The sequence below is a fragment of the Silene latifolia genome, chromosome 2, assembly GCF_048544455.1.
Source record: "Silene latifolia isolate original U9 population chromosome 2, ASM4854445v1, whole genome shotgun sequence".
Taxonomy (NCBI): Eukaryota; Viridiplantae; Streptophyta; class Magnoliopsida; order Caryophyllales; family Caryophyllaceae; genus Silene; species Silene latifolia.
Genome location: NC_133527.1, coordinates 95,465,779 through 95,537,867, shown reverse-complemented (window position 1 = coordinate 95,537,867; position 72,089 = coordinate 95,465,779). Strand labels below are relative to the sequence as shown.

The following is a 72,089-nucleotide window of genomic DNA, read 5'->3' as shown; positions in this document are numbered from 1 at the left end:
TTTCTCTCTTTCTCTCTTTCTCTCTTTCTCATCGTCGCTTTATCTTCTCGCCGTCATTGTGATTTCATCGTCTATTACGTTCTGTATTTATCAGGTAAATCTCGCCGTCACTGTCATCGTCATTATTTTCTTTTTCTATTTATTTCTTTTGCATATATGTGTTTTTATCGACCATTATGTTATTTGTTTAAGTATTGTTCGCATAATTAGTTACTAAAACAATGAAAAAGCAAGATGAAGAAGTAAGATAAACATAATTAATATATATATATATATATATATATATATATATATATATATATATTTATAAATACATAAATTAAAAAAAAAAATTACATATGTAAAAATGCAATTCTTATATTTTCATGGAGGATCTTATTGTGCTCTATCGTATCCATCCTCTCCTCCTTGGCTATTTGGAGGTTCCGTTCAGCAGTTGCTATATCGTCATATAGCCGCAATCGCTCTTTCGCTCCGTCAAGCCATCTTCTTTGGCGTGCTTGATGCGGATCGAGCTTCCGCAAGGTAGCTCTGAAACTTTCCTCAATATGGAGGAACCAGGCGGATGAAGTTGTTGTTGTTCTCGATCATGGTAAGAGTCTTTAGGATGAAATCATTCATTTTCTTAGAGTTTTTTGAGTTTGATTTGAAAGATTAAGTAGAGTTTGTTTTAACAGTTAGAGTTTGGAGATGAATATATGAGATAATGGAAATGTTAGTTGAGATATGCAATGTATTTATACTAAGCAATGTGTGGGTTGAGTTAATTGCTTTTTAATTAATATATATGTTAGGAAGTTGTGCCATAATCATCATCATCTCTCTCAATAATGTTGCTTCAAATCCTATTACTAACCCTTCTCATTCCATATTATCCGTTCATATGTACGGTGAATGTCGGTAATAATGCATGCATTGGAATTCTAACAGTAGTAATTATGCATGCATCTAGTAATATTTAATTTTTTTTTTTTTTTTTTAAGAACAAACAACAACGGTTATTTTAAAACAACCCGTTGTCTTTAGTTATAACAACGGTTTTGTATATTACAACCCGTTGTTATAACTTTCCCCCCAAAATTGAGTCACACTTTCCACAACGGGTTTTTATACATAAAACCGTGGTTAATAGTTTTAACAACGGTTTCCTTAAGTAAACCAACCGTTGTTAAAACCTTCTACAACGGACGCTTTAACAACGTCCGCTTTTTTATATAACAACGGTTTTTGACCGTTGTTATAGCCTGTATCTGTAGTAGTGTCTCTAACGCAGCTGGTAAAGCCAGACGATATGCAACCTCCCCAACTCGCTCTAAGATCTCATAAGGCCCGATGAACGTCTGACTCAGCTTGCCTTTCTTCCCAAATCTCATAACCCCACGCATAGGAGACACTTTCAGAAGAACCTTGTCCCCAACCTGAAACTCTATATCCCGGCGATATAGATCTGCATAACTCTTTTGCCTATCCTGAGCTGCTCTCATCCGTTCCCTGATCATCTTTATCTGTTCAACCATCTCATGTACCATCTCTGGTCCTAGAACCACTGCCTCAGCGCTGTCGTCCCAACAAATCGGACTCCTACATCTCCTCCCATATAAAGCCTCAAACGGTGCCATGCCAATACTAGTGTGATAGCTGTTGTTGTAAGAAAACTCTATCAAATCCAACCTCTGTTCCCAGCTACCACCAAAGTCTATCACACAAGCTCGTAACATATCCTCAAGGGTTTTGATTGTTCTCTCAGTCTGACCGTCTGTCGCAGGATGAAAAGCTGTACTCATATTCAAAGTTGTCCCCAAAGATTCCTGCAACTCTTTCCAAAATCTTGAGATAAATCTCGCATCTCTGTCGGACACTATGTTCTTAGAGACTCCATGTAACTTTAGCACATTCTTTCGATAAGCAATAGCTAATTGTGCTTTAGTCCAAGTATCTTTCATTGGCACAAAGTGAGCTGACTTTGTCAGTCGATCCACTATTACCCATATCATGTTGTTACCCTGTTGACTCTTTGGCAAACCCACGATAAAATCCATAGAAATGGATTCCCACTTCCACTCAGGTACCTCTAAAGACTGAATCTTACCTTGTGGTCGTCGCTGTTCCCCTTTAACTCTCTGGCATGTCAAACAATGGGCCACAAACTCAGCTGTTTCTTTCTTTATCCCAGGCCACCAAAACGTGTTCTTCAAATCCTTGTACAGCTTGTCACCACCTGGATGTACTGAATATGGTGTACAATGTGCCTATGTCATGATAGTCTTTTTCAGTTCCTCATCATTAGGGACACACCACCTACCGTCGAACCTCAAACTACCATCTATATGAATAGAGAATCGAGACACTGTCCCTTTCTCTACTCCAGCTCTCCACTCAACCATCTTAGGATCCAAAGCCTGTTTACCACGAATATCATCATAAAGATCAGGCTGTACTGTCAAATCTCCCACAGCATCCCCTCTCTGCATCATATGTATCCCATCCCAAACTTCCCCACCTCATCTCTCAATCTCATCAAAGATAGAGATGTACACAAAGAATGTACACTCTTCCTACTCAAAGCATCTGCGACAACATTGGCTTTCCCTTCATGGTAGATAATATCCATGTCATAATCGCCAATCAGCTCCATCCACCTCCTCTGTCTCATGTTCAACTCCTTTTGAGTGAAGATGTACTTGAGACTCTTGTGATCCGAAAATACCTTAAAGGTCGCCCCATAAAGGTAATGTCTCCATATCTTGAGAGCAAACACCACTGCACCCAACTCTAGATCATGAGCAGGGTAGTTCTCCTCATACGGCTTCAATTTCCTAGAAGCATATGCAATCACGTTACCGTTCTGCATCAACACACATCCCAACCCATTCTTTGAGGCATCTGTATATACCTCAAAGTTCTCGATCCCTTCAGGCAATGCTATGATAGGAGCTGTGGTCAAACGCTCCTTAAATGTTTGGAACGCCTTCTCACAACTCTCATCCCAACGAAACTTGTTCTCTTTCCTCATCAAAGCTGTCATAGGTCTAGCTATCTTGGAGAAATCTTTCACGAACCATCTGTAGTATCCAGCTAAACCCAAGAAACTCCTGATCTCAGCAACATTCTTTGGTGCCTCCCACTTTGTCACTGCCTCAATCTTTGCCGGATCCACAGCTACTCCCTCCTTAGAGATCACATGCCCCAGAAAAGCAACTTTCGCTAACCAGAACTCACACTTGGACAGCTTAGCATATAACTCATGATCCCTCAAAGTCTGCAACACAATCCTCGGATGCTCCTCATGCTCCTCCTTAGTCTTAGAGTAGACTAAGATGTCATCGATAAATACCACCACAAACTTGTCCAAAAACTATCTGAAGATTCTGTTAATCAAATCCATAAACATAGCCGGTGCATTAGATAACCCAAACGGCATTACCACATACTCATAATGGCCATACCTTGACGTGAAAGCTGTCTTTGGTATGTCCACCTCTCTAATCTTCACCTGATGGTACCCCGACCTCAAATCAATCTTAGAAAAGACTGATGCACCACTCAACTGATCAAACAGGTCATCTATCCTTGGCAAAGGATACTTGTTCTTCACCGTCACTCGGTTCAGCTCCCTGTAATCTATGCACAACCTCAAACTCCCATCTTTCTTTTTCACAAAAAGAAATCCTTCACCCCACGGTGATACACTAGGTCTAATGTATCCTTTCTCTAGCAGATCATCTAATTGTTTCCTGAGCTCCTCCATCTCTTTAGGACCCATCCGGTACGGTGCCTTAGAGATTGGCCCCGTTCCCGGTTTCAACTCAACGGTGAAATCTATCTCTCTCTTCGGTGGCAACCCCGGAATCTCCTCTAGAAAACACATCGCAAACTCTCCCACCACGGTATCGATCAATGTCGGACTCTCTATCCGGTCATCTCTCACATGGCACAAGATCAAAGGACATCCCTTCTTCAGATAAGACTTCAAGGTGACAGCTGCAATCAACTTAACTTTGGGTTTGACTAGAAACCCACGATAAGACATACTAACACCCTTAGACCCTCTCAAAGACACTTTCTTTTGATGACAATCTATCTTAGCTTTATACTTTCCCAACCAATCCATCCCGACTATCATCTCAATACCGTCAAAAGGAAACTCTAGCAAGTCTACAGGTAGATCAACTTGCCCAACTATCATAGACACATCTCTAAACAACCCCCACATGATACAGACTCACCCGAAGGTATAAAAACTTTCTCACTTACAGACTCATACACCCTCAAACCCAACCGTTTAATATGACTCGAAGATACAAACGACTGAGACGCCCTCGAATCAAACAAAACAAAGGTATGAATACCGTTAACAAGAAAAGTACCAGTGATAACATGTGCATCATCCTCAGCTGCTTTCTTGTCCATCATGAATAGCCTTCCATCGGTCTTCCGTCCACCTCCTGGACAAGATCTTGGTGATGTGGTCGGCTTAGCACCCGACCCCTGATTGTTGTTGTTGTTCGTAGCTGGTTTCTGATATGAATTACCGCCATTGCGGTTACCTCCACACTTATAGCTCTGACTTCCCCGGTTAGACCATGACCCAGACGGTCTATTGCTCGCATAACTCTGTGCAGGTCCCTGAGAATAGCTCCCCCGAGCCGATCCCTGAAAAGCTCCAGGCATACTCGTGCACTCATGTCTCTTGTGGCCTACACCGCCACAGCCATAGCAGGTCATCCCCCAACTACCGCTACCACTCACATGGCCACGCCCAAAGGAAGCCCCAGCACGGAACGCTGACCCAGCAGAAAACCCTTTAGCTTGATTGTGGTTGCCTTTCTTGTGACTAGATTGGCCACCACCCTCACTCTCAGCCTTTCTTTTCTCAACACCTACTCTCTCCTGAGCCATCTCCACTAACCTCTCAGCTCTCCCAGCCCTCTCATAAGCTTCCTTAACATCAGTAAGGACTCCGACAGGTAGCTTATCCATGATCTTAGGGGTCAACCCTCTCTCAAACCTCAGCGCCAGGTTCTCCTCACTCAAACCCATATCCTCAGCATACCTAGACTTCTCATTAAACTGTTTGTAGTACTCAGCAACTGACATATCATATGTCATCTTAAACCTATCAAACGCCTCTCTCAGCTTGCTCCTCACATGCTCCGGTACAAACTATTTCCTCATAGCCCTCCGAAACTCTTCCCAAGGTATAGCAGGTAAGCCCTGGTTCGCATACATCTCCCTAGCACTTACCTTCACCTTATCCCACCACTCGCCAGCTGCTTCCCTCAGGTAGAACGCAGCTTGTTCTACTCTCATCTCATCAGGACAGTGAACCAGGTCTAGAATGTTCTCCATCTCACGATGCCAGTTGTCAAGAAGGTTTGGTTCCCCGGTCCCCTTGTACTCTTTTGGGTTGAACCTCGTTATATAAAGGCTGATCTTAGAATGATCAACCTCCTTATCCTTGTCTTTTCCTACTTTCTTTAAGTCCTCCGTAAGAGCATCTTGATGCTCCAACATCTTAACGATATAATCTACCTTCATGGTCTCAGCTCTCGCATAATAAGCGTTTCTCTTGGGCGGCATCTTAAAACTATATAAGAAAGGGTAGACATTAACATGTGCACTAAAACCTCAAAACACGAAAGCGGACTGCCCAGAACTCACTCGATCTAGTGTCTAACCCTACTCAATCGAGTGCCCACCATACTCGATCGAGTGCCTCGACATCAGACCCCAAACAGACCTTCTGATCTCTAACATACTCGACCGAGTAGCCAGGCTACTCGATCGAGTGACCCCCTACTCAATCGAGTGCCCGAGGTACTCGATCGAGTGCCCAAAAACACGATTCTGGTTGCAAAATCGTCAAATACCCAGTCGATCGAGTCAGACCCACTCGATCGAGTCATGCTAACTCGAATATGCTACCCGCATGTTATATCATATCCCAACATATTCTATGCAACTTTATAACTCGACATATAAGATAGCTAAGCATGCATTTCTACCAAGCTTTTCATATGATCAACAAATCAACTATATCATATTATCAAACGCCACATAGTAAACATCCAACATGCTTCTTGTTCAAACAACGGTTCTATATACTTCACCAATCTTTCATGCACAAACTCAACCTTCTACACCAATCATTCAACAATTACAGCATACTTCATCACATTCACATACAAACTAACAAACATCACATACGACCTTGACATATACCCCCCATGTGACCGGTTCAAAATTGTAGGGCGAGTTCACGACTTTAGGACGTCTCCCAAGCCTTTGCATTAGCTCCTACAACCTTTACCCCGGGTTCATTTTAATTGACTCCCTATGTTCATTAGGTTCATTGGTTACAGGTTTCAGGATCGTCGCTCTGATACCATTTTGTAACACCCCATACTCCAAGTGCCTTACCAGGACCACCCAGGTATAAGGATGTAATTTTTACTTAGTATGGCCTTAGTTTTAATTGATATTACCCGAAATGTATGGGAATATAGATTCGGTTGTAATTTATTGTGATCTTGTATCACCGTTTTGTAATTTAATTTATTTATTCCGGAGTTCCTTGAAGACGATGCCACTCGAGAAGGCGATCCATTAAAGACGGTGTTACCTCGAGATGCGTGCCAAGACCGAAGTTCAAGAGACCAATGGAGTTGGTTCCGAATTTGTAATAGTTTATTAGATTTACTATTCTAGGAAGGCCATACTAGGATTTTATTTTTGCTTTGCATTTTATTTATATGTTGCATGCATCGCTAAATCGCCATAACTAAAACATGCATTATCATTTTAAAACATGACCTCTCGCTAAAATAATCAATTAAGACATAGCCTTACCAAAAAGTAGAAACCATGAAAACCTATTTCATGAGGGAGTGCACTCGACTTTACCGGGGTACAAACCTTGTTACATAGGGGAAGTGGGTGATAAATGTCTACCTACCGAGTTTATAAAGATGAGGGTTATTTTCGGCTTTACCGATGCCCAAGTTGATGTAAATTTGGATCATGGACACATTTATTCGAAATTTGGGTTGAACTCAACGAAAGTATTCTCGACGGTTGCCGGATGTGTTTCAGGCTAAAGATAAATATTAATGTAATTTTATCGACCAAGAGTTCTAAAAGTAGAATCGATTAAAGTGTTAATCCACCGAGTTATATTGATAAAGGTTTATTTTCGGCTTTACCAATGCCTAAGTTAATATGAATTTGGGTCTTGGAATCATTTATCAAGTTGGGTAGAGGTCAATAGATAAATGCAATAAAACTTGTTTAAATTTATTTTACGAGTATTATTATTTTGAAAACGACATATGTTTTATTCCTTCTATATTTTGTTTTGTAGACCGCTTTTATTTCTCATAACAAATGGCCACTCCAAACATCAACGCCACACCTCTCACTAATGCCTCATGGCTCCGATCCTTCATGGATCGTTGTAAACTTGAAAAGAATGGGTCAAAGTTCTCCGATTGGGATGCTCAACTCAAATTAGCCGCCCAAGGTGACGACAAGCATCGTTACCTCACCGAGGCTTCTCCACCCGAACCTAATACTAGGTCGACCGCCGCTACTAGGGAAGCATATGAGGCTTACCATAAGGAGTCCGCCGCAATGAAAAATGTGTTGATCTTTGCGATGTAGGCAGATCTCCAAAGGAGAGCCTTTAAGATGGGCACCACTAATGAAATCTATTCCATGCTTGTGACAATGTTTTCACAAACTCCGCGGATCGTCCAATATGAAGCGGCCGCGGCATTCTTTGATCTCAACTTCAAAGAGGGCCAAAAGGTTAGCCCTCACGTGCTCAAATTAATGGAGCTAGTCAAGACTCTGAAGATTCAAAAAGTTGAAATCCCGAAAGAACTCATTGTAGATACGATTCTACACTCCTTATCCAAAGTCAAGGCGTATGTTCAATTCCGGGTGAATTTTAACATGCAAGACAAGGACGTGTCTCTTGAAGAGTTGCACAAGTTACTTGTGCAAGCCGAAAGAGACATGGGGTTAAATGTTAACCCACCTAAGGATGTGCTTAACATAAGCACCAAAAGCAAGGGGAAGTTCAAAAAGAATGGGAAGAAGAGTAAGAAACAAGCTCCCACTTTCACCAAAGCTAAGTCTTATGAAGCTAGCACTTCCAAAATCAAGAAGGGTCCTCTTGATAAATGCCATTATTGTAATGGTGTTGGACATTGGAAAAGAAATTGTTCCAAATACCTTGGTGACATTAAGGCTGGAAAGATCACTCCAGTAGGTAAATGACTATCCTTTCTTTTATGTTTCTAATGCAACTATGGTATTCTGATACAAAGTTGTGATAATGTATCTCTTTTTTTATTGTAAATAGGGCCTCCACCAAGCAAGGACAAGGGAAAAGAAAAGCAAGCTTGAGAAACCATCAAGACGCTAGGAATAGCTTCCATGAAGCTTCGCTTTTTATTGTCTTATTTTAATTATGTTTCGGATTTTAGAACCTTTTGATTTCCGTGTTCGACATGGAAATGTATTTTGGATAATGGTTGTATTTTGGATAATGGTGGCTTGGTTTTCAACCCAAGTCACCCGTTTTATCGTTTTTATCCTTGTTCTAAAATTCGTCTTTATCCGCTTGCTCATAGAAACATATGATCATTCACTTAAAGTGATCTAATAGACAACTATAATGATGCGATTCATTATATATCCACAAGCTTAAGGCTTGTATATGATCAACTATAAAGTGACATTGAGTTGATGAACTCTCTTAAAGGAATGTTAATCACCAAGTACACTTATCAAATCTAAAACAATTAGTCAACCTCTGAGATAGTCCTCCTTATACTTCAAAAATCATTATTTGTGTCTCATATGCTATCTTTTGAATCTCTAGTGTATTTGATAGGACAAGAGTTGGTCGTCACACATCCAATCAAACACATATATAATACTCAACAAACAACTAGTTACCGGTAAGTCGAGGTCGATCCATGGGACGGTGTGCTTTGGGTTCTAAGTCTATCTATCTCAATTTATGCTAGTGTCATAATTGATTTGGGTTTGTAGTTGTATTCTAGACTAATAAAAGCAATAAAGTAAAACAAGCAATAAAAGGAAAGATGTAAACAAATGATTAGAAGTGCTAGGATATCATTGGGTCATAGGGGATTCATGGTGTTGATCATACAAACATGTTTACAAAGTTGCAAGCAATTAGTGTTGTGGAGGAACCGAGTTGGTTTATGTCTTACGGTTCATAGGAAGAGTTGGGTCCCGGAGCCGAATCGATTAGATTGTACAACACCTATAAGTCGACTTACTTTCCTCCTATTCAACTTCTATGCATGGTTTAACAAGACTCGAGTTGGTTTATATCTTACAAGTCGAGTTGAGTAGATAAGAGATGATAAAAAATGCAAGGATTCATAGGCTTAGCATTTCATCAAACATAACATGTGCATAAAGTTGACATCTCAACAAGCAAGCAATTTGATTATGAAAACATATTAGATTACGCATGAATCAATCCCATGTTGGTTTCCCTTAATTACCCACTAATCCTAGCTAAAAGACTACTCACTTATTATCATGGTAAACATGTCATTAATGGTGTCAATTATCACAACAAGTGTAAACATGATAAGAGAATGAGGAAATAAACAATAAAGAGTAAAGGGTAAAAGAATTATACCAACTTAAGATGATCAAAATAATAAAACAAAGAATAATAGAAGAAACTTGATTTATTGATGAAGGTTTGTCAATCCTCCAATAATAACCCAATAATCTTCAATTATCCAATAATAAACTTGAATAATAAACTTGAACAATAATTAAGGAAAGATTAATGTGTAATTTGTGGAAAGATTCAAGAGAAATCTATTCTAATCTACTCCTAATTGAATCTAAGAGGAACTTCTAATGTAGAGGCTTAACCTCCTAAAAACCCTCTAAAAAGGTCTCCCTTGATTATTTACAAATGGGGTATATATAGTAGAGCTTCATTAGGTTAACTAAGGCTAAATTAGTAATTACATCTTTGAGTTTAGATCAGGGAAACGCTAGTATTTTTGGAAGGATGAGCATCTCGGCAGAAGATGTCGCGGTCCGTCCGTCTAGCAAGGGAAGACGCTCGGATTCATGAGGTGGTGCACGGGCGTCTTTCAGGGAACCCGCTCGGATTATAGTGGGGGAATCCGAGCGTCTTTGTTGCTTGCACGCTCGGATTGTCACCCTGGACGGGCGTCTCGCGTGTGAGCCGCTCAGATTCTGTGTCAGAATCCTTTTTCTTCACTTTCTTTTTATTTTTGTAGGATTGGTCTTTAGTTCTCGCTTCCTCTTCATACTAGTCCATCAAACATCGTCAAATAGCTTCCAAATATGCAAGAAAGACGGGAATCTCCGCCTTATTATCTTCTTTCTTAAAAAACATACGAAATGCACTAGGAAAGCAAAATAGAAAGCATTCGACGGATAAAATGGTCATGGAATGATACAATAGTATGCAAAATAGGCTCAATTAGGGTACTAAATATGCTCTAATTATGGTCACATCAAATATCCCTAAACTGAACCTTTGCTCGTCCCGAGTAAAGAGGTGAGAAAGACTAGGACCGTTATTTAAACTAACCTAATAGCATAGCCGATATGAGACAATTAGCGGGTCTCACTCTGCCCCTTCAACTCACAACAAGACAACCATGAGGTAGGATGCCTTCTTGCAAGGCAAGGTGGGTCTTGCTAAAATGGCGACACATCCAAACACTAAAGCACATAAAATCAAGTAATGGATGCATCTACAAAAGAATAGCCACTTTCCTCATCTAAGTGGCGGAAATTATCTACAAGGGAAGCAATTCAAGGGTACACGCTCCTTCATAGATATGGTTTCTTCAAACTACTAAGCCTAGAAGGATACCAATAAATCACCTCCAAGTTGTGTCAAGCTAGGGTACCTTTGTCCTCAATCGTTAAATGCTTTCGTCAAGAGTAGACTCCCTATGGTGTTAGAAATACTGGAGGATCGCGGAATTCCCCCTCTTGCCTAGAGAAGAAGAAGGGTCGTCCCCTCTCTACCATGCACAAAAGTGGATACGATGCATAAAGGGATCGATAGATATTTCAGTTTCACTTTGGGAGTTTGCTTTTGTTTTTGTTTTCTCCCCCAATTTCTTGTGGCATAAAACATTTGAGAACACTTTCTTTTGCCATTTCTTTTGATTTTTGGCATTTTAATACTTGACAACTTTCAACTTTTCTTTGCATTTATTTTGAACATTTTCAAAGTCACCCCATATGTAGTGAGGGTGGCTTATATTTGAAGCTTTAGGAGTTCTATTTTTGCTCCTCTTTTCATTTGATGCATTTTTTTTTTTGCAAACTTTCTTTCACTTTTCATTTCATTGAACTCAAATTGATTTCTTTTTATGCCCATTCCCTTTTGATGAAAAAATTTATGGTAGAACATGGATGATGGTTGGTTGCATGGTTTCAAGAGTCACCTTGGAATAAACGGTAGCCAAGGAGTTATCACACCACAAGGTACTCTTGACTAGGCCTTAATCCATGGGTCAAAGGATACTAGCATGACACATCCTAGGGTGTTTTACAAGTATTCTAACAAGCAAAGTCTTAAGAAGAAAAAGCGTCTACTAGGGCCTATATACACTTGTCAAGCTTCCCAAATAGACGGTTTCTCAAAATTTTTCTAACATGCAACTACATGCGATGATGCAACTAGCATATAAACCTCCTAATGCCAAATAATCTAAATGCAACTCCTAACAACACATAGATACACCAACCGCAACAACAAAATACACCACATCCTCCTTGACATGTAAGCCCATCCTCCTTATATGAACAAAAAGGAAATGGAAAGGAAGTAGAGATTAGAGCGATCATACCAAGCGGTCTTCATTTTCCCTTGCTAATGCGTCAAATATAGTGTTGTATCTATGTGAGAAGAGAACAAAAGCACAAGTATATACAATTCTACACTACTAAATTAAAGAACATGTTTTTGCTTTTGAAATTTTCAAATTTTATGGGTTTTGTTTTTATGAAATTTAAAAGACATATTTTTGTGATTTTTCGAAATTTTTCAATTTTTATGCGTTTTTGGAATATAAATTCCTATCCCCCACTTTATTTTGGACATTGTCCTCAATGTACATGTAGGAGTAGGAATAAAAAGGAAAACATGTTTTTGGATTTTTGATTTTATGGAAATTGAAGTACAAATGCAATGCTATGGTATGAATGAATGCATGTTCTAACTAAATGCAATTCTATATGACATATATAACAATGAATGCAAACTAAACTATATTATGTGATGCATGATTTAAACTATGGTCACTTATGATCAAACCTCCCCAAACCGATTTAAACACTATTTCTAGTGTAGAAATGAATAGGTTTGGCCATTAGTGACTATGCATGAATTCTAATCTATATGCAACTATCTACATGAATCATGTGAGATATAATATAATGCAAACTAACTAATGTAAATGCAATTATGGTACAAATGCATGCGAAAACTACACTAAATGCAATGTATATACAAAAGAGAGGGAGGGAGAGGTATCATACAAATGGTGGTGGTGAGGTAGGCCTCTTTCACTCGTCATCCTCCTCATCTTGGGGGTAACCATATTGGTGAGAGATCCCGGCTTGGTCATACCCTCTTGATTGGCCCCAATACCCTCCTTGGTCAAACTCTCCTTGATCATGCCCTCCTCCTTGGCCCGAGTACCCTCCACCACCGAGATCCCAAGCTTGGCCCCCTTGATTAGGGAACAAATGTTGTGGTTGGGCCCAAGAGGGCTTAGGACCATTGGGGTCAATATACCCTTATTGAGCCATGTTATAGTAATGGGGATAAAGGGCCAAGTAGTTGTCGACCCTCCCTTCATTTACCCCGAGGTCCACTCTATTCATGAGTTTCATCAAATCATTAATGCCCGGGGTATTGGGGATTTCCGGTTCAAATTTGGTAGATGGGGTAGGGTATGGTGGGATAGGCACAAAGGAAGGTGGGCGAGTAGGCCTTGCCGGTGCCTCACGAGGTACTTGTTGTTGGCGGGGTGGCTCTTCCCTTTGAGGGGGATTGTCGAGAATTTGGATATCAAGGAGGTAGCTTGGTGGAGGCGAATATAGGCTCAATCTTGGGTCGATGCCCGGTATCTTCCAACCCTCAAGGATGATTGAGGTGCATCCTTTTTTGTACCATTCTACACTACCTTCTTGAGTGTAGTTACACCACCGGTGATGGGTGAAGACCGTGTACTCATCAATCAAAGTCCTCCCCTCAAGAGGAGTATAGATCCCACGGGCATTGAACCCGGGGCAAAGGTAGTTGGTCAAAATAGTAATTAGACCTCCCATTACGAAGGTCTTGAGTTGGGTGGTCCCTTGAGCAAAATCATTAAACCTAGTAAGTATATCAAGGGGTGTGTTGAAGTTATAGCGCCTCGTCCCCCGAACATTCAAATAGGACTCAATAAAAGTTAAATCAATGAGAGTACACCTATCTTGTTCGTACCTCCCATTGATGGTACCGGCCACAAAGCGCTCGGTGATCCGAATCACCGGATGTTGGATGGCGAAGGTATAGCATTGCTTTAAACCTGTAAAATTCTTCCCGGAAATAGCCCTCCAAAGTAGGTCCACATCGAAATTATCGGGTTTATCGGTATAGTTGGTGGGCACTTCAAGACCGAAAATGTAGGCAAATTGATCAAGTGAAAGACTATGGTCTAGGTTGCACAACCTAAACTCCATGCCCACAGGTGTCCGAGTATTCGTTACAATGCGAAGGCTACTCAAAAATTCAAGGGTGAGACTAAGGTACGTCTCCTCATGGGCATGGAAAAGTTTTCCAATCCCTAGACCATCAAAGAACATCTCAGTGGGGTACCTTATCCTAAGGACTTCCAACACCCTAGTATCTATGAATTGAGTTGGTTCATAGTTCTTACCTAGCAATTTGACAAAGTTCTTGCGGTGGTCATCGGATTCGAAAAGCACCTCTTGGAAGTACTCAAGTTGTTCAATTCCTCCCCTCATTATGGGACGGAAGTTCCTTGGTAGCGCTACCTCTCGCGGAGTTGAGGAGGATGATCCCTTGCGTTTCGTTCTGGTGGATTCAACCAACTTCTTAGCCTTGCCCTTGAGGTTCATCATCTTGAAGTTTGAGGAAAATGGGGGTTTTGTTGGTTTTTGATGTGAGGGGAGTGTTTTTGAGGATGGAGATGAGTGTTTTAGGGATAGATAAGGTGAAGAAATGAGGGAGAAAGGGGGTGATTTTATAGAAGAAGAGGGGAATCCGAGCGGATAAGGGTGGGACCCGGCCGGATTGTTCGAGAAAAAGGCCCCAATCCGAGCGTCTTTCATGCGGGACGGGCGTCTTGTGCTAGTAGAAGACGAGCGTGTTCCTTCAAATTCGCGCGGATTTTAAGACAGAACCTCAGCTATTCTGGGAGCAGGAAGAAGATGAGCGTCTTCTGTGTCGGGACGGGCGTCTTTTCAAAAATCCGCTCGGATTTCCTGGCAGTTTCAAAAATTTGTTTCAGATGACATTCAGGACGGGCGTCCCGTGGAGAATACGAGCGTCTTCTTTGAGGAAGGGCGTCTTGTGCTGAATCCGCTCGGATTCTGAGACAGTGCCAACCAGTTATGTGACGAGGGCCCTGGACGGGCGTCCAGGCCTCGGGACGGCCGTCTTCAACTTCTTTTCTTCTTTTTCTTTCTTTTCCTTGCAAATCATACCCTTTCACCGATTTGCTATTCTTCCTTTTCTTTTTCTGAAATTTGCTCAATAAAAATGTAAGAAGACTCTCTCTCTCACTACTCTCATGCAAGAAATCAAATACAAATGCAAGAATGTACAATTTTAAACAAAGTAAGGGGTCCAAGAAATATCTTACAAATGGTGATTTGAGATAGGACTCCGCCAAACTAATTCAAATTGTAAGAATTTTTGTCCATAGAGCTCAGGGCGCTTAATAAGAGATCAAAAGCTTGTGAACAAACTCCAAATAAACACAAGTATGGGTTGCTCCATTTGAACATGAAATTTGGCCAAGGAAGCTTGTAAAATGTTCTTTCTTTTGCTTTGTCCTCGGCATTAGAGCTTTCCCAATGCTTCCAATAAACAAGTCCATGATTCTTGTCAACACTAGGCATGAAGTATGGTTCATTTTCATCCGTAGACTTCCACTTACCAACTTCTTCTTCAATTCCGGTAATGATGATTGCATTTTGATTTTTCAATCCTTCCAAGGTGGAAAGAGAATTTTCATGGCATTGATGATCGAGTTCCTTAGAAGTTGTCATTGTGGGTGCCAAACTTCCACAAGTAGCTTCAAGAGCAAGCTTCTCTTTGAGCTTTTTCACCAAGTAGCTTTTGTACGATGCTTTGGCCTTTTGAAGAAGTTCCACCATGTCCTCTTCAATGATCATTGGCTCCATGATAGGTGTCAAGTAGTCTTTATGAGGAATAGGGGAAGGACGTTCTTCTTCATGATAGGGTATCTTAAATGTCTCAAGGATGGGCTCCTCAAGCAAGGTGATATTACGAGTCCATCCTTTAGGCTCATCATCATTGTTGCTATCTTCATACGAACCATAAATGGGGGCTTCATTTCTCTTCATTATTTCTTCCTCCAACATCTCCATGTTCACGTCAAACGACACACCCTCTTACTCACAAAGGTTAAGAGTATTTGGCTTACTCAGCCTTAAATATTCCTCATCAAACACTACACTTTCATACTCACATGAGCTCAAGGAGATTGGCTCTTCCCATTCTTCATTTTTCATGTCAAAAGTTACTACCTCAAATTCGCATTCATGATCAATGTCCAAAGAACGGTGGGGAGTGATTGCTTGGGATTCTTTTAATTGGGTGATTTGAATCTCCAATTCCTCACCTTGGGCAACAATGCCTTGAAGAACATTATCCCCCCTTTGGCTCTCTTCTAGCATTTGTTTGAAGAAGTTTTGTTGATCTCCCATCATTTGGAGAATCACATTTTGAATGGGTTCATTTTCTTGTTGTGGGTGGCTGTGAAAGTGCTCATATTGTGGCATTTGGAATTGGTTGCAAGGTGAGTTTTGGGTGGGTGGTTGTTGTTGATAATGGATGTGGTGATTTTTGTGGGAAAAGTTGGGGTAGTGGTTAGGATTTTCATTGTACAAATAGTAAGGTAGGTTTGTGTTGACTTGCTCCTCAAACTCCCCATACCCATAGTCATACTCAAAAGATCCACCACATACTCCATATGTCAAGTCTTGAGCCATCATAGCTAAGACAAGGAAACAACTACAAGCATGAAAACTACACAAAAACGGTAAGAACAATCCTTGAGGAACAAGTTCCTCAAGGTGAAAGCAAAATCAAAATAGACAAACAAGTAAGAACTTAATCACATAGCACCATCCCCGGCAGCGGCGCCATTTTGATAGGACAAGAGTTGGTCGTCACACATCCAATCAAACACATTTATAATACTCAACAAACAACTAGTTAGCGGTAAGTCGAGGTCGATCCATGGGACGGTGTGCTTTGGGTTCTAAGTCTATCTATCTCAATTTATGCTAGTGTCACAATTGATTTGGGTTTGTAGTTGTATTCTAGACTAATAAAAGCAATAAAGTAAAACAAGCAATAAAAGGAAAGATGTAAACAAATGATTAGAAATTCTAGGATATCATGGGGTCATAGGGGATTCATGGTGTTGATCATACAAACATGTTTACAAAGTTGCAAGCAATTAGTGTTGTGGAGGAACCGAGTTGGTTTATGTCTTACGGTTCATAGGAAGAGTTGGGTCCCAGAGCCGAATCGATTAGATTGTACAACACCTACAAGTCGACTTACTTTCCTCCTATTGAACTTCTATGCATGGTTTAACAAGACTCGAGTTGGTTTATATCTTACAAGTCAAGTTGAGTAGATAAGAGATGGTAAAAAATGCAAGAATTCATAAGCTTAGCATTTCATCAAACATAACATGTGCATAAAGTTGACATCACAACAAGCAAGCAATTTGATTATGAAAACATATTAGATTAAGCATGAATCAATCCCATGTTGGTTTCCCCTAATTACCCACTAATCCTAGCTAAAAGACTACTCACTTATTATCATGGTAAACATGTCATTAATGGTGTCAATCATCACAACAAGTGTAAACATGATAAGAGAATGAGGAAATAAACAATAAAGAGTAAAGGGTAAAAGAATTATACCAACTTAAGATGATCCAAATAATAAAACAAAGAATAATAGAAGAAACTTGATTGATTGATGAAGGGTTGTCAATCCTCCAATAATAACCCAATAATCTTCAATTACCCAATAATAAACTTGAATAATAAACTTGAACAATAATTAAGGAAAGATTAATGTGTAATTTGTGGAAAGATTCAAGAGCAATCTATTCTAATCTACTCCTAATTGAATCTAAGAGGAACTTCTAATGCAGAGGCTTAACCTCCTAAAAACCCTCTAAAAAGCTCTCCCTTGATTATTTACAAATGGGGTATATATAGTAGAGCTTCATTAGGTTAATTAAGGCTAAATTAGTAATTACATCTTTGAGTTTAGAGCAGGGAAACGCTAGTCTTTTTGGAAGGATGAGCATCTTGGCAGAAGATGTCGTGGTCCGTCCGTCCAGGAAGGGAAGACGCTCGGATTCATGAGGTGGTGCACGGGCGTCTTTCACGGAACCCGCTCGGATTGTAGTGGGGGAATCCGAGTGTCTTTGTTGCTTGCACGCTCGGATTGTCACCTTGGACTGGCGTCTCGCGTGTGAGCCCCTCGGATTCTGTGTCAGAATCCTTTTTCTTCACTTTCTTTTTATTTTTGTAAGATTGGTCTTTAGTTCTCACTTCCTCTTCATACTAGTCCTTCAAACATCGTCAAATAGCTTCCAAATATGCACAAAAGACGGGAATCTCCGCCTTATTATCTTCTTTCCTACAAACATACGAAATGCACTAGGAAAGCAAAATAGAAAGCATTCGACGGATAAAATGGTCATGGAATGATACAATAGTATACAAAATAGGCTCAATTAGGGAACTAAATATGCTCTAATTATGGTCACATCAGTATTCATTCTAAAGATAGAGTGGGAGAAAAATGAAGACAAAAACAACACCAAGAAAAATTTGTGTATTTGTGTAAATGAGATCTACGCAAGGGAGAATGATTTGAAAAAGGTGTACCTATTTATATAGTATACACGAATAGATGAGATCTATGGTCTCGAATAGATCAACATGACAAAAGAGACCAAGTGAAGTAATAAAAAGAATATGTTCTCAAGATAACTACACGAGGAGACCAAAAGAAAGTTTTGGAAGAAGAATGACTAATATAAAATCTTAACAAAAGTTTTGACTAGTTTATGAACAACATTTGACCAATAGTTTCAATATTGATATTTACTTAAGAGCCTAAATGAAACAAAATTGGATCCTTGAAAATAAATGAGCTTTATGACCAAAAAGTTGCAAATGTTGATATGCCGATATCCACAAGAACTGAGTTAAGTATTAACCTCGCTAATGTCATTACTTAACCTCATTATGAAAATGAAATGGTTAAACCTCCTTCCGAAAAGGGTATTTTGAGAAGGACGTGTATTTGATATAATTCACATTTAAATAATGATATTGCTATGCATCATTTTAAATGAATGAGTTAGAGATTAAAATCTCTTTCCATAAGGTTAAAGATTGAAACCTTTTCAAAAAAGGTATTTTGAAAGGATATGATGGGAACATATATGGTTTTATCTTAATAATTTAGCAAAACAATATATATAAATATATATATATATATATATATATATATATTTCAATTCTTGAAATGTTTCGATTGAGTAGTCAATTGCGAAACATGTGGAACTAAGTGGGAGTTGGAAATTATCATGTGAAGACATGGAATTTAGTGGGAGCAATCATCTTGTAAAAGTTTATAACTCATTACTCATTGAAGAATGACGAGCTAATACCTTCATTCACAAAGAAGTATTTGAGTTTTCAATTCTGGATGAAAATGGACTATGATGAATCCAATCACATCTTGAGATGTTGGATAGGTATTGAGATATACACATCGAATCAACGAGAAACGTAGGTTATTCATGTCAATGAAAATGGAATTGCCATTAGCAGTCATGGTCGTTCATTGAACCTAAAAATGGTGGATCACATGATTATTAGTTACAAATGTTTCCGCCATTAGAATAATTATGCACATGTCCAATAATGAATCATATGCATAAGAACATGATGATTCATTGGTAAGCCATAGAAGAATCGTCATGAATTCTCGAGGAGAATCCGATGAACGATTTCAGTAATTGAACAAAACACTCTGTTATGTGTTAAGAGGTTGCACATATTAAAGTTCGAACACATGTAAGGATTTATGAAAATCCTAAGCTTTTCAAGATAAAAGGAGAAATGAGAAGTTTGGAAAAGTACTTAGTTGAAGTAAGAAGTTACTCAAAACTAATATTTTCTAATATGCTAGGACTTGTGAGAAGTGCTAGACTAATCATCTTGACAATCGTTGCAAGACTCTACAAAACATTTACCTAGTGCATTGTAAGTGAGTGGAGTACTTGATCAGTGCAAGTTATATCATTCACCGCAAATTCATTGGTTATGTGATAATCGATAGGGAAGTTCTTTCAAGATAAAAAAACCCAAACCAAGGTTGGGAACCTATATGTGTACTTGGTATGGTCCATGCTATGAAAGATAACATGAATGTAAAGGAAAATGCGATTATAAGAAGTTTGAACACATGGACATATGGTATGTTAAACTTTTATTGCAATCAACTAGTGTTTACACACTTATGATATGCATCACAAGGTTATAATACGGTATTGACTACCCGAATGTGATGTCGACATTTGTGGTTTGAGTTATTATTAACTCACCTTATACTTTGTTACATCCAAACGGGTTATAGAGACAATTGAACCCCGTTAAAGTGAACACGTATTAACATTGTATTCGCCCATAGTTACTTATATGAGGTGACATCTCGAAGTAACTAGAATGTGATGCGATTGATGGCAAGTTCAAGTGTCATGGAGTCATATGAGAATGACTAGTCGATCACATAGGAAGACTGTTAGGAACACCTTGTCGGGCCTTATGACCGCTTATAGAGTTCTGGCAAATTTATATAGCCCGGTCGTGGCAAGAGCTACTATAGTATTCTAATGAGTCGATTCTTTTGATTAAAGACTATTCGCCTAAGATGGCACAGTTTCAGATTAACTTTGATTTGTGTTACTACGACCTTCGTAAATGGGGTCAAATGGGCATATTTTGGGTTATGATGGTTATGGCTAGTCGAAGGTAATGAGTGCGATAGGAATTGTCCACCCCTAGTCAGAGTTATAACAATATCTCAGGGCCACTCGAGCAGTAATGAACTGGAAATGCGTGGCCACGCTCGGAAGATATCTATGGTAGATAAATCCGGTCAATCAGTTATTCTCCAGATCGAGGAAACCACTCTCGATATGATCACTTGCAAGTACGACCTGAAAGACACCTTGCATTGAGTGGGAGATAGTAATAGGACAAGAGAATTGGTGACGCACACTTGTCGAGGACAAGTGGGAGATTGTTGGAATATGTGTCCTCCGACAATAATGCGATCACAACTGTTGATCATGATGATCACATGTTTAAGTCTCATTCTAAAGAATACAATTGGGAAGTAATATTTTACTGTCAACTGGTCCACACATATCGGTAATGATTGGCTGACTAGAGTTTGACATTACTGTCGTGTGACGGTGGTGACCAGTTGATCCCCTTAGGTCATACCTAAAGGGTATCACTCTTAATTGATCATTTAATTGATCGTATAACGATACGGGTTAATTAAATTACTTAAAATTGACGGACGATTTTGGAAGTAATATTTACGTGTCTCATTGTAATTTGATTAAATAAGATACGGTCTAAGTAATTGAATGGTTTTATTACTTAGATGAAATTATTGTTTAAGGAAACAATTGCATTTGAATGAATAAATTATTATAAATACAAGATGTTGTGATTTATAATTGGTAAAATATTTTGGTACAAGTAATTATGAATTACCAAGTCGATTTTGTATATGACGTATTTTTATTAATGCGTTGATTTTTAATATGTTAAAAATACATAACATTTTTACATGACATGTTACATGTGACAAATTGACAAAATAATGTGTAAAATGGATTTTCCATTTTACACTAAATAGACCAAAATAATGGGGAGTATTAGGAATATATTATGTTAATTATGTTAGTGGTAAACATAATCATATTAGCCTAATACTAGCCATATATACCTACTTGATCTTGTGAAGACAACCTTGTGCATGTATTGGCCATTCCCTCCCCCTTCTACCCGGTTTTGTGAGTGGGAAAATGCCATGAGTTTTTCCTCCAATTTTACCATATACATTATATCAAAAGCAAAAGGATTTTATCATTCAACATCTAAAAAATAAGAGTTTTTAGTGAGATAAAAATCTTCCTCATTCTCCCTTTCTCTTAACCGAAATTATTGAGAGAACAAAATAATTTTTGGTTAATTTTATACAAAATTAATATTGTTCAAGTAATAATAATATTAATTTTATTAAGTTGTTACTTTGGCTATTAATCTTTGGGAGGGATTCTCTACTTGAATCCTTGTTCATCCACTTAAGGAAGCTCAAGAACAAGTGAGTAGGAGAACTCACTTGTGCCCATAAAATCCGAAATCTTCAATGTAAGATGATGATTTCTTCTTTAATTTTATTATTGTTTGCATGCATAAGATCAACATTTAATTTTATGACTAAATTAAATCAACACATATATGAATATGTCAAGTAATGAGATATAGATTTCTAACAGAAAGAGGTGTCAAAAGGAGAGTCAGAGGAAAACAAAGTTGAAACAGCTGAAAATGGAAATGAACACAAGAAGGAAGACATGTCAAAAGGGGAGTCAGAGGAAAACAAAGTTGAATCAGTTGAAAATGGGAAAGAAGATAACAAGGAAGACGTGTCGGAAGGAGAGTTTGATGAAAACAAAGTTGAAACAGTTGAAAATGGGAATGAAGACAACAAGGAGGTGTCAGAAAGGGAGTGTGACAAAAACAAAATGTCTGATGATGACAAGGATGTACGAAATGATTCGAACCATCTTTATGTTGATAGTGACGGGGAGAATGAGCAAGAAGCCAATACGGATAATCTTATAAATCCCCTTGTATGTAGCATGTTATCTGAAGATTATAGTGAAGAACCCAAGGCAACCAATCCCAACCCAAGCTTAAATATTAGTACAGAACTTGATTTACTAAGAGGAGACACTGACCTATATACAGAGCCATCTGAGTTTCAGCACTGTATTTCTGACTACGTCTACTACACTAAGGGAAAAGACACTGTTCTTGCTAGGTATATTTTATTCTACTAATTATGTTTCTTTTATTTAATCATTCTGTACATTTTGTTTGGGTATTATGTGCATTATTAATAAAGATAATGTACATATGTTTAATTAACTGACTTATTCTGTGTAACGTCTGAACCAGTGAAAAGCTCTATGAGTTTAAGAATGCCGTGGGTACCCGATATCTTTTTGCATCTCTAAAACCACCTCGGTATATAGCAGATGTTGTGGTTGATTGTTGGTCAGCTTACTTGAATTTCAATGAACTTGAATGAAAATCTTCAGCACCACGTCGATTCTTTGCTTCAACACTTGTATTTGTAAGTAAAATTTTATTTCATTCTATATTACAATAATTTTATGTTATACAAGTGTATATTAATAGAAGAATATTATGTTCTGTGTGTGCAGCAAGCATTTCAAGGGCAAAGGAAAGAATATAAATTTGAAAGACAATTGAAAGTATTCAAGAAGCATATTAGAAATGAGTTAAATCATGCTTGGATTATTGATGTGACAAAAGTTGATATGGTTAGCTCAAAAAATATATATAGTCAATAAATAGTGTTATCTGCTACTAATTTACTCTCATAACAAATTTTATGTCTGTTGTATCTTCTAATCTTTTCTTATATAAAATAGTTTTTTTTCCCAATAATATTCAACAAGCATTTTTACCTGTTCGTATTCAATATGGAGAAGAACAAGTTTGTCATTGTTGATAATCAACAACATGATGAAACCCCAAAAACTCGTTATGGAAACAAACCTTGGAATATGGTAATTGTTCAGTTGCATTTCATTGGTTATTTTTTCTTTTACAATGTCATATTTTTTGCACGGTCTCTCTAGACAGTTTGATCTGAATTTTTCCATGCAACGTAATGCTTTGGCAGAATATTTCAATGACATTGGTGATTTGAAGGAAAGAGTAAGAGCAATGGAGCCTGCTGTATTAAAAATGCCTTGGAGAAACCATCAAAATGTTGTTGAGTGTGGTATTTACACAATGAAACACATGGAAACGTACAAGGAAGGTCAGTATTGGACTTGTGGGTTGACAAAAAACAACGTAAGTTTCTAAACAATTTATATCCCATAATTGTAAATGTACTTTTGGTTTAATTAAAAGATCTTTCTTAAAGTATTAAAAGCACATTCTTGTTTATAAGTTACCTATCCTCAAGATATTCTAACTTTCGTAGATGGATGGACTTCGAATATTGAGAATCAAATATCTTTGCACTTTGGTTTCATCAGAGTGCAACATTGTTTGTGATGACGTTTTAACAAAGGTGAAGCAGTATCAAGAGAATCCCTTCCCAAAGAAACTGGATTCATCTGATGAAGAATTCTACGAGGGTGATGAGACTGTTGGGGATGAGAAGATAGGAGAGGAGGTAGTTGGAAAGAAAGAGAAGAGTACCGATGATATTGGTGTCCCTGACAAAAATGAGACTATTAGGGTTAAGAACAGAACAATGGAGGTAGGTTGTACAGATGGGAATATACCAGATGGTAATGATGTTTGTGAGAACAATGATAGCACGACAGATGTGAGTAATACAAACGACATAGCTAGGATAAAAGACAAGAGTATAAATGAGCATAATGTGCTTGCCAGTGCTGACACTACCAAGGGCAAAGTCATCAACAATTAAAATGTTCATGAACATGAAACAAGTCAACTAGAGTCTCTGAGCATCCTTGCAAATCGTAATTTACTAAGCACAGATACATGCATTATTACTCCTCTTGCTGACTTTCAGAATTGCATTGCTGATTATGTGTCGTATAGTAGAGGAAAACATACCGATTTAGCCAGGTATATATATATATATATATATATATATATATATATATATATATATATATATATATATATATATATATATATATATATATATATATATAGTAATAAGATCATCTAAGTCCAACTCTTACACTTGAGTCCATGAGTTCTATTGTCATCCCTTAGATCATGTTATTGAATGGCTTAGATTAAAAGTAAAAAGCAACTAATAATATTATTCTAATGGCTAAATTAATTACCTCTCTCCTCCTACCACTCATAGGGTATTAGCATGCATGCAGGTTGTCAATCAAAGCCATCACTCACACACGTCCTACAAACTTCCCCCCACTTATTATCTCTCTATTATTCAAAATTAATTTTCCCCCAAAACAATTCCCCCCAATTAAACGCCATTCATTTGAAGAAGAAACTGCTCTAAAAATCCCCCTAATTTATCGGTTTTTTGCTACCTTATTATCGTTTTTTTCTCCATTTTCTTTGCTCACTTGCAAACTGCCATTGTCGTCCATTCAATCACTTCAGAAGGTAATTTTTTTTTGGGGATTTTATAGTTTTATGATTTTTTTCTGGGTTTTTACAGTTTTATTATTTGTTCTCTTCATTTATTTAGACGTTTTTTTAAATTTATTGGACATTGTTATGCTATTGTACTGTTCTATTTGATCACTGTTTTTGGTTTCTTCATTTTGATTAGCCAGTTATTTTTAGCACATTTAGGACATGAACGACAGTTATTTTTTATCACTGTATTTTGTCAAGTAACGTTTTGAGTATATATGTTCATATTCATTAAGATTAGTCATATTTTTTTGGAGAAATCCAACTTTTGTTGCTTACAATTACTCTTTTTTTGTTAAAATTACAGTTTATCCATTTTTTGTTGGAGAAATCCCACTTTTGATTACCCTTTTGCTAGAATTACACTTTTTATGATAAAATAACACTTTATGCTGCTGCAATCACACTTTTCTTTGCTAAAATTACAATGTAGTATGTTAAAATAACACTTTATATTGTTAGAATTACACTTTTCTCGGCTAAAATCACACTTTTCTTTGCTAAAATTACAATGTAGTCTGTTCTGCTACAAATCCCACTTTTGTAAGCTAAAATAACACTTTATTCTGCTACAAATCCCACTTTTGACCCTTTAGTAGAATCACACTTTTGTTGCTAAAAGAACACTTTATGCTGCTACAATTAGACTTTTGTCAGCTAAAATTACACTTTTTTCTGTTAAAATGTCACTGTTGCCTGTTAAAATAACCCTTTATTTTGTTAGAATTACACTTTCCTCTGCTACAATTACACTTATGTTAGTTAAAATAACACATTGTGCTGCTACAATCACACTTTTGTTTTGCTGATAGGTTTCTGTTCCCTGTTAAAATAACCATTTATTTTATTAGAATCACACTTTTGTTGCTAAAATAACACTTTATGCTGCTACAATTAGACTTTTGACAGCTAAAATCACACTTATTTCTTTTAAAATGTCACTGTTGCCTGTTAAAATAACACTTTATTTTGTTAGAATTACACTTTCCTCTGCTACAATTACACTTTTGTTAGTTAAAATAACACATTGTGCTGCTACAATCACACTTTTGTTTTGCTGATAGTGTTCTGTTGCCTGTTAAAATAACCATTTATTTTATTAGAATTACACTTGTGACTGCTATAATTACACTTTATGCTGCTACAATTTTAAATTTTCTTTTTGTCTTATTTTTGTTTGTATTTAACAATTAATTTTGAGTAATGTTAACAGATGTCAGGTGGAAATGAGGGTAAATCAGGCAAGTCCAAAAAAGCAAAGGTGCCTGTTAAGTCGAGTAAGGAGCTTGTTGTTGCCAAACCAGCCAAACCAGCCAAACCAGACACGAAGAAAATAGCAAAGGTGGCTGTCAAGTGCCGCCCGAAGCAGCTGGTTGAGCTCCTTGAAAAGCTTAATGATGCACAGCGAGATGCGGTACGGAGGATTGGTTTCGGTGGTATTCTGGAGCTTAAGCTCAAAACATATCCGATGGGGTATGTTAAAGATTTTCTGAAAGCATTCAGTGATGGATCGTATATTTTTCGGGCCAAGGATAAGGAGTTCATGGTCACCAAGCATGACGTGTATGACTGTTTTATGTTACCACTTGGTCCTAAAACTCTAGATCTAGTACCTACGGGCCGCCAAAAGGATTCTCAAGCGCCGGAGAACAAGCAATTGAAAGATAAATGGCGAAAAGCGTACAACATAAAAGGGGTTAATGAAGGCATTAATTTAGGAATTGTCTTCCAAGATATTTTAAAAAAAAAAATACAAAAAGGAGGTCCGCATTCTGCAGTGTTTGTTTCGCTCGCAATGTCATCATTCCTAACCCCAACGTCATACGGTGGGGTTGACTTCAAGCTTTTGAGAGCGTTGAAGATGTGGACTCGATTACGCGATACGATTGGTGTACTTATGTCTTTGGAAAATTTGGTGAAGGCTGCGGCAGATACTGGTGAAAATAAACAGACGCTGCTGGGGTGTATCCCCTTCTTAATGATTACGTACTTTCAACGTTTCGATTTCCGTGGTGAGAGTTGTCGCCACACCCTGCCCCTCATTAAGCACCTTTGGGACCCGCAGACGCTTTCGACAGACTACATGGTGAGCTTGACAAGAGCCGTTTGGGTCGGCTAACTTGGTCCGTGGTTAAGTATCCTCGGTGCCTACAAAAAGAACTGTTAAGCATTGGTGGGGTGCCTGATGACAGCCAAGTGTTGGCCATTGGAAATGTGGTTAGGGATACGACATTACAAGTGACTTCAAGTTCGAGACGGGGAAGAAGTTCATCGAGATTGAACTCCCTTCCGGTGTTGATAATGACGAGGAGTTGAAAGCTCGGGCTGTAGATGTAAGTGCTATTTTAATGTTTTAAAGATACTTTTTCTTTCACTACAATTACACTACAATTGTAATTGCGATATTAATCAGTAATTGCTTAAATTACAAGGTTGTCAGTAAAAATTATACTTTTTAAAGTTAAAATTATAGTGTAGTATGTTACAATTACACTTTTGTCCGTTAAAATAATACTTTTTAAAATTAATATTATACTTTTGTATGTTACAATTACACTTTTGTCCGTTAAAATAATACTTTTTAAAGTTAATATTTTCTTGTTGTATCTTACAATTACACTTTCGTCCGTTGGAATTATACTTTTGGACCTTAGAATTACAGTTGTTAAGGTTAAAATTATACTTTTGAATGAACACTTTTGGTGAACAATTGTCCAATTATCTCGTATTTTAATGTAGGATGTGCATGAGCTTTACTTGAAGATGCAAAGGAATGCTACTGTCTTCTATTCATGGTATGCGAGATGCGACCATGACGCTCAAAAGGTTAACAGGAAGGATGAACCATCCTAGTGACCCTGTCGCTACACAATGCACGCAATCATTCTTTCAAAGCCAAAGGATGAAGGATTATGCTGTGGAAATGCAGGAGATAGCTGAACGAATAAATCGTTCCGTGAAATCGCACTGCTCGCAACAAAGTCCAGGAGACGAGGTTGAGAATGATGAGGTAGATGACGACGGTACGAGCAAAGCATGTTGGTGACGATGATGAAGAGGAGGACAACGGTGATGAGGACGAGGGAGATGACGAGGATGTTGATAATGTCGGCGATGAGGAGGACTTTGATGATATGGAGGATGATGGATCCGATAATGAGAAAGAGGTGACTGCAGATCTTGGTAGAGACCGTGAAGGCCCGGTGGCCGCGTCAATTGTTTCGGATGACGCAGCTAGTGAGAAAGCACTGGAGGTGTGTACACAATGAGATAATGGAGGCCGTGCAATATTACGGCTCCGCTGAATTTACGGACTTTGCTCACTCAGAGATGAGTACAATAAGGACACCGACATGGATGTTGGTAGTACTCGTGAGATTTCCGTTATATACAGAAGGAGGAAGGCAGCTGGAAAGCAGGTGGCTGTTAAAGAGCCACCAAAATTTGACCGGGAAGCTCTGGAAGATATATATTCAAAAGAAGAGCTTGATGAGGCTGAGAAGAAGTTCTATGCGAATGCTGCAGCTGAAAATGAAGAAGAGCAGACGATGGATCTGGACGTGCATGTGGCCGGGGATAATGAGATAGCTGACAAAAAAATGAGGCCGTAGAAGAGCGGACGATGGATCGGACGTGCATGTGGCCGGGGATAATGAGATAGCGGACAAGAAAAATGAGGACGATGGGCCCACCGACGCTGTTCCACCCGTCACTCAAGCTGCGATTTCGGGCTGCGGAGATTATTGAAGCGGCACCGCCAAGTGAAAGGTCGGCCGAGAAGACCAAGGAATTGGAGACGTAAGAGAATTGGTGAATGTTGCCTCCGACGCTACGGGAGCGGGTGTGTATGTGAGTGAAGCTACGAACGCCGAGGCGGAAAAGGATGATGACAAGATTGGGAAGGGTAATGCTGAACCTAGTCTCCAATGTTCAAGTTCAATTGTGGTTTCTGCAACACTACACGATCTTTGACGGGTGGACTCTAAATCTTTGGAATTTAGAGGGCACGATGCGGGGAGACCGAGATGGCGGATAATGCTTTGGCGGAAGTTCGAACTCGAAGTTCCCCCCCACCGCCACTCGGTTGATGTTCTCTCGCTTCGAGATATGCGATGCGAGAGCGCGCACCGAACAACATTATCAAGAGGGTGCAGGGAAACGGCGGAGGCGAAACCACTCGGGAGCGGGTGTTGAAGGAAAACGAGCGCTGAATATGTATATGCGTTGCGATGTGCAAAGGAATTTATGGACGTAGAATGGACAAGCACCGTATATTCTTCTGCGGAAGTAAACGCGTTGTTCGAGGAGCACCCAATATCTCGTGCCGATTTGTAAATGAGGAGGGTTGGAATAATGAGGAGCCAAATTTGGAGATAAGTTCTCGAGACGGTGGTAGAGAAGGTAGTGGATGGGGTCTTGATGAAGGATCACGGAGGTAATGCCGTGGATGAAGTTATTTAGTTAGAATAACATTTTTCTATTTTAAAGTTACACTTTTGTTATTTACAAGTAACACTTTTTGCCTTAGAATGACACTTTTCTCTCGATGCAATTAGACAATTTGTTAGTTAAAATCACACTTTATTCGATTAGAATTACAATTTTCTCTACTAAAACTACACTTTTTTCAGTTAAAATTATACTTTTGTAGCTTACAATTACACTTTTGTCTTCTACAATTAGACTATTTGTAGTTAAAATTACGATTATTTGTGATAAAATAACACTAAATTTTGTTTGAATTATAATCTTGTCTACTGAATTATACTTTCTTCTCTGCCACAGTTACACTTACTTACTGATGATGAAATAACACTATTTTTATTACAGATGCGGCAGTTGAGGATGTTGCCGGGAAGTCTTCGGAAGGGACTGTCGAGAGAAGAGAGGTATCAGCTGACGTAGTTCCAGAGGCAGAGAACGTTGACATTCCTATCCCGGTCCCGTACGTCCCCTCACGGTGATCCGAGCTACCATCCTTTTTTACTTCACTCGAGTGAGCCCTTACCATGCATGGATCACGTCATTGAGAACCTTGGGTGTTCTCTTGATTGTGGGGCACCTAATCCTGATTTGTGCTTTGCGACGAAAAACCTAGCATTCAGTCAGGAGCTCCTAGTGCCAATGTTCAAAGGACAGAAATATGTGATTGACTATGCGTTCAATCAGTCAGACGTGTTTAACGAGTTGTAAGTGTATTATTCTTTACAAGAGCCTCTTAACATTGCTAATTATATATATATTTTTTGGCTAATTTCATTTTTTCGTTGTAGGGAACAATTGGTCCAATTCAGCGAGTTTTATTTCATTACCCGGGAAGATATTGCAACTTTGAACCCTGGGCAGCAAATCATGACCAGTGTTATTGATGGTTGGTGCTTGCTACTCAACCATATCATGAAACCATCGGACATATCCCGTTCTTTCTTTGGACTAAGTCACACTGTAAGTTAAAATGTTACCTTTGTGTGTTAAAATTACACATTTGTCTGTTAGAATTATACTTTTTAAAGTTAAAAAGTTGGTTTTGTATTTTAAAATTGCACATTTGTCCGTTAAAATGATACTTTTTGCCGTTAGAATTACACTCTTGATTGTTTAAATTATACATTTAACATCTCCCTTTCTGAGTTAATTCTAACACATTTGTGGGTTAAAGGTTCACTTTATTTGTATAAAATAGTTCTTTTAATTATCTGTTCACGCATTTAACACTTTTCAAATTAGTCCCCGCAATTATGATTTGGGACGCTCAAAAGGTTGGGAAAGTGTTGAACAAAGACGAAGACATTTACGGTGGCTGGGATGCATGGGCTGAAATGTGTCGTGCACCATTCCAGCTTGATACGGACATGGTAGGTAACAAAACATGTAATCTTGTCTCATGGTTTCTAAGTTTTAATTGTTCTGATCTTAGCAACACACGGTGCAGATCTTTCTCCCCGTTTTATCTGGCGACGGTGATCACTACAGCTGCGTGTGCATCAACTTTCTGACCGAGCAGATTGACTACCTCGACAACCGCAAGTACGATGACCCAATAGAAACGCTCCCTTACGGAGGGATAGCGCGTATTTCCGTAAGTGGCCGATATCTACAATTACTCTTTCTTTGTTAAAATTACAGTTTTTCCATTTTTGGTTGGAGAAATCCCACTTTTGATTACCCTTTTGTTAGAATTACACTTTTGATGCAAAAATAACACTTTATGCTGCTGCAATCACACTTTTTTTTGCTAAAATTACAATGTAGTATGTTAAAATAACAATTTATCTTGTTAGAATTACACTTTTCTCAGCTAAAATCACACTTTTCTTTGCTAAAATTAGAATGTAGTCTGTTAAAATAACACTGTATTTTGTTAGAATTACACTTTTGTAAGCTAAAATAACACTTTATGCTGCTACAATTAGACTTTTGTCAGCTAAAATCACACTTTATTCTGTTAAAATGTCACTGTTTCCTGTTAAAATAACCCTTTCTTTTGTTAGAATTACACTTTCCCCTGCTACAATTACACTTACGTTAGTTAAAATAACACTTTGTGCTGCTACAATCACACTTTTCTTTTGCTGATATCTTAGAAGTCAACGAATTTTAGTGGGGTCTTACTACGTTAACTCAATGACGTTTTTTTGTGTCCAGGCAAATATAATGGGGAAGTATTTGGTGTCTAAAGGGCTGTCTAAGGGGGCAAAGGTCAGCGGGTTCAAGATTGTCAACATTGAGTTCAGCTGGCAAGGTCAAGGGTATTCGAGAAATGACTGTGGTGTTTTCATGATGCTACATATGATGTTCTATCGTGGAAGCCCTTTTGAATGTGACCTCGGGAAAGAGGATGCTATGAGTTTGTACCGTGCTGAGATTGCTGCAACACTCGTCCTCTGTGACATTAACAGTATCAGAGAAGATATCCTGACGAGGGTTGGTTTTTTCAAAACGACTGCTGGACATCCGTTGACAAGAAAGTTGAATGCTGTTAAGAGGAAAACAGATGGTGACATAGGGCCGGAGTCCACAAAACGTGCTCGCGTAACTGAATCTGAAAAGCCTGTTATGGTGGTGACGCCGGTTGCCATGCGCATTCCATCTGGTCAAGCGCTATCAGCCGTCAAGAGCCATCCCCGTGGAAAGGGGGACGGGTTGGGCTGCTCTCTCGACTGTGGTAGAGGTGGGCTCAACACAAATGTGGTGTCGAAGCTGCTCCGGGGCAATCAAGCGTTAATCAAGGATATTAAAATCAAGCGGAAGCATGTAGCCAACTATTGCTTGTTAGATGACCACACTTATGATGAACGGTCTGTCACGCTGGCTTAATTAACGCCTTCTTTATTCAAGGATACTCAAATTATTTTTGACATTTATTTTACTTTAATTAACGACTTCTTTAATATTACGGAGTGCAGTGAACAGCTGGTCTGGTACACCCGTCACGCAACGCTTCGGAGAAAAGACATTATGTCCTTGATGCCTAAAAACCTGATGTCGTTAGATGTGATCGAGTGCTGGTCGATTTTGATGAACCATTTGGAGAAGGAGGAATATGGCGACCATATGAGGATGTCATTCTTTGGTATACGTCACATGGTAATTCCATTTATCATTGCATAATATTTATGTCCACTTGTATTACACCTTTGTTACTTAGAATGTCACTTTTCTTAGTTACAGCGTTTTAATGTGAATGTTTCACTTTATTTCTTTTAATCCTCAAAAGTGTCATTCTAACGGTGTGAAGTGTAATTTTAAGGGACAATAGTGTAATTTTGGGTGACAATGTAAAAACAGTAATCATGTTCACTATTGCCTTTTCAAGGATTTACTGTTGCGTATTCTCGGGACGTTTGAGCAACCAGGCACACAATCGACAAAGAACTATGACGACACTGCCAGATCTGGGACACCTTCATCGGCGACAGCGACCGCACCGTTAACTTGAAAACAGACTTGCTATTTGTCCCGTTCTGCATTGACGACCATTTTACATGCGTTTGTATCAATCACAAATCAAATACAGTCGACTTGCTGGACGGGCAAAGGCATTCTGACTTGAAGAAGTCGCATTTTGGCAAAGCAGCGCGTTTAATTGTAAGTTATTTTTGATCGCTTTCTTCCGAATGCTATCTTTATTGTTCAATCAGTTTTTATAGGGTAATTATGTACATTTGCAGTCTAGCGCAGTGAGTGATTATTTAGAATCACGGGATAAGGAAAAGAAGAACACTAGGGCACGGGAAATTCCAAAATATGTGTTGCGCCGAGATACCTTTCGGCGGGATGTCACCAACTCTCAACCAACCGAGTCGGGTCTCCTGTTTCACCATGATGGCGATGCTCTTATACGAGGGTCTTCCTTTTCAACATGAAGATCTCGAGAAGAAGAAATCACGGCGCTATTTGGTGATCCATCTGGTAGCTACCCTCGTTCGCGAGACATGAACATTTTTTGCGCGAAGGTGTGCTCGAGAAGGTCAAAGCTTTTGTTAGCACGAAGGACAAACCGTGGAAGGTATTACAACGAAGCGTAGACAGGACCCGTGCCAATGTCAAAAAATAACAATCTTAATTTAGTAGTTTGTTTTTTTTTTTGGAATATTCCCTTGGCTATGTAAACACTTATTTCATATTTGCAAATTTGTTAGCAAACTTAATGTAGACAGTTAGTTTTTGTGTAAATAATCTTACGACATTCTATAAAAGAATGACTTTTCCTCTCAAGCAAGACGCAGCCACAACTGTCTTTCAACGTATCTACTTCAACAATATAGAGTAATATGTTAGCTAAATCATCGAAGAAAGCGTGACTGTAATACACAAAATTGTAATTGTAACCTTTGAAGTGTAATTCTAACAGGCCATATCAGTGATGATTTACCTTACATTACATAAAATATAAATGTAATTTTAAAAGACAAAAGTGTCATTTTAGTAGTTTTATTTATGAAAAGATAGTAATGTTGTTTTACCTATCGAAAGATGTTGCGATAATAATTGTGTACTTTGAAGAACATAATTTGTCATGATAGTCAAGCGTTACATATTTTAACTTAAAAAAGTGTTACTTGTAAATAACAAATTATTTAGTTAGAATTACATTTTTTAACTTAAAATTACATACTTTGAAGAACATATTTTAACTTAATAAAGTGTAGTTTTAGTAGAGAAAATTGTAATTCTAACTGAATAAAGTGTGATTTTAACTAACAAATTGTCTAATTGCAGCAGAGAAAATTGTCATTCTAAGGCATAAAAGTGTTACTGTAAATAACAAAAGTGTAACTTTAAAATAGAAAATTGTAATTCTAACTAAATAACTTCATCAAGATACATTGTAATACCAAAGGCGACCAGTTGTCTTCCTGGCAGTTTGATGTCTAAACACAATACGAAACATCATGTTGTACCTCGTATTTTGTGTAGACATCCCAAAAAATTGCACTACTTATTACGTCTTAAATTGATTATTCTAAGATGCCTGCATCTTCATCTTCTTCGTCTTCTTCTCCTTCTTCTTCGTCTTCTCCATCTTCTTCTTCTTCCGATGAGGTTTCTGACGATTGCGAGACTGGCGGGTGCTCTGCGAATGGGTTAGGGCAGTTCCTTTTGTCATGGTTAGCTAATCGCTTGCAATTTTTACACATACGTTTTGGCCTCCTTGCCAAAGCAACTGCTTTTTCCTTCTTCGACAACATTCTCTTTCCGCTCCCTTTGTTCTTAGATTTCTTGGGCGGCAAAATGGTTATCTCCTCAGTAGGAGAACATCCAAGAATTTTCTCCAACTGTTGACGTTTATTCAATGGTGATCCTAGTGGTGAGAGTTTCTCCTTAAACTGTCTAATTAGACACGAGAAGTTCTCGACATCATTCTTCAATTTGCCCCTGAGCAACCCAACTGTCTCATGAATCTCCGACCACATTACTGACATCGCAATCTGTTTTCCATCTATTATATCAATGTCCTCAGTTGCTTCACCATTACAATCGAACATTTTAGACAACCTTGCATCTTTACACCATCTTTTAACAATACATTGTTCTGGAATAATCTTCACTCCGTTCGACGAGTAAATCCATATGACATGCCGGCAAATGATGCCTTTCCTCTCAAGCATTCTGCAGCTACAAGTGGCTTTCAGTGTATCTAGTTCAACATTATAAAGTAATATGTTAGTTAAATCGATCAGACGAAAGTGTGACCGTGTGACCGTAGTAATACACAAAAGTAGCATTTTAACCAATAAAAGTGTGATTCTAACGGATAAAAGTATAACTTTAATCAATTTGCAATTTTAACAACCCAAAGTGTAATACTAATCAGTAAAAGTGTAATTCTAACGGATAAAAGTATAACTTTAGCAACCCAACGTATAATTTTAGTAAAAGTAATCAGTAAACGTATTATCTAATCAACAAAAGTATAATTTTAACGGATAAAAGTATAATTTTAGTAAACAAATGCTACTGAGAATGATACCAGGCAGAATGTGACCTCATAATTTCTCTCCCCGCTTGCATCTCTTACAAAGTGGTCACTTCTAAAGAGCCACACTCGGTGAATCCTCTACTTTTACAAGTACCAATTGAGCACTTGGCCTCTTCCTTAAATTCCTCGAATACTTTATGATCGTACACTACGCCCGTGCACTTCAATAGCTAGATGCGTTGATATTTCAGGAAAGCGTATCATTACGAGTTGTCAATCTGTTTGTGTGTGTCTTTCTTTGGTCCATTCATTGTCAAAACGCATCGTAAACTCAACTAATGTTCCTGACTTACTCTCAAATCTCTTAAAAAAACTATTTTCGCTCTCTGATCTTTGGGTTGTCCTCATAACACCTCCCATATCTAGGTCCCTACAATGAGCCATAACCCACTGCCTCCTTTTAGCGTACATTTCTTGGAACCAGTCAATGTTATTAACATTGTGTTCCCTGCCAATTTCTTCCCATTTTGTATCGAACTCTGCCGGTTCAATGTCTTCATCCCATATTATGGCATTCAATTTCTTTAGAAACACTGAATAATCATCTCTCGCCATTCCATACTTGCTTGGAACCTTGTTCATGATATGCCACATACAATAGCGGTGGCGCGCTGTCTTGAACACCAATGGCACCGCTTTAAGAATACCAGCATCCTGATCGGTGATAATGTACTTAGGCTCTTTGCCACCCATCGCACCCAGGAAACGGGTGAACACCCATTTGAACGAGTCTGCATCTTCATGAGCAACAAGCGCTCCACAGAAAGTGACTGACCGTTTATGATTATCAACCCCCGTGAAAGGTGTGAATGACATGTCATACTTATTGGTGGAATACGTCGGATCGAATGACACTGCATCCCCAAAAACTGAGTAGTTCCTTCTAGCGATCCCGTCTGCCCATATAGCTTTACTAAGGCTACCGTCAGAATCAACATCATAGTCAAAGAAGAACCCTGGTCTAGTAACAGCCAACTCCTTAAAGTGGTCCACGAACATCTGACCGTCCCGTTCATGAATGTAGCATTTCACATCCCTGTGAAAGTTCTTAAAAGAATTCAAACTAGCACCGATGTTTTCAAACCCATTAACATGTTCCTTCAGAATTTTGTACGTCTTCGTAGCTCCTATCTTCAGCTGTTGATTAATGACAATCTTTTAGATGTACACATTTTATTCATCAAAAACATAATTAAAACAGATACAAAATATCAGTTCAAAAAAAGAAAAGTGTTGTTTTAACAATAGAAAATGTAATAGCAGACTCAAAAAGTGTAATTTTAGATCACAAAAGTGTAATTCTAACAAAATAATGTGTAATTTTAATCAAGAAAAGTGTAATTCCAATTAACTCACCCTTGAATTATAAAGGATTATCATTTTGTGATAGTCTGTTATGTTGCATGCCAACTTTTGGAACTCTCTATCTCTGGCTGATACGAGTTCATGGTTGTGCCCACTGTGGAATCTGTCAATTCGTAATTCCCCCTTCATCAAGAACAGCCTAATCCTCGCTTTGCAACCAACACGCCTGACTTTGTGTCTCCTACCTGAGTCCTGGCCGCCACTACACTCCAATTGTCCCTTCTGTTTGAACCCCTCCCGGTTGCAAACCAACAGTTTAGATTTGATCTCCCCTCCACGCCATCTCTTAGTTGTGTACTTACGCACATCAAAACCACAAGCAACAGCATAAATTCTATAAAATGTCACTGCTTCCTCTATTTCCAGGAATTCCTGACCAACATATGGGGTGAACTTAGCTTCAACATCTTTGCAAAATTCTTCTTCGTTCGGCTTTTGTTTTCCATTGTGCTCAATATTATCTGACAATAGCGTAATAATTATCAATAGTTTTCATAACAACTTAAAGTAACCCATATATTTGTTCAAATTATATATTTCTTAAAATTACACTTTTCTTTCTTACAATTATACTTGTCTCTATTAGAATTACAGTTTCAATCTGTTACAATTATACTTTTTATTACGACAATTATAGTTTATAAAGTTGCAGCTTTTCTGTTACAATCAACCCTTTGGTTGTTAAAATTACACTTTTCTTTCTTACAATTATACTTGTTTCTATTAGAATTACAGTTTCAAATCTTACAGAAATTGTCTTTTACAATCACACTTTTGCCTGTTACAATTACAGTCCAATCTGTTAGAATTATACTTTTTATTATTACAATAAACCATTTGGAACTTATAATTACACTTTTGTACGTTACAATTATACTTGTAATTATTACAATTACAGTTTCAACACTGACATATTATGTCTATTACAATAACACTTTTACCTGTTAAAATTTGATGTTCTGTTATATTTCTTAAAATTACACTTTTCTTTGTTACAATTATACTTCTTTCTATTAGAATTACAGTTTCTAAACTTACAGAAATTGTCTATTACAATAACACTATTACCTGTTAAAATTATACTTTTATCACATATAATTACAGTTTTATAAGTTATACAAATATTACACTTTTACTAATCAATTCTACCATAATAATTACAATAATACTTTTGTGGCTTACATTCACACCTTTTGCAGTTAAGATTACAATTTCATCGAATTCACTGTTATAAATTTCAAGCCTGACTCTATGATGTTGAACTTATTATTCACAGAGTTTAACTTCCATCATGGAGAAGTTTAACAGATTTTGCATAATAAAAAACAATCTTCAAAAATAACCTAAAATACACTTCCTCGTCATATTTAAAGAACTGTTAATATCTAACCTAATGTTTTCATAACAATATTATATATAAACTAACCTGAAGAAAATAAAAAAAAAACAATCCAATCATTACCATGGTTAAATGGAACCATTTGCAAAGCCGTCATTTTTTACGTTGGACGTTGGTATTGTTGTTTGTTTCTCAGCTTCGACGATAATAATGGAAGATGCTAAAGGATAATAATGGAAGACGATCAAGAAAGCTGATAAAGGAAGATGGGAGATGAAGAAGGTAGGATTTGCGCTCAATTTTCGCCAGTCTGATGAGTATTTTTTTTTCAAATTGTGTTTTGGTGGAGTATGTCTAAGAAATGTGTTGAGGAAGGATGTTGAGTGATTATGCATGTGTTTGTGTGTGCACAGTGGGTAATAGCAAGTAGTACTGACACAGACCTTCTCTCTCCTGCTCACCCTATTTCCTTTTTTTTTTTTCACGCCTATAATGGGCTTAAAGTAGGCAAATCTCAACTCTCCATTCTTCTAATCCAAGGGCCCTAATAAAGACTTAGGGACTCAAAAGATATTAAGGACTTAGAAGAACTTATCACTATATATATATATATATATATATATATATATATATATATATATATATATATATATATATATATATATATATATATATATATAGTAATGTACAATATTGAAATTTAAAATGTTCTGTATCCTTTTTTGAGTTAACACACTGGTAGTCCTGAAACAGGGAACTTCTTGTGCATGTGGGTGACATTTCTCTTCGGCGTATTGAAATGGCAACGCTACGACAATCTAAGTATTTAACGAGTGACATGATCGATAGTTGGGCAAAACTTTTGAATGCCAAGGAATCTAGAAGAAACTCTTCAGAGCCATATCGATTTTTTTCACCACAGCTGTGTGTGTAAGTCAAATATTTATATAAACTTATTTCAACAAGTACATTTTGTAATGTTGTTTCCCTTTATTAACATCACAAACTTTACTTATCTTGCATACAGACGATGCTTCAAGGGGAACTGGACACTGTTGAAAATTTTATGGTGATTAAGGATATAATGAAAGAAGAGTTTACCCAATTTTCGGTTAACCCAGATAGAATTGATTTGGTTAGCATCGACAATATACACTCTTTCTGCATGTTATATTTAATTTGCTTGTTGCCTAATTAAATCTTTTAAAATCTACAGTTCTTCTTTCCAATTATATATAAAAGGCTTACCATTTACTAGTCATTGACAGCAACAAGTATAAGTTCATCATCATTGATAATGTACATCGTGACAGAAAACCAAAAGAATTTTTCCACGATAGACCACTGTCTTTTGTAAGATTTTATGCTCTCTTTTGCTTAACAACACTACATGCTGTGCCTATTCATTATTATGAATGTACAATGACTTTACATAGAGTGTACCTTCCCCAATAATATGGTCTCTCTTAATTTTCTTATTTTTGTGATATTGTAGCTCATAATTATTAGTGTCCTAATGTTTCCCCCCCCCCCCTTCTCTGCCAGCGTAATGTTCTAGCAGAATACTTGAAAGACATCGGTGTTTCAAAGGTAAAAGTTGATCGCATAAAAAAACTGTAGCCTATTCTTGCAAAGATGAAGTGGAGGAACAATACTAACAAGACTAATTGTGGTGTTTACGTTATGAGACATATGGAGACATTTAAGGGTAATCTAAATTGGACCTGTGGGCTTAAAAAAGGTGATGTGAGTTTCAGAAGTAATACAATTATTATTAATACATAATTCAGTACACATTTGTACATGTTCTAACCCCTTGTTTTCTTTACTTTCCTAGGATGGTCCCCTACTGATTCCGCGGAAGAAATACATTTTATATATGATATCAACAGAAGGCAATGTATGTTTTGATGCTGTACTAAAGAAGGCAATGGATTTCCGTTCAAACCCACTGCCATGGGAAGAATACGACGATGAAGATGAGGACGATGCTGAATTCAAGCCGTAAAACTTTTTTTTAGTTTCGTTTGTGACATGTGTGTGAGTAATGTAACATATATTGAGAAAACTACGATTCGTACAACCTGAAGTTTGAAAAAATTTTAATTCAAGAGAGAGTTATATTCCGGAAATTTTTTTTAATAAAGTTTATTATGTTCTTGCAGAACAACAATAATGTTTATTGTGCAAAACGCCTTAAAATTATTGTACTCTGGGAAAACAATTCCAATCAAGTTGATGATGTCCCTGCAGAACAACAATAATGATCCTTTAATACAAATGTAATATACTTTGTCTATAAGAGTAATATACTTTGGCAGTGAAATCGAATTGTACATACAAGCCTTTAAAAATGTTCCTTGCAGAACAACAATAATGATCCTTTAATAAAAATGTAATATACTTTGGCTATAAGAGTAATGTACTTTGGCAGTAAAATCGAATTGTACATACAAGCCTTTAAGAATGTTCCTTGCAGAACAACAATAATGATCCTTTAATACAAATGTAATATACTTTGCCTATAAGAGTAATGTACTTTCGCAGTAAAATCGAATTGTACATACAAGCCTTTAAGAATGTTCTCGTAGTGTATATTATGGATGTCTATCCTTGAATCAAAAATTTGCACCTTCCACTTCGTTATCAGATTCATCTTCTTCATCGTCGTCCTCCACATCATCAGATTCATATCCTTCATCGTCGTCATATTCATGGTGGTATTTCGTGAATATGCAACAAAATGTAAATTAAATATTAGATTTTATAAGGAGAAAATGGCCAAAATGAACAACTAAATTGATATACATTTAATGTTAACCAAATATACATTGCTGAAATTATCATCTGTGCCTTCAGAACAACCATAATGTTCATTGCACAAAGAGCTTATGTGCCTCCATATAAGAGTGATGATTTTGGAAGGTAAACACTATGCGCTATACTTGTATAATTAATAATTATTTAACATTAATGTAATATGCTTTAACAAGAAACCAAATTATACATACCTGTCAGATGATTTGTTTCTTTGCAAGTCCTAGAGTTGTGTCCTTGGCGGCCACATGTTTTGCAGTACCTCTTCTCTTTTCCTCTATTCTTTAGGGCTTTTAACATTTGTGATTCAATTCTCTTGCCCTTGGTCCTACCATTGTTTTTAGATTTGTTAGGAACATGAATCACCAACTTCTGAGGTATTTTGCAGCCCACGTACTTTTCGATTTCTTTCATCTTGTCATTCTTCTTTGCTCGAACACTTCTGTTACTAATCATATCCAATCTAATATCTCTCAGTTTTTTAATAAAAAGCTTCATGTCGATATCATCACTCTCAGCTATGCTGACACAAGAATAAACCTCTTGCCACAGCTCAGTACTCAAACTTTTCCGGTCAGAAAACTTTTGAGAGACATTTATCAGTTTTCCATCTTTATCAAAGACAGGCTTACTCATTGCAGCTTTTGTCCATCTTTGCATTATGTACTGTTCTGGTATTTTCTGAAAATCTTGGTTGTGTAGAATCCAAAGGCACTGCCTGTACAACAAGCCCATTCTCTGAAACATAGAACAGGAACAAGTAATCTCCATGTTATCTGGTGAATATGCTACGTTCCATGACTTATTTGGCATTTGCAAGTCTGTTATAATATATATTTTTGTCTCATCAATCTTCGCCACATCTTTAAAACGGCAATCAGACAAAGCTGCAACCAATTCTGTTTGGAAGGCTTTGAAAATGTTGTGCGAGTATATTTCAGAAGCATGGACTTCAAGGTTTGAGTTTGTTTTCTGTAGGATTTCAGAGTGTTTGTTGTCACTGATCAACTTGGACTGCTTGTGTCTTTGTGCTTCCAAGGCACTCTCATAGCACTCCCAAAACTCAACAAGGGTCAAATGAGGTGTGAGGAACCTGTCAAAGAAACTGTTTTCACTCTCAGACCTAGAAGTAACCCTCATTAAGCCAGACATGGAAACATCTTTAAAATAGGCAGGACTCGTGTTCTACAAGTTGATAATCAGTCATTATCTTCCCCCATTGTTCTTCGAATTCATGAGGCTCAAGTTGGTCGTTCCAAACACACCTATTGTGCCTGGTCTTAAAATCCTCATCTTGAAACAATTGATAACTGACTTTTTCTCTTAGTTTCTTCATTATGTGCCACATGCACAGTCTGTGTGTTGACTCCTTAAACACTTCCGGGACTACCGACTTCATTGATTTGTCCTGATCAGTAATTATAATTCTCGGCTGGCACCCGCCCATTTCTTCCAAAAATGTCTTGAACAGCCATGTGTAACACTCAATACTTTCATCACCGATCAACCCAGCTCTAAAGGTTATGCACCTTTTGTGGTGATCAACTCCTGTGAAAGGCACAAACACCATATCGTACTTGTTTGTTCCATATTTAGCATCTGCTGATAACACCTCACCAAACAGCATGTAGTTCTTTATGCAGATCGGATCTGCCCAAAACACTCCAGCCAGGCACTTGTTTTCATCTACTATAAAATCAAAGTAAAATGAACTGCATGTGTTTTTTTTCCCAATAAGATTCTCAACAAACATTTGCGCATCAAAATTACCAAAGTAGGTTTTTATGTCACTGACAAAGTTTTTGAAATCAACCTCAGTAGCACCAATGTTGTCGTAACCTCCACACAGCTCCTTCCAACCTCTATAGGCTTTCACACCACCTAGTTTTAGCACCTTTACCTTTGTGACAAATTGTTTCTGTACCTCTGTCATTTTTCGGTTTCCTTTCAAGAATATTGTATATTCAGGCGAAGCAAGTGGATGGTTATGGGCTTCATCAAATCTGGTAACAATATATGTTCACTTTTCTTGGTATTTAAACTGCACTAATGCACGACAGTCAATTCTTGTAATCGGCCTCACACGGCTTATGTCTGTCACATCAGATTGTACATCATTGTCAGCAGTATCAGTATCAGTATCAGTCCTCTTCCTTTTCCTACTTTCCTTTACACCTTGCCTATTGCAGACAACATTCCTTAATGCAAAATTGTTTGGTAACTCATTGTCTTTAATCCTTTTTGTTGTTGCAAGTCTTGGCGTAAACCTACAGATTGTACAATATTCTTTGTAGAATAACTCTGCTGATTCTAGTGTTTCGAATACTTGTCCTACTTTAGGTTTCTTTTCCTCTGGACAGAATGGAATGTACTGGAGTGCATTTAATGTTTCAATTCTTGTTCTTGGTGTTTTAAAGTTGTTATTTGTAGAAGAAGACGTAGTTGCATCACTTGTACTCATTGTCTGTTTCAACAGTAGTTAAGTAAGTAAGTATATTGAATATTATTGCATCAATAATGCAGTAATCCAATTCTAATATGCTCTACAAAGATTGGTAATTTATTTCGTACAAATAAAGGTTCATATATAATGTATTCCTGCCAATGTCCATTATCATGCCTTTAAAGGAACATTTATTTTACTGCTAATGTTCATAAGAAATATTGTTGTCCATTTTGATATAGCATATATAAAATGTATTGACTACTAATGACAGTAAACAAACAAATAAAAATAATACTATTTCATTAATATATTAGAAACATATTTACAAAAGCCATTTAAGGCTTTGAAAAGCATAAAGCCTACAAAGGCTTATACTGAAAAAAACACCACAAGATAATACAAAATAACAATAAACTAGAAAACTAACTTAATATATTTCTAAACTAATCTAACAGTCGGAGTCATAATAACCCTCATCACCAGACTGCTCCTCAATTTCATATTCTTGTCTGTGTTTTTTATATTGTCGTGCTTGTCGTTTATGATGTCTAATTATTTCTTCACGACTAGACATATACCTGCAAAGGCAGTATCTTTCAAGGACCCGATCATTCTTTGTGACAGTGATTATTCAATTTTCATTTCCCCGAACTGCGTTTCGGTAATAATCCCTATCAATTTCCTTTGAGCCGTTCCCTATAATGAACCAACTTGACCAGGCCTTGCACAACTCGGCCATGTTTTTCTTTTCTTGCCTCCCAAGTCGGTCAAAAAAAATCTGGAGCAATGCATGGGTAGTAAGGAAATGATGTAAAGGACGACTGTGTGATGGTACATCCATCTCCACAGGAATATCTCTTCCATCAATCCAGTTTGTAGAAAACTGGCTTACTTTCCATTGCCTATAATTTTCCACGAAATTTTGTTTGTGAGCATCATTCTTGTAGTGGGCTATTTTGCATTTAGAGTAAGACATTGTTTTTTTTTTTAAGAAAATTAAGTAGTTTTTTGGAGAGATTAAAGGTTTTGGTTATTGGAAAAGGTTTTAGAAATGAAGATAGGATGGAAAAGTGGAGTTGTACTCTTGGGTTTATATAGTGGATTAATTGAGTATAAAAGATCAAATTTTGTGAACAGTTGTGTCTTTTCAACTGTCACAAACATAATCATGGTAATTAATAAATTGGTTGAAGTTATCTATGTTACTTAAAAAAATCCTGTCTAAATAATAAAATGTACCTTAAAAAATAATATAATGTACATTTAAGGTCTGCTTTTAAATATCTTGCATAAAACAGTATATGCACATTATGAAAATACGTAATGGACATTTGAATTAAACTGAAAGCACATTTATTTTCCAAATAATGTTTCATGTTCTTTTATAAATAATTTAATGTACCTTTAAATATAATATAATGTACATTTTCCAAACAGTGCTTAATGATACTTTAGTTCCACCTAATTATCAGAAAATGCAAATTATGAATATAGATAGTGGACAATTTATTTGATGGAACATGTTTTTTTATAATTAATATAATGTACATTTAGAAGTAATATTCAAATTAATGTGAATAGTTGTGTCTTTTCACCACATAAGCAAGTTACAAACCGTCATTTGACTTATTGTGACTTATTGTGAACAGTTGCAAGACCACTTGCAAAAGGTAATAATTACTTGCACATCCTTATTATATATAACTAGTTTTGTGACCCGTGAGAATCACGGGCTTGATTGTTTTTGTTCTTTTATTTTTGCGGTATCGTTCATGAATGCGTTATTTGGCTTGTTTGTCTTCTTGCTTATTATCTTGGAGATATGTTGGTAGGGTACCTAAGCAAGGCAATAAAGAGGGTCCTGTCATAATTCATGAGGGTAAGATATATTATAGCACCAAAACCCATGAATCCCTCATTTTAAAGAACAACGAATGTCCATTATCTGATTTCGAAAACTGGTATTGCATATAAATTAAATGGGAAATTGTATTGCCTTGTGTTTCATTAGAGCACTTTAAACAACTTATTCTCAAAGCCTATAAGCAAAGTCGACACAAATTATCGGAAACGTAAAATTGCATTCAAACAGTGGAATATTAACTTTGAAAACTACTCTTATTTTGCTACGGTCCTCATTGTCTTTGTCCTTTTACTGAATGTTGTCTTGTTGTGTTAATTACTGTTAGTCCCTTTCTGTTTTTGTTCTGTGCTTTTCTTTTTACGGTATTTAGATTGTCTCTGAATTTCGAGGGCGCTTGGCTTTCTCATGGTGGTTATTCAGTTCACTCAACATTGACGGTTTTTGGCATTCTAGTACTTGATAAATTGTTTTTAGTGTTATTTTGGTGCGTTCGGAGAACCTTGGTTCTATTTTTATCCGACAAAGAAACAAAATGTTGGACACTTGGACATCTAATTCTATTATTTATTACCTAAGGTATTCTAATGAAAAAAGAAATGTAAAATAAAGTAAATATGTAAAATATATAAATGAATGGATGGTAATGATTTTTATAACTGAATTTTACATATTGTCTTTAGTCAATTAGAGACGATACGAATAATGCACAGAAAGCGCTATGTTAAAATACAACTTATGTTTATCTTACTAATTAGGCTAAAATTACAAGTTTATTTTCTTAAATGCAATGGAGTTTGTTAAACTTTTAACAAATAATACATTTACAGTTCTTGTCGGCTCGTCGGTTTTGCAACATCGTCCTTGTAAATTCAATTGATTTCCAACGTATTGGGAAAAATATTATTGAAATGATTTTTATATAACGAAATACCTAAGTGATATATAATTTTAAAATATTCGTAACAATTGATTATGAGAAAACAAAAATATATACAAGCAAAAAAAGTAAATATTTTTCGAAGAAATATTGAGAATGCTAGAAGAAAATATTTGATGGAAAACAAAAAATGATTTAAAGGCTTGAAACTTTGAAAGCATTCAAAATGGAACAATGGATTGGAAAATTATCATTGGATTTCAATCAAAAACCATGCAAAATATTTACCTTGATCCGCATTAAAAGATCCGATTTATATCCTTGGAGCATATAACTTCAACACTTCCATTAAGACATTTTATTTATAATATGTTTGTCGACTAATATATTTGATTTATAACCTGATTGACAAAATACAAGTTGAAGAGTACACGGAAAACTAATAAAGTGCACGAAAGGGTATATGACAATTTAGTACAATTTACAAAATTTGTCAATTAATATTCTAAGGGTTGGAATATATAATGTTACATGTCACCAATAATTAGAGATTCATAGTAAAATTTGATATTGTGCATACATAATAATAATAATAAAAAAAAAAAAAGAAACCCCAATGAAACTGAAAAATTATTCAAGTCAAAAGATAATTGCAAAGAAGTTTCATAACCATTATTTCCAGATTTCATGCAATGTTTTTGATATGTGAGTATGTCATCCTCCTACAATTTTAATACAAATACAAAAATAATAATTAAATAAGATTCTAACTATTAATTAATTTAAAACATAATAAGAATAAAAAAGTTAAATAATTCAATTGTTTATATATGCATATTTTACCTAGCAACTTTTTGGATAAAAATGAAAAATAGGATTGTTGTAATATTAATATAAGATTCAAACTATTAATTAATTCAAAACATAATAAGAATAAAAAAGTTAAATAATTCAATTGGTTATATATAATATATGCATACTTTACCTACCAGCTTTTTGGATAAAAATGAAAAATAGGATTGTTATAATATTTATATAAGGAAATTTTTGTAATTAATTTCAATAATTTATTTGAGAGAAGAAGAATGTTGTGTGAACTAAGGGGGAGATAAAAAATGGTGAAATAAATACAAAGTATAATAATTGTGAGGAAAAACCAAAAGACCATCTATTAAAAAAAAAGAAAAAAAAAAGTTAAATGAATAGGTAGATTAATACCAAATTTATGAGAGGAAAATAAAGAGTTTGTATTAATTTGTTTTTTGTGTTTAGCACTAATATTTTTTTTATTTTTTGTATTTTATAAGCATGTAACACATGATATTTAGAGATTACTTTTAGTTAGATAATTAAGTAATTAATATAATTGAATTATTAGTAACCAATAGAAAAATTACACGTGGATTAAAATTAAATGCAAAGCAAAATAACATAAAATGTGGCACTTAAAATTGCTTAACATGACACACGTCAAATAATAAACTACTCATATTGCTTTTTTATTATGTTGTATAGATACTAATAATTAAGTCATTTATCATACTAAATTTTGAAAAAACAATTAATTTGGAATAAATTTTAAAGGATAATTAAACAATAAAAGTGGAATGGAGAAGGTCTCATTTAAATTATAATTTACGTGATATAATTTCATAAACTAAATACATGGTACTACTACCCTTTTAAAATTCTATTATTAGTGTTTAATTTACTTATGTATTTACAGAATTTGTTTGTAAATTATTTAAATTAAATAAATATTTTCTTTTCCATATATTTTAATTTTCCAAAACCTTATCTTTTACGTGAAATAATTTCATGAACTAAATATACGGTATTACTTCCCTTTTAGAATTTTAACTATTAATTAATTCAAAACATAATAAGAATAAAAAAGTTAAATCATTCAATTGTTTATATATGCATACTTTACCTAGCAACTTTTTGGATAAAAAATGAAAAATAGGATTGTTGTAATATTTATATAAGATTCAAACTATTAATTAATTCAAATCACAATAAGAATAAAAAAGTTAAATAATTCAATTGTTTATATATGCATACTTTACCTAGCAACTTTTTGGATAAAAAATGAAAAATAGGATTGTTGTAATATTTATATAAGATTCAAACTATTAATTAATTCAAAACATAATAAGAATAAAAAAGTTAAATAATTCAATTGGTTATATGTTCATACTTTACCTACCAACTTTTTGGATAAAAATGAAAAATAGGATTGTTATAATATTTATATAAGGAAATTTTTGTAATTAATTCCAATAATTTATTTGAGAGAAGAAGAATGTTGTGTGAACTAAGGGGGAGATAAAAAATGGTGAAATAAATACAAAGTATAATAATTGTGAGGAAAAACCAAAAGCCCATCTATTAAATTAAAGAAAAAAAAAGTTAAATGAATAGGTAGATTAATACCAAATTTATGAGAGGAAAATAAAGAGTTTGTATTAATTTGTTTTTTTGTGTTTAGCACTAATATTTTTTTATTTTTTGTATTTTATAAGCATGTAACACATGATATTTAGAGATTACTTTTAGTTAGATAATTACTTACTTTTAGTTAGATAATTAAGTAATTAATATAATTGAATTATTAGTAACCAATAGAAAAATTACACGTGGATTAAAATTAAATGCAAAGAAAAATAACATAAAATGTGGCACTAAAAATTGCTTAACATGACACACGTCAAATAATAAACTACTCATCTTGTTTTTTTTATTATGTTGTATAGATACTAATAATTAAGTCATTTATCATACTAAATTTTGAAAAAACAATTAATTTGAAATAAATTTTAAAGGATAATTAAACAATAAAAGTGGAATGGAGAAGGTCTCATTTAAATTATAATTTACGTGATATAATTTCATGAACTAAATACATGGTATTACTACCGTTTTAAAATTCTATTATTAGTGTTTAATTTACTTATGTATTTACAGAATTTGTTTGTAAATTATTTAAATTAAATAAATATTTTCTTTTCCATATATTTTATATTTTCCAAAACCTTATCCTTTACGTGAAATAATTTCATGAACTAAATACACGGTATTGCTTCCCTTTTAGAATTTTAACTATTAATTAATGTAAAACATAATAAGAATAAAAAAAGTTAAATAATTCAATTGTTTATATATGCATACTTTACCTAGCAACTTTTTGGATAAAAATGAAAAATAGGATTGTTGTAATATTTATATAAGATTCAAACTATTAATTAATTCAAAACATAATAAGAATTAAAAAGTTAAATAATTCAATTGGTTATATATGCATACTTTACCTACCAATTTTTTGGATAAAAATGAAAAATAGGATTGTTATAATATTTATATAAGAAAAATTTTGTAATTAATTTCAATAATTTATTTGAGAGAAGAAGAATGTTGTGTGAACTAAGGGGGAGATAAAAAATGGTGAAATAAATATAAAGTATAAAAATTGTGAGGAAAAAACCAAAAGACCATCTATTAAAAAAAAGAAAAAAAAGTTAAATGAATAGGTAGATTAATACCAAATTTATGAGAGGAAAATAAAGAGTTTTATTAATTTGTTTTTTGTGTTTGCCACTAATATTTTTTATTTTGTTTGTATTTTATAAGCATGTAACACATGATATTTAGAGATTACTTTTAGTTGGATACTTACTTAATTTTAGTTAAATAATTAAGTAATTAATATAATTGAATTATTTGTAACCAATAGAAAAATTACACGTGGATTAAAATTAAATGCAAAGAAAAATAACATAAAATGTGGCACTTAAAATTGCTTGACATGACACACGTCAAATAATAAACTACTCATCTTGTCTTCTTATTATATTGTATAGATACTAATAATTAAGTCATTTATCATACTAAATTTTGAAAAAAATAATTTATTTTGAATAAATTTTAACGGATAATTAAACAATAAAAGTGGAATGGAGAAGGTCTCATTTAAATTATCATTTAAGTGATATAATTTCATGAAAAAAATACATGGTATTACTACCCTTTTAAAATTCTATTATTAGTGTTTAATTTACTTATGTATTTACGGAATTTGTTTGTAAACTATTTAAATTAAATAAATATTTTCTTTTCCATATATTTTATATTTTCCAAAACCTTATCCTTTACGTGAAATAATTTCATGAACTAAATATACGGTATTACGCCCCTTTTAGAATTTTATTATTAGTGTTTAATTTCATTTAAGTATTTACTGAATTTGTTTGTAAATTACTTAAATTAAATAAATATTTTTTTCCATATATTTTATATTTTCCTAAGAAAATATTTTATATGATATTTAATTATCAATTGTTGATTAATTAGTTCTATAAAACATCTTCTATATACAACAAAGTTATAATAACAACAATAGTGAATTGGTGCCTTTAAAAAAAAAAAGTAGTGAATTAGTGACAAATCTGACAATACAAAAAAAAAAATTTGTTTTCAACTTCATTTATTCTTCTTCGTTCTTAATTTCTTATGTATTCAGTTTTTTTATATTTCGAATACATATAATACTAATCCATATGAAATTTCTTGAAATTATTAACTTATAGTTAATGTGTATTTTCTTATTGTAGTTTTTTTTTTTTTTTTTTGAGTTAATTAAGTTTAAAGCTAATGGAATATGGATGGATTTTTAAAGAAAATAAGTGAATTAAATTAATGCAATATATGAATAAATTGATAATCCATGTCATATTAGTTTGCCAAGTCACATTGTTATTGTATACGTGGCTTTTTTTCATCCGATGTGGCATTGTCTACGTGACATTTTTATGCTAGCCTTTTAATAGTATTTAAAGATGCACATTTCAATAAGACTGATTGGATATTTCCTTATGAAACGTGTACAACACAACACAACACATTATTATTACATGCAAAATTACTTTTCAGTTACTTCAAATTGCACACTTTTCCTTTCTCATTATTTTTACATTTTTTCTCACCACAAATTATATTTGCATTTATCATCCTCCTAAAATAAAACAAACAAATTATAAACCCTAATTTAACACCTCTCATTATAAAATTAATGTTTTTGTGGTTCTGGACATTAAATCTAGTTAACGAAATTTGTCAAATCCGAAATTAAGTTGAATTTGATTATATTCAACTTTAACATCATCATAAAATCAATTCAAAAACAATTCAGAAAGGAATTAAGTAACATTGAATGAACATACCTCAATATTGACTGTAGAAAACAATTAATTCTAGATGAATGACGAAATCAATTCCGATTTTCCTTAAAAACTTTTGATCTTGAAATAACTGAATAGCTGATGAATACAAAAGTTTGAACAAATCGTATATGATTTGCGCTTCGAACACAACAATTGATGATGAATAACCGATTTTAGATCACTAAATTTGATGTCGAAAAACAAAAAATTACAAATTAAGGAAGGATTAATGATGAAATCGATTGATTTTGTTTCGTGTGGTTTGATTTTGTTACGTAGGTTTGATATTGCTCACATGTACATTCTTATTTTTTGTTTTCCACGAAACTCTACTTTTCAAAGAAGCGCGCGTCTTATCTTAGCCGTCAGATAATTTGATGGACGGTTGAGAGCTATTCTCACCGTTCTCACGATAAGCCCCGTTCTCACCGGAACTCTAGCCTTATTATTATTATTATTATTATTATTATTATTATTATTATTATTATTATTATTATTATTATTATTATTATTATTATTATTATTATTATTATTATTATTATTATTATTATTATTATTATTATTATTATTATTATTATTATTATTATTATTATTATTATTATTATTATTATTATTATTATTATTATTATTATTATTATTATTATTATTATTATTATTATTATTATTATTATTATTATTATTATTATTATTATTATTATTATTATTATTATTATTATTATTATTATTATTATTATTATTATTATTATTATTATTATTATTATTATTATTATTATTATTATTATTATTATTATTTTTTGCATGAAGGGTTGTTTCTCATTATATTCCAAAGGAAGAATACAAGAGATTTCTTACAAAAGCAAACCCTCTAAGGTACAAAGCACACGGCTTCATGAGACTATTTCCTAGATGCTAGGAAACTATCAAGTATTTCTTCATGAAAAACATCCTGTATCTTGACAAACAAGATGATGCTAACAGTATATTGGATATCCCGTATGAGTGTATGGCTTGGTCTACACTTATTCTCAAAAATTCTCAGGTTCCTTTCACTCCAAATATCGTATACGATAGTCGCAATCTTTGTTTCGAACCCATTGAATGCGCCAATGCCTTCTAGTCTTCCTTTTGTTAGCCCAGCTTAACAGTTGCGACAGAGAATTTTCAGGAGTGTTGATCCCTACCCATTGCTTGATGGCCTGTATGACCTCAGCAGAGTAACTGCAAGCAAAGAACAAGTGTGCAGTAGATTCACTTTGCCACTGACAGAGAGAGAGCACCTGTTAACCATAGGGAAGCCTCTACTGACCAGGCGATCTACAGTAACAAGCCTGTTATGAGCAGCTAATTGTAGGATAACACGATGTCTGTGAAGATAAAATCCCCTCTGAATGGCCTGGCTACACTCAGTGATAGCATACTTAGTCCTTAAAGCATTATAAGCATGCTGGATGGAGAACTTGCCTGCCACTGTACATTGCTGTAATAGATGCTTAACATGGGAGATACTACCCAGCTGAACAATACAATGGTCTCTGGTCTGAATAATACCACGAAGGCACTCAGGATGATGCTCCCTTATCTCCATCAACCAGATGGAATGATCCTGTAAATAGTATTTGGACATCCAGTGCACCCAAATGGATCCCTTATTCTGGTCTAATTTCCAGAGCCAGCTAAGCATTGCTGCCTGATTCCAGACTGTAAGGTTCTTAATGTTAAATCCACCCTCAGCCAAAGGAGCACAGATACTATCCCAGCTTTTATACACCATTTTCCTGCAACCAGGAGAATACCCCAAGAAGAACTGCCTGCTTATCATAGAAATGTGTTCTCTGAGATGATGTGGCAGCAGGATGCAAGAGCACCAGAAGTTGCCTAATCCAAATAGAACAGAGTTGAGAACTTGAAGTCTCCCAGCATAAGAGAGATACTGAAATGGGCAACTAATGAGCAGTTGATGCAGCTTGAGGAGAAAAGCACCATACATGTCAGCATGAAGCCTAGAAGCATGGATGGGAATCCCTAAGTACCTGAATGGGAAAACACCTTCCTGCAGACTAGTAGCTGCAAGATGAGTTGTTTAACCTCCTCACTTACTCCTCCAAAATAGATCTCAGTCTTATCCAGGTTAGCAGTCATGCTAGACCAGGTTGAGGAATGGGCAAGCTCCGCAGTGGCTCTAGAAACAGTAGGCAGGTCACCCCTAAGGAAGATCATGAGATCATCAGCAAATACAAGGTGAGTAAGACCAAGCTTAACACACTTTGGATGGAAAGAAATATTAGGTGTGTTACATAAGTGTCTGAGCTTCCTAGACAAGAGTTCCATGCTAAGGACAAAGAAATAAGGAGAGAGAAGGTCTCCTTGCCTCACTCCACTTTGCCCTTTAAAGAACCCATGATGTGACCCATTGACTTTGATAGTAAACCAAGACCCTGTAATGCACCCCATAATCCATTTGATAAACAGGGAAGGGAAGCCCAACCCAGCTAACATTTGATGAATGAATGGCCACTGGAGTGAATCAAAAGCCTTGCTAATGTCCACCTTGAGCATACATCTAGTAGTGATCCCTTTTCTTTGATACCCCTTGACAAGGCTTTGGGTAAGCATGACATTCTCAAATAGATTCCTATCTTTAATGAATGCTGCTTGCTCCTCACCTACCATACCAAGCATGAACTCTTGCATTCTTAGAGTAATAATTTTAGTCACTGTTTTATAGATGATGGAGCAGCAAGAAATTGGCCTGAAGTCTTTTACAGAATGAGGGGTAGGCTTTTTTTGGATGAGAGATATTAAAGTGACATTAGCCCGCTTAGGCATATGGCCAGTAGAAAAGAAGTCCTCCACTGCTTTACATAAATCCAGCTTCACAATATCCCAGGCAGCTCTAAAGAAGCCAGAGGTGAAACCATCTATGCCAGGGTTCTTATTAATATCAATACTGAAGAGAGCCTGCTTAATCTCAGATCTAGTGATTGGAGATGTAAGCTTGGCAATCATTGGGGTCCACACGAGCTCCCTCAGCAAAAAAACTCAGGGTCAATGGGAGCAACAGGCTTAGTAGAACCCAGCAGACCTTGATAAAAATCAACAAAGGCTCCCCCCCACCTTAGTTATCCCCTGATGAAGTTGTCCTTGGGCATCATGAATTGCCCCAATAAGTTGCTGGTGCTGTCTTTCTTTGATTTTCTGAAAGAAGAACCTAGAGCTAGTATCATTATGTTTCACATCATGAGTTTTAGCTCTCTGAGACAAAATGCTCATTTCAATCCTCTTGAGTTTCGAAAAACCATCAAAAGCAGCTTGTTCTTTTTGAATCAGGGCAGGAGAAAGAGGATCTGACTGCAAAGCCTGATAGCAGTGGGCAAGTTCAGCTTGCTTCACTTTAACCCTCTTAGTGATATTAGAAAAACTAGCACTATTGAGCAACTTTAACTTCTTCTTGACAGCTTTGAGCTTCCCCATCAACCTAAACATAGAGTTCCCAGCAACATCACAGGCCCAAGCTTCTGCTACAGTTTGATGAAAGTCAGGATGTTCCACCCAACAATTGAGAAATTTAAATCTCTTAGAAGGCCTGATGTGCCCATGAAACCTCAGCAAAGTAGGACTATGATCAGAGACCCCAGGATCCATGAACTGAGCAGAAGTATTAGCAAAAAGCTCCTTCCATTTGTCTTTGATAAGAACCCTATCAAGTTTAGTGTAGACTCTAGTTTGAGCATCCTACTTAATATACCAGGTATACTCACAACCAGACCCATTAATGTCATCAGGGCCACAATGCAACAAACACTCATTGAAATCAATTAGCTCAGACAACACAGGAGAGGTATGGCTAACCTTCTCATGTAAGTATCTGATGACATTAAAATCTCCCATGGCAACCCATGGAGTGGCAGTATCAGCAGCTTGCCTATGAGAATGCCAAAGCCTGTGCCTGACAGTAGCATTGTTGCTGCCATACACAAGGGACAAATAGAACTCCCTACCAGTGGCCAGGTGCTTAACAGAAAAATGGATGACTTGATCATGTTCCTCTAGGATAGTCACAGCAGTTGTTGAAGGGTTCCAAAGTAACCAAATTCTACCATTGTCATGAGACTGATAGTTGCAATAGGAATCAAAGTTCCTAAGCTTATTCCTAAGAATTTTATTAGCTTTATTCTTTTTGACCCTAGTTTCTAGCAAACCCAGGATATCCACTTTATTTTCAGACAAAAATTTAACAACCTCTACTTGCTTGACAACTTTATTAAAACCTCTTATGTTCCAAGAAGCAATAATCATTGAACAGGTTTAACAGGTGGAACAGTGACTACCTCTGATGTTCTAGGAGCAGAACAGGCTTCAGCCTCCTTAGAAGTACCAAGGGGACTGAACTTGTTAGGAGATAAAATAGTACCACCAGGATCCTCAATAGCCACAGTCTGCTCTGCAGAACCAACCTGATCAGGTGACTACCCTAGCTCACTGCTTCCGGAGTGCATTACAGGTTCTTAGGATGTGACATCAAGAGAAACCTCATGTGAAGTGGAACCTAGCACAATGCATTCTGAGTTCCCTTCAACATGCAGGGTCTCTGATGGAACATCCCCATAACCTGAGGTACCACCTAGCAAGTGGCATTTTGAGGCATCATTCACTACAGACTGGTCCTGAATAGCAGCAGGCTTAGTAACAGGTTTAAACACTTTCTTGGACACACCCTTCTTTTTTGGGGCACCCTCAGAAGAGGTCTTATTCCTTTTATAGGTAGCAGTGGTGTGACCCAACTTCTTACAAGTATGGCAATAGTAAGGGAGCCACTCATAAATGATCCTTTGATGTGAGTGTCCAATATAGGGGGCATTAATGGTGATGCTATCAGGCAAATCCTTAGAGACATCAACTTCAATCATCACCCTGGCAAAAGATAGCTTTGCCTTACAAGTAGTGTTAAGATCAGCAAACAAGGGCTTCCCAATCTTGCTAGACATCTTACTGAGAATGGAATCAATCCACATATAGGGATCAAGATGAGGGAACAAGATCCATATAGGCACAGTAGTGACACATTCCATGATTGTTGAGAAGTATGGAGTCCATTGCTTTAGGACTAAAGAATTAGGCCCTAAAGTCCAAGGCCCTTTCTTCAAGACTTCATTCATGGCTTCCTCAGAATCAAATTTGAAGTTGAACCAACCCTTTTTGAAGTATTGTACCACTGGCAAAGTTCCATGATTCCAATGTTTCTAGACGACATCTGTGACATGTTTCAGTGTAGGCTTAGCCCCTAGAACATTTCCCATAAGTGTATACTTCCACTTAACAACTTCATCCTGGACTTCCTCCATGTGAAATTCCACTTCAGAAGCTTGGGCACTCTCCTCGTGAAAGAACAAACTCATCCTTGCGTGCTCCTTCCTACGAGTAACATCTGCCCAGGATTTAGCAGGAGTAGTAGACTTCGCAGACGGAGAAACAGGAATAGTTGGAGGATCAGAGCAAGGTACAACAATGACGTCCCCTGTTCTCCCCCCAATTGGCGGAGTAGACAAAGAACAGGATTGTCCTAAATCCTGAGTAACAGGCTCCCTAATAGGGGTAGAAGGTTGTTTCCCAGCTGAAGATTGCTTCTTCTTCTTCTTCTTCTTCTTCTTCTTCTTCTTCTTCTTCTTCTTCTTCTTCTTCTTCTTCTTCTTCTTCTTCTTCTTCTTCTTCTTCTTCTTATTGTTATTGTTGTTATTGTTGTTATTATTGTTATTGTTATTGTTATTATTGTTATTATGTTATTATTATTATTATTTTTTTTTTGGAAGAAAGGACAATATTGTTTTATTATTATTATTATTATTATTATTATTACTACTACTACTACTACTACTACTACTACTACTACTACTACTACTACTACTACTACTACTACTACTACTACTACTACTACTATTAGTATCTTAGTTGAAGTATATTGTTAAGGTGTAGGTGTTGTATTGTGTGGAGTACCATTAAATGATTCGTTAAACTTCGGGACGAAGTTTGTTTTAAGGGAGGTAGGATGTAATACCGCTACATTTTTGTCGCTTTTTATTGTAAAAAGACCTTGTTAGGTAGTGTGGTGAACTTGGGGGATGAAGTTCTTTTTAAGGAGGGAAGACGGTAATACTCCGTATTTTAAGGCTTGGTCAATAGTTAGTCAACGGTGAAAATATGAAATCTGTATAAATTATACTCCGTATTTATTAAATTATGAAATTTGAATGTGAGACGGGAATAATTAATAAAATATAAAAGGAGTCGGGAATAGCCTATGATAGGCGTGTAAATGAGTACAAACAAGGGAGTGTTTTCAAGTAAAGTAGTATATAATACTAAAGTAAATAATAATATAATAATATGACATAATATATAAATAAGCAATTTCCTAGAAGTCTCCTCAGACTACATTTACTACTATATATATCATGCTAGCCAATTCATAAATCACATATTCACTTTTACAACATCACATAAAAGTTAGAGAGAAAGGAGGGAAAAGGGAATTGGACAATTAATTAATTTGCATCTACTTCCATCGGATTCAATCTTTTACTTTGTAAGTTGTCTTCAATCTTTCTAAGATTCAATTGTTCATCCTTAAGACTTAGTTATAGTAGGATTATGGTAGAAGTCGTGTTTAATTACATAAAGATTAGATTAAACATGATTAGGTTAAAGAAAGAAAGTTACAACAATTCTTTAAATCTGTAAGTTGTCTTGAACGAATTATCAAACCGTTTTAATTTTGTTATCTTCGAAAACGTAAAGAATAGACTTAGCTTATTTTCAAGTCTAGTTTATGCCTGTAAAATTTTGTAACATTTGGCCTTGTAAATTTTTCAGAATAAATTCGTTATGAACATGTCGACTGAGAATCCGCTAATGCACTAGTAGTCTAAATTTTATTTCGTAAACTTAATTTATAAATTGTAAGTTAGTTGGGACTTTTGCATATATTAACTTTGAAGAGTCTAGATGATGCTAGGCATTGGAATTTCTAAAAAATCATATGTTAAAACTTATTTTATGAATCGATTCTTTTTATGCGATGGAATTCGTCAGTATTAATAAATCTTTCAAGAAAACCTTAATAATTATGGAATTTGAGGAAAGTTTATTTCCCAAGAACTGTAGATATGTGTCTTAGGGTTCCGACCCCTCTGGTCTTGCATCGTTTGGATTTTTATTAAATTAATTACTCAACTGATTGTCTTATTGTATTTTTATCATTAGAGATTTAGCTTTGAAGTTGTCAAAAGGATTAGGATGTGATGGGCATAAGATAAGTGCATGATGAGTTGGTTAGTTATGTAGTAATTGTACATAATTATGTTATGTAGGTTATGGATTTGTTAAGGATCGATTTGATAGCTTGTGTGACTCGAAGATTTGCTGTTAGGTAGGATAACTACTCAACTGATTGTCTTATTATATTTTTATCATTTATTTGGCATGTGTGGTTGGCTGGATTAATTACTGGATGGATGCTAGCATTTGGCTGAGTTATTTATTGTGGATTGTTTTCCATGGAGTATTATTATTGTTATTGCATACATTGGCATGGCATATGTATTTGGTTATTAGTTATTGTGATTAAGGCCTAGGCTGGTGCTGTAGACTTGTCTCTAGGTGATATTGTGTGAGTAAGGCCCCAGGCTGGTGCTAAAGACTTGTCTCTGGTGTTCTCAGATTTATTCTGGTTTAAGGCCTAGGCTGGTTCTGCAGACTTGTCTCTAGTGTCCTCAGGATTATCCTGGTTGACTCAACATCGAGTTGAGGGTTTCCTCGGGCCATGGATTGGCGGGATGAACGAGTGTGTCGGGTGATTGATAGGCTATCGCACACCTATGAAAAGATAAATTCCCTAAACACAAATAAATGTAGTAATAGGGGTTGAACCACTAGGAGACGGGAGTTTGCTAAACAAGTTGCTATGGATTGAATTCTATCGAGGTCGGCTTCTCGGTTGTTGGTTGGTTGTTGGTTATGCAAATAAAACGTTGTAAACTATATGATTAGAGGAGTTTAGGGGAGTCGGGTCACACATGCAATTGTAAATATATATTCATATTAAACTCGGAAAGAATAACATTGTCAATTGTGTAGGCTTAAAGACACCCACCTCACGATATTAGTGTCAACCATAGACCGAGTCCTCGAGAAACTCTCGTTTATGACTAGGTTGTCCTACTACACATGCTTAGTCTAATCCGATTCCGTGCCTCTCGACTTCTAGAACAAATTAACAAACTTAATCAAAGAATAAGGACTTTAAACAAAGATTAAACGTGACGATAAAAAAAAGTGATAGAAACAATTAGACAATATTATATCAACCTATTTTATCATTTTACATATATTAGATTTTGCATGGCTTCCCTAGTCCCTAGAGTAAGGAAATTACTCGAACATAATAGAAATGAAACTAATAGCAAATGATGTAATAAACATGAATATTAGCAAAAGGAAATGACAAAGGAAAAACAAAATAATACAAGAAATAAAATTACCTTAACAAAGGGAATAAAACTTGAAGAACAAATACTTGAAATAACTTGAAATGCTTAAATGAAGTGTAAATAATAATATGGAAATGCTTAAATGAAATCTAAACTAAACTAAACTAAAAAACTAATTATTTGCGCTAAAATATGAGAGAAATATATCGTGCAAATCTACCCCAAGTTTCGAATACTACCCACTATTTATAGTAAGTAGGAGGTGAAACGTAAACAACTCGGAAGAGCTTAGATACGGTTAACCCCGATCGGGGGCGCCAACCCCGATCGGGGATGCATGAGTCCGGGCATTTTTGAGTAATTGCTTGAGTAATTCCCTAGAGAATCCCATGTTGGCCATTAACTCCTTCTTAAACACCCGGTTAATTGCACAATTAGCATCCAAAGAACATCCTAAGATGAGCATCCAAGGCATTCTCCCATCTTCTCTACTTGGGCTTTAACACTTGATTTTATACTTGGGTTCATTTCTTCATTTTTCTACTAACATAAGTTAACGTCATTTTTGCTTGGACCAACACTCCTTATAAATTATCATGCCATGATCAAGCTTGCCTCTACTTAGCCTTGCAAATTCCTATGATTGCTAAAATGACGGGAAAAAGCTTCCGATCACTTAGATTCCTACAAAATGTAACAAATACGAGCAATACACCTAGAATGCAATATTAGCTCACAAAAACACTAAATAAAGCGCAATAGTCAAATAAATCGAGCTAAAATAGGGGGTTAAACTATATATAAAATGGACACATCAAACTCCCCCAAGCTAAACTCTTGCTTGTCCCCAAGCAAGAAACCATATCCCATCAATTGCAATATCCTAAAATAGGCTAAGCATAATGATTCAAAACCCGAAACAATATGGGCAAAAGGAATATTGCAAAAACATGGATGAGATTTACATGACGGCGTTGTAACACCCCCATATACCAAGGAGCCTTAACAAGACCTTCCCTAGCAGTTAAGGCGTTACCATCTCGGTTGCCCGAGATCAGTAATAATCAAATGTCGATAATATAACAATTATATTATATTACAGGTGATTTAAAACAAACAACAGATATAAAAGATACAACTCGTGATAACTATTAACTAGATGAAACTATATCTGCCATGACTCGTGGTAGACTCGTCCCTCCAAGCACCCAGCTATAGCCAATACATCAACCTACTAAGACTGTCTGCTCACCATAGTGGATCACGGCAGACACAACACAAGAAGGCAACACAACAACACCACACAAGGTCAGTAACTGAGGTAACAAATACAAAAGCAGACACAAGGAAATACAGTAACACGCATACGCCGAATCCTCCTACCAACCACACACCTCTGACTGCCCGAAGGTCCAGTCCTGCCAGTGGGGGACCGCAGCCGTTCCCACCTAACCCCCGCTCATCAATCCAGGCTATAACCCATGTTCCTTAATGTGCACATCCCTTCTGTGGTGGGTTCCATAGAAGGCGAATCAAGGGCGTGAAGCCACTCCCGCAAGTGACTCCACTCAGCCGAGGACGCACCTCGAGAACGGCAGACAAACAATCACAACCAACTGCACAAACAACAATCACCAATTCCTATTCCAACGCAATGTTAATCAATCGACCACAACCAACCATCAACAATGACACTAAACCAACTATACAACAACAATAGACCATCTAGACAATTAACATTACTGATTAGGAAAACCTACCTTTAGCAGACCGCAGCGATTCCACGTCCGATCACAAGATAACAGTCAACCACCAAAACCACCTACTCCAACCATCATAACCATCTAATACTACTACCATAACCATAACTGAAATCAAGGGAGACGATGACGATGACAACATACCTATACAAAGCAATCCGGCATCAAGACCGCTACCCAACTCAAGCATCCCATGCCTATGGTGTACCCACTCTCAAAAGCTTCAAGGAGATGACCTATGGTGTTGGAGAAGTGAAATGAGGGCATTTAGGTTTAGGAAGAAAGGTAGAGAACTAATTTCGGTTTCACGATTTATGATTTATAATTATCCGCTGAACTCACGTTACTCAATCGAGTAACCCACTTACTCGATTGAGTGGCCTCTACTCGATCGAGTCCCCAGACTACTCGATCAAGTAGCCTCCGCTAGATCGAGTAACACAAACTCAAAGGCTCACAACGTCACAAGGCTTAACTCGTAAGTTTCCCGAAGGTTAAGATAGGGTTCTAAGGTCAGTCAACGTCGGTCAACAGGTCTCTAAAAGGACGGGTATTACAGTCTTCCCCCTTTAAAAAGGAACTTCGTCCCCGAAGTTCAACTCATCCCCCCCCCCCCCCATGACACAAGGAAAAGGAATCAAGGCCAACTACCCCTATCCATCCCGACAAGGACAAACACAACCGTTCACGAATACCACCCCGATATGAACGCTTATCGACCATCATCATCATATACCTTGGCACACATCACTTAACACGACTTCCTAACAAATCGTCAAACTGCCTATCAAATCACTGAACATGCATTATATACAGGACAACCAACTCGACTATCACTTGCACTTATCTCATGTCATTACCCAAATATAAACCAACACAACTATCAGTTTATTCCTCCATAAATTACTTTTCAACAATCATCAGTTACCAAAACACCCAAAAGCAATAGATTATCTATCACTTACGCACAACCAACATATCATTCATTTACATTAGTTCTTTTAAGTCATTTCTATTACTCAATCATGCAAAAACAATTCGATTATTTAACAATTACCATGTAACCATATAACAACTTTGTGAACAATTACTTGGAAACGAGATACAACAACATGATAATTTAATCAATAATTTCCAACAATTATACAATAACCACTACTAATTACTCAAACAACTACTTAAAATAACATAATATTGTCATAAAATACTATAAGATTGTCATAATTAAGTCATTTTCCCATGCGACATTACTCTTCCCCTCTTAAAAGGAACTTCGTTCCCGAAGTTCACCATCAAAACAATGTTAATTATTACACCAGGCGACAAATTTGTATTCCACATTGATATTATTGATGTGACTCATAATTGCGCACATTTAGTCCCCTAATTGAGCCTATTTTGCATATTATTATAACATTCCATAGCCATTTTATCCGTCAAATGCTTTCTATTTTGCTTTCCTAGTGCATTTCGTATGTTTTGTAGGAAGGAAGATAATTAGGTGGAAATTCCCATCTCCCGTGCATATTCGGAAGCTTTTAGATGATATTGGATGGACTAGTATGAAGAGGAGGCAAGAATGATGACCAAGGATGTAGGAATAAAGAGTATACAGAAGGATCATAGGCTTAAAAGCAAGGATGACAAAAAGGAAGACATTGCAAGAAGAAATTGCTAGAAACCCAAAACAAGAGTTGCTCCTTTGGCTCTGAAAGTATGCTAGATGAAACGGCGTCGAAAAATCAAGTGATCTAGGCTTTTGAATCACTCCAATAGGAGTCCGGATGAGGAAATGATGTCCGTTTTACAATCCGAGCTCAAATAGACAAGTTGTCCGCCAAGACGCTCATCCTGAGACCAATCCGCTCGTCCCAAGCTGCAGTGCCATTTTCAGAATAGTCTGCTCGTGGATATGCGCATCCCAAGCTCAGGATGAGCATCCCAGTCCTAGGATATGCGCATCTCCTTGGAGAGGAGCACTTCCTCAACTCAACACTTAGCATTATTTTTTACAAATCTACCCTTACTTAATCTAATGATTTACCACTATATATACTCCATTTGTAATAATCAAACTACCAAGTTTCCTTAGATTAAATCAAGTTCTCTTAGATTAGATTAAACCTTTATTAGGAGTAGATTAGAATAGATTACTCTTTAATCTTTCCACAAATCACACATTAATCTTTCCTTAATTAATGTTCAAGCTTATTATTGGGTAATTCAAGTTTATTATTGGGTTATTATTGGATAATTGACAACTCTTCATCAATCAATCAAGTTCTCTTCGTTTATTCTTTGCTTTATTATTTGGAATCAACTTCATAGGTATAATATCTTTTACTCTTGTTTAATTATTGTTAATCACATCATTTATTCATCATGTTTGGCTTTGTTAGTATGATTGACAACCTTATTAACATGTTAAACTTGATCATGAGTGAGTAGTCATTTAGCTAGGATTAATGGGGAGTTAGGGAAACAAAGATGGGGATTGATTCATGCTTAATCAAATATGCTTTCACAATTAATTTGCTTGCTTGTTGTGATTCAAACTTATGCACATGTTATGTTTGATGAAATGCAAGCCTATGAATCCTTGCATTTTTTACCCATCACTTGTCTTTTCAATGAGACTTGTAAGACATAAATCAACTCGAGTCTCATTAGACCATGCATATAGTTGAATAGGAAGTGATCGGTGGCGCGGAATTAAGTCGACTTGTAGGTGTTGTACAATCTAATCGATTCGGCTCCGGGACCCAAACCTTCCCAGGGATTGTAAGATATACACTAACTCGATCCCATCACACAAATAAGTGCTTGCATCTAGTAGAAAACATGTTTGTATGATCAAATCCCATGAATCCCCTATGAACCCATGATATCCTAGCATTTTTAGTCATTTGTTTACATCCTTCCTTTAATTGCTTGTTTTACTTTCTATTGCTTCTATTAGATTAGAATCTTCAACCCATTACAATTGCGACAACCCAAAGCACAACAATAATTAGATTGAATAATTTGAGTACCATCGTCCCATGGATCGACCTCTACTTACCAGTAACTAGTTGTTTGTTGAGAATATAAATGTGTTTAATTGAGAGCCCCAACGACACTCTCATCAAAATGGTGCCGTTGCTGGGGACGGTGTTGTGTATTTGAATCGTTCTTTTGTCTAGTTTTAGTTGTGCTTCTTCTTGAGGGATTTTGGTTACTTAATAATTTTAATTCTTGTACTTGCTTTATTTCTCTTGTTTAACATGTCTACATTCACTTTTTGGCAATATGAAAATGAGTATTTTTATAAGTTTATTGCAAGATTTGAAGATTATATGACTCATGCTTGGCATCATGGTTTTACTCTTTCAAATGATGAAGCATGTTGTGTTGTTTATAATGGCATGAACCTTGAATCTCGTAACTTGGCATTTCACTTGAGTGGTGGTAGGATATGTGAGATGAGTTGTGAGGAATTTTGGGAATTTGTTGAGTTCATGACCATCCATTGTATTAAGCAAATTGTACATGACATATTTGAGAGTGCCAAGGAAGGTATTGAAGCGATAAAAACCACATTTCAAAAATTAATTGAGGGAAACTATGATGAAAATGAGATTTGTGAGAATGAGACACCTTCTTGTAAGGTTGAGCCAATCTACTATGCCCACAAATTTGCCCCTCCTTGGGAAGATGGAGTGCTAGATGAAGAGAGTGACGATGATGAGGAATACATTTTTTATTGTGAAACCAATGCTTGGATGCCGTTACCTTACTCTTCTTGTGTAACAATGAACCCAACTTCCATGAAATTTGATGTTAATGGGCAAAGTGAGAGTGATATGGATGTGAGCTTGAGTGGAAACTCACCATTTGAAGATGACATATTAGAGGGAGACAATTGTGTTGAACTTGGCGAGGCATGTTATAACAACCCCTTTGATAATGGACCTTGTTGGGATGAAGAATATGAGGACATTTGGGAACCCCAAATAGACACCCTTGAAATCACCTTAGATGATAATGAGAGTACTTGCATTTTATGTGGTGATTTTGACTATTTGGACGACGAGTTGAGTGAATTGCCAACCAACTACCCATTTCATGCTCCTACCATCCATCACATCTCTTATGATTTTTGTCATAATATTCTTGACATGCTTGTTCGGTCTTTTACTTGGGCATTTCTCAATTGCACAATCTTGTGTTGTTATCCATGCCTATTTATATCTCACTCCCATGAATTTGACCGACTTCTACGTGCTTTGAGTGCTAGTTATAATTTTCTATGAAATTGTTAATTGACAATATTTGGTTTGATGGAGTTCCTCAATAACCATTAATTTGTATATATGAATTTAGTGTAGATTTGCATTCATATAATAAATTGCATGAGAGATGAAAGGGAGGGATCTTATATTTCAATTGAGCTTTTGAAGGGAATTGATGAAAATGAGAAGATGGAAAATGCAAAGAAATGAAGAAAATAAAGAATTCAAGTATGCATCCTATCTACCATCTTCATCTCCTACAATGATTGTAAGAACCCTTTCTTTCCCTATCTCTCATGTGTAGTTGCATTTATATATTTACCTCATGGTTAAACCCCTTCTTCCTACATTAGCAATGGTGTTTAGAATTGGTTTGGGGAGGTTAAACCATGAAGTAACATACATCATAGTTGATCATATAGTATAGCTTGCATTGTAATATATCTCACATGTCTCATATAGTTAGTTGCATTCATGTATAGCCACTAATGACCAAACCTATTCCTTTCTACACTAGAAATAGTGTTTAAATCGGTTTTGGGAGGTTTGATCATAGGTGACCATAGTTTACTAGAAATCATGCATCATATAATATAGTTTAGATTGCATTCATTTGTTATATATGTCATATAGAATTGCATTTAGTTAGAGCATGCATTCATTCATATCATTGCATTTACTCAAAAATCCAAAAAATATGTACTTTCTTTTTCATTCCTACTCCTACATGTACATTGAGGACAATGTCCAAAATAAAGTGGGGGATGAGAATTTATATTCCAAAATGCATAAAAATTGAAAATTTTTGAAAAATCCCAAAAATATGTTCTTTAATTTCTTAAAACAAAAACCCATAAAAATTTGAAAATTTCAAAAACCAAAAATATGTTCTTTAATTTAGTAGCATAGAATTGTATATACTTGTGTTTTTGTTCTCTTCTCACATAGATACAACACTACATTTGATGCATTAGCAAGGGAAAATGAAGACCGCTTGGTATGATCGTTCTAATCTCTATTTCCCTTCCACTTATTTTCATTATTCATATGAGGAGGATGAGCTTAGATGTCAAGGAGAATGTGGTGTATTTTGTTGTTGCGGTTTGTGTATCTATGTGTTGTTAGGAATTGCATTTAGATTAGGTTGTATAAATGTTAGTTGTATCATGGCATATAGTTGCATTTAGGAAATTTTTTTGTGAAAACATCTATTTGGGAAGCTTGACAAGTGTATATAAGGCCCTTGTAGATGCTTTTTCTTCTTAAGACTTTGCTCGTTAGAATACTTGTAAAACACCCTAGGATATGTCATGCTAGTATCCTTTGACCCATGGATTAAGGCCTAGTCAAAAGTACCTTGTGGTGTAATAACTCCTTGGCTACAGTTTATTCCAAAGTGACCCTTGAAACCATGCAACCATCTTCCACATTCTACCACAATTTGTCATCTAAGGGAATGGGAACAAAATTTGTTCAAATTTGAGTTCAAGAAATGAAATAAAAAGTCAAAAAGTTTGCAATTGCATCAAAACAAAAGAGGAGTAACAAAAATGAAAACTCCTATGCTTCAAATATAAGCACCCTCACTACAAATGGGGTGACTTTGAAAATGTTCAAAATAAAATGCAAAAAGTTGAAAGTTGTCAAGTATTGAAATGCCAAACATCAAAAGAAATGGCAAAAAGAAAGTGTTCTCAAATGTCAAATGACACAAGAAATTGGGAGGGAAAACAACAACAAAAAGCAAACTCCCACATGAAACTAAAATTATCCCTTTATCCATCGAGTTCACTTTTGTGCTTGGTAGAGAGGGGACGATCCTTCTTCTTGTCTAGGCAAGAAGGGGAATTCCGCGATCCTCCAGTGTTTCTAACACCATTGGGAGTCTATTCTAGACAAAAGCATTTAACAATTGAGGACTAAGGTACCCTATCTTGACGCAACTTAGAGGTGATTTATTGGTATCCTTCTAGGCTTAGCAGTTTGAGGAAACCGTATCTATAATGGAATGTGTACCCTTAGATTGCTTCCCCTTTAGATAATTTCCACCACTTAGATGAGGAAAGTGGCTATTCATTTTTTGTAGATGCATCCATTACTTGTTTTGCGTGCTTTAATGCTTGGATGTGTCGCCATTTTGACAAGCCCCACCTTGCCTTGCAAGAAGGCATCCTACCTCATAGTTGTCTTGTTGTGAGTTGAAGGGGCGGAGTGAGACCCGCTAATTGTCTCATATCGGTTATATTATTAGGATAGTTTAAATAAAGGTCTAGTTTTAGTCACCTCTTTACTCGGGACGAGTAAAGTTTCGGTTTGGGGATATCTGTTGTGACTCATAATTGTGCACATTTAGTCCCCTAATTGAGCCTATTTTGCATACTATTATAACATTCTATAGCCATTTTATCCGTCAAATGCTTTCTATTTTGTTTTCCTAGTGCATTTCATATGTTTTGTAGGAAGGACGATAATTAGGCGGAAATTCCCGTCTCCCATGCATATTAGGAAGCTTTTTTTATGATATTGGATGGACTAGTATGAAGAGGAGGCAAGAATGATGACCAAGGATGTAGAAATAACGAGTATATAGAAAGATCATAGGCTTAAAAGCAAGGATGACGGGAAGGAAGACATTGCAAGAAGAAATTACTCGAAACCCAAACCAAAAGTTGCTCCTTTGGCTATGAAAGCATTCTAGATAAAACGGCGTCGAAAAATAAAGTGGTCTAGGCTTTTGAATCACTCCAATAGGATTCCAGATGAGGAAAGGACGTCCGTTTTACAATCTGAGCTCAAATAGACAAGTTGTCCGCCAAGACGCTCGTCCCGAGACCAATCCGCTCGTCCCAAGCTGCAGTGCCATTTTCAGAATAGTCTGCTCGTGGATATGCGCATCCTGAGCTTAGGATGAGCATCCCAGTCCTAGGATATGCGCATCTCCTTGGAGAGGACCACTTCCTCAACTCAACACTTAGCATTGTTATTTACTAATCTACCCTTGCTTAACCTATGATGTACCACTATATATACTCCATTTGTAATAATCAAACCACCAAGTTTCCTTAGATTAAATAAATTTCTCTTAGATTAGATTAAGCCTTCATTAGGAGTAGATTAGAATAGATTACTCTTTAATCTTTCCACAAATCACACATTAATCTTTCCTTAATTATTGTTCAAGCTTATTATTGGGTAATTCAAGTTTATTATTGGGTAATTGAAGATTATTGGGTTATTATTGGAGAATTGATAACTCTTCATCAATCAATCAAGTTCTCTTCTTTTATTCTTTGCTTTATTATTTGGAATGATCTTCATAGGTATAATCTCTTTTACTCTTATTTAATTAATGTTAATCACATCAATTATTCATCATGTTTGGCTTTGTTAGTATGATTGACAACCTTATTAACATGATAAACTTGATCATGAGTGAGTAGTCATTTAGCTAGGATTAATGGGGAATTAAGGAAACAAACATGGGGATTCATTCATTCTTAATCTAATATGCTTTCACAATTAATTTGCTTGCTTGTTGGGATTCCAACTTATGCACGTGTTATGTTTGATGAAATGCGAGTCTATGAATCCTTGCGTTTTTTACCCATCACTTATCTTTTCAATGAGACTTGTAAGACATAAACCAACTCGAGTCTCATTAGACCATGCATATAGTTGAATAGGAAGGATTAAGTCGACTTGTAGGTGTTGTACAATCTAATCGATTCGGCTTCGGGAGCTAAACCTTCCTAGGGATTGTAAGATATACACTAACTCGATCCCATCATAACAATAAGTGCTTGCATCTAGTAGAAAACATGTTTGTATGATCAAATCCCATGAATCCCCTATGAACCCATGATATCCTAGCATTTTTAGTCATTTGTTTACATCCTTCCTTTAATTGCTTGTTTTACTTTCCATTGCTTCTATTAGATTAGAATCTTCAATCCATTACAATTGCGTCAACCCCAAGCACAACTATAATTAGATTGAATAATTTGAGTACCACCGTCCCATGGATCGACCTCGACTTACCACTAACTAGTTGTTTGTTGAGAATATAAATGTGTTTGATTGAGAGCCACAACGATACGTCATGAGCATTACATAAATAGGATTCATTTACTTCAAAACCATCGGAATAGTGAATCACACAATTACACATTCTGCCATCCATTATCATACATGGCATCTATTAATTTCTTATGCGATCATACAAATTATGTAACCAGAATTATAACCATTATTCAACATTTCACGTGAGGCAAATTGATCAAGCATGTAAAAGTGTATGAATCAGACCTATGTTATATAAACGACATCTATATATGACTATATAACCATACTTGACATACGAAAATGTTGTCACCAACCCAAGCAAGGGAACACGTATACACAAGATCCATAAACATGCAGACCCAACACAAATTAGAACGAAATAGCCATCAGACGGGGGCACTCGATCGAGCTTGTGAGTTACTCGATCGAGTTGACGTTACTCGATCGAGTTCATTAGCTACTCGATCGAGTACGTCGAGATCAGAATATATGTCTAAATCACTCATGCAAATACTCGATCGAGTGAGGGGCACTCGATCGAGTAGCCACAGGTCGATATTCCTCATTTATTCAGCTTACAAAACCAAAAGAATATATATAAGTAGGAATTTCATTTCCGATACCAACTACCTGCATAAAAGTACGAAAATCATCCAAAATACGGCCTTATGGCCACAATACAAACCAAAGTCTAACGAATGTACCAACCAAAACAAGTACCGAATACTACAATTCCATGAAAACAAAGATGAAACAAAGAAACATAATCACTCCAAGGTCGGCTCCTCCATCATCTCATCTCCAACACCTCCACCAGATGTGCCAGCTCCTCCAGTCTCCTCGCCTATGGTGGCCCCAACCCCTGAATCTGCTCCCACGCGCTAAGGTGCCAAGTAACTGTAAGGGTAACTCTGAGGCTCACTCCAAGTAGTCCGATCCACCCCAAAACAGTGAAAGACCACACTGTCATCACCAACACCTCTCCATCACACCGGCTGAGCCGAGGTGGTCCCGATGCCCTACACATAAGCCATCACAGGTAGATTCCGGAGCATCAAGGTGGCAGATACCCTCTTCGTGAGCCATTCACTCTCATCTTAGGACTGAAAAACGAAGGATAGCTGGGAAACTGATGCTGCATAGGCACGGGCTACTGTGGCTAGGTCTCATCGACTCTCTCCCTACCCGCCTAGGTCCCCTCCCCAATCTAGGCTGCCTATCATTGGGTCTAGCCTGCTCCTTCTTAGTCGGCTCTTGAATCACCTCCAGAAGACCATCATCAATGAGGTAATACTTTCACGCAAGAGCCTCCTCCTCATCATCGGAGTCCGCTGCCACTACCGCCGCCGTCAAAGGCTATGTCGTGGGAAGGTGCTCGGAGTGAAGTATCCTCATCCACCTCATACCCCATACCCTCCAAGCCAAACCACCACCCTCCAAGGTTCCCAACCATTTCTGCTCGAGGAAGTAGTCTCAGTCCAAGGTAGGCACATATGGGGCCATGGGTGTAAGGGTCGAGGAGGCCTCAAAGGTGGTCAATCTCTTAGCCAACCGTGTCGCAATGGCACCAAAACTCAAGTATCGGGTCCTAGAGGTGGCCATCAAAGCGAGGCTAGCACAGACTATGGCCGGGGCACTGTAGGAGACTCTGGGAGCTCGTGAGGAGTTAAGGTAAGCAACTAACAACATCACCGCATGTGAGGTCAACTTACTCATATCCTTCCGATCATAAATTAAACAAGTCAAGTCATGTAGAAAGATTTTAAGGGTTATATGCTGCACATCATTAATCAACATGTTGCTCGAGGTGGGGGCGGGGTTAAAGCAAGGCATGTAACTACTGGCTCCACACTCAGTTGGAATATCCCTAAGGGCTTCCTTCTTCGGTCGGGCAAGGCTAAGGTGGGTAGAAAAAATATACATGGTCAAGAGGAAACTGGTGTTCATGAGACGAAATTGGACGGTCTTAGCCGCTGCATCATAGAGAAAAGAACTCATGAATTCCAAAGTCAAGAAGGCGTAGGATTGTTTCCTCAGACGGTACAAACAAGTCAAACCCAAAGTCTCAAATATATCCCTCACATCCGTCTCCACCACTAGGTCCTCTAAGATTGTGGTGTCGATACAACGGGTTGGTTTCATGCGACGTTTATGTAACTCGACAAAAGCATCTCTTTGCTTGAAATCAGCAAAGACGATGGTAGGGTATTCAGGCACAGGTGGGACCGTGGGTCCCTGACTCCCCTCACCA

The 72,089-nt window shown here is 36.3% G+C and overlaps 5 protein-coding genes across 6 annotated transcripts; 1 reads left to right on the top strand and 4 right to left on the bottom strand.

Annotated features, from left to right (window-relative positions):
* Window positions 1-26,063: 26,063 nt before the first annotated feature.
* LOC141629961 (uncharacterized) lies at window positions 26,064-33,638 on the top strand. Of its 2 annotated transcripts, none has more exons than XM_074442871.1 (9): window positions 26,064-26,325; window positions 29,683-30,041; window positions 30,126-30,297; window positions 30,580-30,707; window positions 30,785-30,931; window positions 31,498-32,150; window positions 32,259-32,439; window positions 32,669-32,940; window positions 33,024-33,638. In XM_074442871.1, exons 4-8 carry the CDS (start codon window positions 30,591-30,593, stop codon window positions 32,789-32,791), a joined length of 1,221 nt encoding a protein of 406 aa, XP_074298972.1. In that variant the 5' UTR covers window positions 26,064-26,325; window positions 29,683-30,041; window positions 30,126-30,297; window positions 30,580-30,590; the 3' UTR covers window positions 32,792-32,940; window positions 33,024-33,638. The 2 variants fall into 2 exon arrangements, with proteins under 2 accessions (XP_074298972.1, XP_074298974.1); XM_074442873.1 differs by having other exon boundaries at window positions 26,064-27,185.
* A 408-nt stretch (window positions 33,639-34,046) lies between these two features.
* LOC141641112 (protein FAR1-RELATED SEQUENCE 5-like) lies at window positions 34,047-41,996 on the bottom strand. The gene is made up of 4 exons (XM_074449789.1): window positions 41,051-41,996; window positions 36,692-37,161; window positions 35,327-36,472; window positions 34,047-34,993 (listed from the first exon to the last, which is right to left on the bottom strand). Exons 1-3 carry the CDS (start codon window positions 41,994-41,996, stop codon window positions 35,549-35,551), a joined length of 2,340 nt encoding a protein of 779 aa, XP_074305890.1. The 3' UTR covers window positions 34,047-34,993; window positions 35,327-35,548.
* A 22-nt stretch (window positions 41,997-42,018) lies between these two features.
* Window positions 42,019-42,789, bottom strand: LOC141641111 (protein FAR1-RELATED SEQUENCE 5-like). Its single transcript, XM_074449788.1, has one exon. The coding sequence runs from the start codon at window positions 42,787-42,789 to the stop codon at window positions 42,019-42,021; it is 771 nt and encodes a 256-aa protein (XP_074305889.1).
* An 11,566-nt stretch (window positions 42,790-54,355) lies between these two features.
* Window positions 54,356-55,558, bottom strand: LOC141641110 (uncharacterized). The gene is made up of 2 exons (XM_074449787.1): window positions 55,112-55,558; window positions 54,356-54,994 (listed from the first exon to the last, which is right to left on the bottom strand). Exons 1-2 carry the CDS (start codon window positions 55,556-55,558, stop codon window positions 54,356-54,358), a joined length of 1,086 nt encoding a protein of 361 aa, XP_074305888.1.
* LOC141641109 (uncharacterized) lies at window positions 55,555-56,418 on the bottom strand. The gene is made up of 2 exons (XM_074449786.1): window positions 55,809-56,418; window positions 55,555-55,703 (listed from the first exon to the last, which is right to left on the bottom strand). The coding sequence occupies exons 1-2, from the start codon at window positions 56,416-56,418 to the stop codon at window positions 55,555-55,557; spliced, it is 759 nt and encodes a 252-aa protein (XP_074305887.1).
* Window positions 56,419-72,089: the final 15,671 nt, after the last annotated feature.

Excerpts from the sequence above, each read along its gene's own strand:
- LOC141629961 (XM_074442871.1), top strand. The coding sequence starts at position 30,591 with ATGATTTGGGACGCTCAAAAGGTTGGGAAAGTGTTGAACAAAGACGAA. Across the intron at positions 30,708-30,784 it reads TCCAGCTTGATACGGACATG|ATCTTTCTCCCCGTTTTATC; the intron begins GTAGGTAACAAA and ends CACACGGTGCAG. Across the intron at positions 32,440-32,668 it reads TCTTTGGTATACGTCACATG|GATTTACTGTTGCGTATTCT; the intron begins GTAATTCCATTT and ends TGCCTTTTCAAG.
- LOC141641112 (XM_074449789.1), bottom strand. The coding sequence starts at position 41,996 with ATGAGGGTTACTTCTAGGTCTGAGAGTGAAAACAGTTTCTTTGACAGG. Across the intron at positions 37,162-41,050 it reads AGAAACAAATCATCTGACAG|ATAATATTGAGCACAATGGA; the intron begins GTATGTATAATT and ends CGCTATTGTCAG. Across the intron at positions 36,473-36,691 it reads TAATCCTTTATAATTCAAGG|CTGAAGATAGGAGCTACGAA; the intron begins GTGAGTTAATTG and ends ATTAATCAACAG.
- LOC141641111 (XM_074449788.1), bottom strand. The coding sequence starts at position 42,789 with ATGACAGAGGTACAGAAACAATTTGTCACAAAGGTAAAGGTGCTAAAA.
- LOC141641110 (XM_074449787.1), bottom strand. The coding sequence starts at position 55,558 with ATGATTATTGCTTCTTGGAACATAAGAGGTTTTAATAAAGTTGTCAAG. Across the intron at positions 54,995-55,111 it reads TCAGATACTTACATGAGAAG|GATGCTCAAACTAGAGTCTA; the intron begins GTTAGCCATACC and ends TATATTAAGTAG.
- LOC141641109 (XM_074449786.1), bottom strand. The coding sequence starts at position 56,418 with ATGAATGAAGTCTTGAAGAAAGGGCCTTGGACTTTAGGGCCTAATTCT. Across the intron at positions 55,704-55,808 it reads CTCAGAATGCATTGTGCTAG|AGCAGACTGTGGCTATTGAG; the intron begins GTTCCACTTCAC and ends TTGGTTCTGCAG.